Source organism: Bidens hawaiensis, unplaced genomic scaffold, assembly GCF_021521415.1.
Source record: "Bidens hawaiensis isolate Kalapana, Puna unplaced genomic scaffold, B.hawaiensis_p1.1 tig00024845_1, whole genome shotgun sequence".
Taxonomy (NCBI): Eukaryota; Viridiplantae; Streptophyta; class Magnoliopsida; order Asterales; family Asteraceae; genus Bidens; species Bidens hawaiensis.
In genome coordinates this window covers 3,751-75,839 of record NW_027493942.1, presented here as the reverse complement: position 1 = coordinate 75,839, position 72,089 = coordinate 3,751, and the positions used below count along the sequence as shown (strand labels likewise).

At 39.1% G+C, this 72,089-nt stretch overlaps 4 protein-coding genes and 2 pseudogenes across 5 annotated transcripts; 4 read left to right on the top strand and 2 right to left on the bottom strand.

The window, feature by feature from the left end:
• Positions 1–22,660: 22,660 nt before the first annotated feature.
• Positions 22,661–23,568, top strand: LOC143570191 (large ribosomal subunit protein eL38z/eL38y-like). The gene is made up of 3 exons (XM_077055909.1): positions 22,661–22,696; positions 23,257–23,440; positions 23,528–23,568. The coding sequence occupies exons 1-3, from the start codon at positions 22,694–22,696 to the stop codon at positions 23,548–23,550; spliced, it is 210 nt and encodes a 69-aa protein (XP_076912024.1). The 5' UTR covers positions 22,661–22,693; the 3' UTR covers positions 23,551–23,568.
• Positions 23,569–26,384: 2,816 nt separating this feature from the next.
• Positions 26,385–41,937, top strand: LOC143570195 (protein TIC 55, chloroplastic-like; annotated as a pseudogene). Its single transcript, XR_013141883.1, has 3 exons — positions 26,385–26,637; positions 40,607–40,709; positions 40,792–41,937. The product of XR_013141883.1 is annotated as a protein TIC 55, chloroplastic-like (transcript).
• Positions 41,938–44,058: 2,121 nt separating this feature from the next.
• LOC143570190 (uncharacterized) lies at positions 44,059–46,370 on the top strand. The gene is made up of 4 exons (XM_077055907.1): positions 44,059–44,148; positions 45,251–45,376; positions 45,835–45,874; positions 45,958–46,370. Exons 1-4 carry the CDS (start codon positions 44,062–44,064, stop codon positions 46,032–46,034), a joined length of 330 nt encoding a protein of 109 aa, XP_076912022.1. The 5' UTR covers positions 44,059–44,061; the 3' UTR covers positions 46,035–46,370.
• Positions 46,371–48,615: 2,245 nt separating this feature from the next.
• LOC143570194 (ubiquitin C-terminal hydrolase 22-like) lies at positions 48,616–51,041 on the top strand. The gene is made up of 3 exons (XM_077055911.1): positions 48,616–49,464; positions 49,879–49,997; positions 50,079–51,041. Exons 1-3 carry the CDS (start codon positions 48,650–48,652, stop codon positions 50,843–50,845), a joined length of 1,701 nt encoding a protein of 566 aa, XP_076912026.1. The 5' UTR covers positions 48,616–48,649; the 3' UTR covers positions 50,846–51,041.
• Positions 51,042–51,746: 705 nt separating this feature from the next.
• LOC143570193 (uncharacterized) lies at positions 51,747–54,006 on the bottom strand (annotated as a pseudogene).
• An 8,306-nt stretch (positions 54,007–62,312) lies between these two features.
• On the bottom strand, positions 62,313–66,274 carry LOC143570192 (putative folate-biopterin transporter 2). The gene is made up of 5 exons (XM_077055910.1): positions 65,490–66,274; positions 64,578–64,837; positions 64,394–64,489; positions 64,101–64,271; positions 62,313–63,017 (listed from the first exon to the last, which is right to left on the bottom strand). Exons 1-5 carry the CDS (start codon positions 65,899–65,901, stop codon positions 62,391–62,393), a joined length of 1,566 nt encoding a protein of 521 aa, XP_076912025.1. The 5' UTR covers positions 65,902–66,274; the 3' UTR covers positions 62,313–62,390.
• Positions 66,275–72,089: the final 5,815 nt, after the last annotated feature.

Genomic DNA, 72,089 nt, shown 5'->3' with positions numbered 1-72,089 from the left:
ACCTTTCTGAGCAGCCACTGGACCACCAAGACCAACATCTGAATCAACTGCATCAACAGATGTAATAAGTTTAAAGTAACAGCATAAGTGTTTTAAGAGCGTTTTAATTATACTAATAATTAATTTAGCCCAAATACCTTTCTGAGCAGCCACTGGACCACCAACACCAACATCTGAATCAACTGCATCGCACAGATGTAATAAGTTTAAAATAATAACATAAGTGTTTTAAGAGCGTTTTAATGATACTAATAATTAATTTAGCCCAAATACCTTTCTGAGCAGCCACTGGACCACCAACACCAACATCTGAATCTTGTGTTTTAGGGACCACATTATTAGTGAATCTGTTTTCCCATTCACAACATCTAGCAAAGATATTCTCATTTGATGGATGTCTATCCTTTCCTTGACGGACCAACTCGTTGATCTCGGAGCAAATTTTATCAAATTTCTTCAACTTGTTATCCATTGCCTTATTCCAAGACTGTAAAAAGAAAATATAGTTATTGTTAATTCAAAAACATTTTCAATTTATCCCAGCCAGTTGTAATGGAGTTAAATAATAGTCAACAAGCACGATAGGCATTTGCAAACTTAAAGGTAAATAATCGCTTACATAATCATCCAAATCTTGTTCAGCTGTTTGATCGGCATTATCTGTTTCAGATGCACTTTGACCATCTGTTTTTTAATTACATATAATGTTGTATTACATAAAATGCATGTAGAGATAAGAGATATGAGAGTTTTTTAGAAGAAAATAACAAGTTTAATACCATGTTCTTGTTTCTCCTCATCTGCAGTGTTTTCTTCAACTCCAGGCTTACCGGAAGCACTAACCGTCACTGCAGCGGTAGCAGCAGCAGCTGCAACAGCAGTCTCATCAAGTCTCTTTCCGTCAGCACTAATTGTCACAGCAGCCATATCAGCAACAGCAGCATCAGCAGTCTCATCAAGTCCCTTCCCGGCAGCACTAACGGTCACAGCAGCAGCAGCCGCATCAATCCCTTTCCCGTCAACACTAAACGTCACAGCAGCAGCAGCAGCAACCTCAGTAGCATCTTCTTCTAAGGGAGGACCATTATTCTCCAAGTATTTTTCCATCTTATTAAGAGTAGTTGTTGTTATGTAGTTGACTGCAGGCGTTGTGACGGGAGTCCCAAATGAACCATATTTTTTCTGGTATTCATGCGTGTAAAGCATCACAAGGAAGGTCATCAGACCGTTGTATTGACCGTTGATACCTCTCCATTCTTCCTTTGTCGTTTTCAAGTTTTCAATAACATAGCTGCACCAGTCCATATTTGGAATATCCGAGGTTTTATCAATTGCGGCGATGAATCGTTGATTGACTGTGTTGATTTTGTCACAAATCCTATACAGGTGTTGACCAACACAAGGAAATTAATCTTAAACAGTTCACCAACTCCTTGATCCGCGGCCAGTTTGTCTTTCACATGCTTTATACTTATTCTTGCATTTGTCGGATTTGAAAAAATCTGTAGTAGCATCTTCCCCCAATCTTGGTCTACTCTTGCCTAAAACAGGAATCTTACCCATTGGTATCCCCAACACTTCATGTACTTTTTGTGGTGTTATCTTAATAACACCGCTCCCAATGTTCAATTCATTTAAACGGTTATTATAGTTCATGAGCAACCAATATCCCAAAGTTGTTTACTTGAAGTCTTAACATTGACCCGAAACCCATTTCTTCTACACAAGTTTTTTGGGCAATGGTCATTGCCTTCACTGCATCAACAATATTAATAGGTGTACACCTATTCATCAATTTTTTTGTCTACAAATTCAACAAAAGGTTGTCCCCTCTCGGTTGGCTTCTTTTCTTTAATGGATCTCTTTTTCGGACGCTGAAAGTCCGGGCCAGAGGTGCTGTGTTCCACCTGTTTCCACTTTGACAACAACCTGTCGATTTTTGTGTCAAGATCTGAATCAGAGTCTGCTTCCACAACATGTTTTGTTTTCCCCACCGGAGCAACCTTTTTAGTCTTCCTTTTATCAGTCTTGTTTTTTTCGACAACTGAATCACATACATACAATAAAACACGGGGGTAGGGGATAACAACACGAATCACAAGGAAACAGAAAACTCTTATCAAACATCACAATGATAAATTCTCATACCAAAGCCATAATACGCTAATCATACGCATATAACATGCTTTAATATTATACATAGATTTTAAAAAACAAGGATATGTATTACAATAACAACATGCTTATCAATCGCATTAATATCTAAGATTTAAACAAATGCTTACATTTTAAGATTAAGTAAACCTAAAACGCTAAAAAAATCATAAAGTAACACCTGTTCCATCTTCATTCTGAGACCTATCGTGCTTTTGCTTCGTCCTTGGTTTCGTTCCAGAAGTAGATGAGTTAGGGTTCTTCATTTTGGTTTCGTTCCAGAATAATTAAACCACTCGAGCTTGTGCTTGTGCTTGTCCTTCACAGTAGAAACGAATCGTCGACGGTTTTTAGGAATATTGACTTACGAGGTTGAATTTTGGGAATACTTAGCGCCGTTCCAGAAGTAGATGAGTGACTTACGAGGGTAACTATTTGACCCTTTTAAAAGAAGGCGCATGCTTTTAAATTTTAATCGTACGGTTAGTATTATACAGTAGCAATATATATATATATAATATTAGTGGGTGGTGGTGGGTTCAGGTGGTCATGATGGTGGTGGACGGTGGCGGAGATACGGTGGTTCGTGGTGGCGGATGTGTTGTGGTGGGTGGTGATGGCGGATGTCGGTGGTGGTGGTGGTGGTGGGTGGGTGGTGGTGGTGGTGGGTAGTGGGTGGTGGTGGTGGATGGGTATAAATAAATGTATATATATTTATATATAATATTAGTGGGTGGTGGTGGTGTGGTGGGTGGTTGTGGTTGTGGTGGGTGGTGGTGGAGTGTGGTTAGTGGTTGGTGTTGGGGGTCGTTGTGGCGAATGTGGGCGGTGGTGTGTAGTATGATTGCGGATATGTAATACATGAGACAATGACGGTGCTATCCAGTATGATAACCATGATAATTGGCCCAATTATGACGAGACGATGCTAATATAACTACCTGGGTTGGTGGTGCTTATCATATTGATGCTGCTAACCTATATATACAGTTTGCTTACGCAAACCGATACGATGGCGACTGTAGCTCGTACGACGAGCATGACGTCTATGATGATGATCACACATATATATGATGAGGACAAATTATATGTACCTATATGACAATACGCCACACAGGCGCGCACACACACACACATATATATATGTTGATGATGATGGTGACACCGATGTTTAATGACATGTAACCCGTATGATCGACGACGACCATGATAACGTATACTATGGTCATACTGATGGTAGCATGTACGACTGATGATGTCGTTTGATGACGACAACAATTCATAAGATGGTGCCGACAGTGATCGCTAATATTGGGCGTTTTGTTTACGATAACCCATACGATGCTGACTACATCCTGTACATGGCAATCGGATGATGATGATGATGTTGATGATGATGATGGAGATGTGTGACGATGATGATGACACTGATAGCGAGATATAAGTTACCCGTATGATCAACGCCGTCTACGATAGCCTATACAATGACCACGTTGATTACCCGCACGTCTGATGATGATGCCGTTTCATGGTGATGGTGATCGATGATTATGATGATGATAACCACTATAATACATGATAACGATGATAAATTTATGATGTTGATCATCATCATAACACATATGGTGATGATAACCTAGAATATGATAATGATACAAAACTACATATGATAATGATAACACTAGAATGTTATGAGCCTCTCTATTACGAAGTGGTAAATCTTATCCAGAAAATCTTACTAACGGATAAGATAATATTTCAATAATGGATAAAATTTCAAATTTATTTAAAAAATACGATTTATTAAACGAACTCAACTTTTAACGAAATTTAATACCGGAATGTTAGTAAAAAAAACTATAAGTAAGACTATGTTTTTATACTATTTTTTTAAAAAGTTATAAAAAAAAAACCAAAATATATAAATAATTAAATGTGTAGAAATAAATAAAACCAAAATTCAAAACCCTTTTAACTTCAAAAACCTTTTAACTTCAAAACCCTAAATCGACTTCTACTTCGCTTTACTGTAATTCGTAGACATCGCTTATCCTGGTAAGAACATAAAAATGCCACGTCTCAATAATGGAGTTAAGTTCCTGGTAGATATCGACAGCGATTCCATGAGTAGGATGGTATGTTAATGTTATCTGGTTAATTTGTTTTATGAAACATTTTGCAGTTTTGCAACATATACATTCTAAGAACATTTTTTGTGTTACTTATAGCTCATTCCTAAAGATGTTCAACCAATATTTGCTGACATGAAATCGAATACCGGCTGTTGTTTGATTTATGATTAAAGTGGTAGAACGTTTTCTGTTGTTATAATTAAAGTACTTGATGACTTTTATTTTGGAACCAGTTGGACTGAATTAATCAGAGAATGTTGTATACAAGCTGGAACATATGTTGTTTTTGAGCTTAAATCAAGATCTATGTTGAATATGTTTACTTTCAAAAGAAACGTAAATGATCAATCCGGTACTATGATATGTATTCCAGTCAGAAACCGACATGTCCATTACTTGGTAAGTTTTAATTTATGTTTTTAATGATTGTTTCCAAATTCAAATGTCTTTTAATTAACATGTTTAATAGGATTTCCCTAAGTGGTATAAGATTCAAGAATTTGGTGACAATTACATGAATTCGCTTTTCGAGCTTATTGCTCCAGATAGATATATGTTTAAAGTTTCATGTCTTTGGGATGGAATGGGTTGTAGGCTAGAGGATGGATGAATTGAGGTTTTTAAACAAACCAACTTGAAAGGTGGTTCATTTGTTGTGTTTGAAATCATATCAGATAAGACATTTCATATTAATGCCTTTCATGAAGATGGCATAGAATTTATCCTTCCTGGTCTAAATCAGTTGTTTTTCAACTATCAATTAAGCAATCAAGGTAGTTCCTCCCAAAACCCAATTCATCTTGATGAGCAAGATGATGACTCTAAAATCGTCTTCCACATGAACGTCACCAAGAAATTGGTAAATTGAATTTTTAAATTTCTTTTTTATTTACAAGTATATTTGAAATTTGCTTTTCACAGCGTCTTCCGCGTCACATTGCCACCAAGATTGATGCCTATGATGAAACAAAATAAGATTGATGCTTTTCACAGTGCAGATTTGAATATGACTTCAATGAAGCTACTTTGTTAGTTTCAAAAGTTGATTAGTGATTAGGTGATGTTTGGAACATTTGGAAATATTTGGTGACGTGTTTGGTGAATTTTAGAACATTTGTGATTTGGTTGGTTATTTGTATATGTATGGTTGTATTGATACACTTTTTAGTTTATTGTGTTGAATGTTGGTTGGTTAGCTTTTAAATGCTTTAATTTTATTGTTTCTTGTATCATCTATTTTGTTATTCACTCTTATTTTGTTTCATGGAATGTATTGTAATGGTGCCTTTTGTATGAAAACTTTTAATGAATGGTAATTATGGTTAAATCTAAAAATAAAACAAAAAACACTTTGTTAAAAAACACTATTATGTTTGTAACACGCTAATATACATAATAATATATAAATATCCTAATACGGAATACACGCTTATCCAACCATCTTCTGTCAAAGTGCCAATTTTCAGCCACAGGTTCTCTGCCGTAAAAACTATGCCAATAATATATTGGTTCTTAATTAAAAGGGAGGCAAAACTCAAAAAGCTCCAAAATATTGGCTCCAAATATTCAAAAACTCCAAATTACATTTAACACTCCAAAAATCAAATTACACTCCAAATTATTAAAAATTTTCCACTCCACAAATCAGCCGACAGTGATTTATACTCCAAATTACACTCCAAATTATTAAAAAAATAATCGAAGATGAAGCTTATAGATGAAAGAATCGAAGAAGATCATGTTTTATACTCCGATGAGGAAGCCAACTACTACGACGACGCTCAATCAGACGACACTGAAGGCTACTCCAGCGAGGAAGCCAACGACGACGACGCTCAATCAGACGACACTGAAGGCTACTCCAGCGAGGAAGCCAACGACGATGATGGTCAAGCAGACGAGGTTATAGGGACGATGGTTATCGAACTCCTCAATAGTTTGGAGGCTATCGAACCCCTCAACAGTTTTGCTACTACGAAAAAACCTACAAGGGGGTTGACGAGGTTACCTAAGCTGCGTACCCCATATGCAAACTCTGGTGGTGTCAAACTGGCAGTGGAGTTTGATAATCTAGGTTGGTTCACTGGCCAAAACAGATCAAAGTTTGCAAGTTTTTTAGGGGATGTTGTAAGGGAAATAGTTGGGTTGAGACATTTAAGTTGGGGGGAGGTCACAAAGGAGCTTAGAGATAAACTGTGGGAACAAATAACGGTTATTCTTTATTTCTATTTGTGCATTTTATATTTTGAGATGTAATTTACCTTTACTGTATTATATTATGCAGAAATATTTTGAGATTGAGGCTTGTCGCAGGCCTTCTGTGATGAATCGACCCGGACACCTTCTTCGGGATTTCAGAAGAAAAATGTATGCCAAATACATTATGCCGAACATCGGTAAACCTCTGAAGCTGAAGGCGATACCCAAGGGACACAGGACGATGATCAGGCAAGAAGACTGGGATCGCTTCATTGAGTACACACAATCAGAGCAGTTTCATGTATAAATCCTCTACTCTGCAAACGTAGATTGATCGACTATATATGGTTTATGTTTTTTGTTTAAATATAATGAAATGATTATAATGTGTGGTTGAAGAAAAAATCGGCTTCATCAAAGGGAGCTCGAGCAAAGAATGTTTTTGATCATCACATGGGACGAAGGGGTTATACCTACCTTCGAGAGAAACTGGTAATCACCGTCAGCTGCTTTCTCTCTAGTTGGTTATGTGTCTAACGCATGACCGTCAGCTGCTTTCTCTTGAATATTTTACAAGGTCAAAAAGAAGGAAATTGGACCGATTGAGATCCCAGGCCGTGCATTAATGTGGATGAAAGGAAGGGAGGACAAAGATGGTGCATACAAGAATGCTGTTGTCGAAGGCGTGGCAACCAAATTAGTATGTTTTAGTATTAAACTTTTTAAATCATGTTAAAGTCAATTCATTGCCTTATATTGGTGTCAAAAAAACTTGAGTCTGTATAACTTGTCTCAACACTTTATGTGGGTACATAAGCGTGTTACAAGTGTATTATAATATTTGTTTTCTTGCAGGCTCAGCATGAGGAGCAAATCGCCTCCGGAGCCCTGGCACTTGAACCGTGCACAGATGTCGTCACCTTAGTGCTTGGCAAAGAGAAAGGTGGGTTTTTAAAAGGGATTGGGTACGGATTAACAACAAGTAAATATTGGGGTGTGAGTCGGGTAGAAGGCTCGTTTAAGCAACGGATGGCCCAACTTGAGTATGAGGCGGTGCAAAGAGATGAAGTGGTGAACAGGTTGACGACTCTACTTGAATCCACGAGTGCTATGCTAGCAAGCTGTGAGAAGGAACAGTTAGCATTTGAGGTTAGGTTCAGACATCTCGAAGGATTGTTGCCGCAAATGTCGGCAAGTCAAGTAAGTGACGTATGCTGCATATTATTAATGCATTCGACATACATAATTGGCACTGTTTTTGTCACAATTCGTAGGTAAATCTTGTTCCTAACCAGGTTGGTTCTAACCAAAGTACTAGTGTTGTGGCGCAAAATAAAATGCCAGGACCAGTAAGTATCTGACAGTTTCTTTGTTTTTTACAACTTTCCATGTGATTTTTCATTTTTCATAACCTAATAAATTGATTTGTAGGCCAGTTCTATGGGAAACATCTTAACCTCAGGTGAGGCTGTGCAACAAGAATCCGCTTCTCAGGTAACCATTTGACAGTTTGATTGATTTGTTTTAATAATTCACTTTCCATGTGAGTGTGTTGATTTTGCATAAGTTAATTGTAGCCCAAGTCTGCGGATAAAATAGTTGTCGAAACGGTACCCGCTCCCCATATCACGACATCATTACTTATTTGACAATTTCAGTACTTTTTATAATTCGTTTCCAATGTGAGTGTGCTCATTTTCTATTAACGAATTGCATGCCAAGTCTGTGGAAAAAAGTGTTGACCAAACGGTACCCGCTCCCCATATCGCAACATCAGTAAGCATTTGACAATTTCAGTACTTTTTATAATTTGTTTCCAATGTGAGTGTGCTCATTTTCTATTTACCGAATTGCAGGCAAGTCTGTGGAAAAAAGTGTTGACCAAACGGTAGTCGATCCCCATAGCGCGATATCAGTAAGTATTTGGCAGTTTCAGTTTTTATATTTTATAACCTAATAAGTCCTAACAATTCCAATTTCTGTTATATTACCAATGAAGCCTGTAGAGAACAATGTTGACCAAGCATCAACACAACTAAACCACACTCCGGATAGTAACGGCTCGAAAAAACCATCAGTAAGTATTTGGCAATTTCAGTTTTTCCTTTAATTGTTGATTGATTCATTGAATGGTTTTTAGGTAAAACGGAGAAGCCGTAAAAGAAAAGTTGATGTATCTACGGATGAAGCTTCCCCACCTGCTGAAATAAAGGTATGTACTGCGCGAAACATTCTTAATTTCCCACCAACATGGGTATGTACTTATATATTGACTTCAACTAAGCCATCTTAATTTCACATGCTGGTTTATAGGTGTATGAGTGTCGTTTGTGTGTGCATGACAAGCGTAACAAGGTGGCAATGGTAAAGTTTATTGGTCACCGGTTCCACAACAGTTGCATGGAAAAGCAATCCCGGAGGGTTGCTATAAAGTTAGTATTGATGAAGTCATAAATGAACAAGCAGTTATTCCTTGTGAGGCAGGTGAAATTGTGACTGTTGGCAACGCACGTGGTTCTTTTGTTGCTTGGCCAGAACACCTAATCTTATGTGACCAGGAGGTTTGTTCCCTTTTAACTTAACCGAACAAATATCTATGTTCTTTTTCATTTAGTTTAAAAAATGAACACTTGTGTTCGTTTATGTTCGTTTGTTTATAATCTAAACTAACGTAATTGAACAAAGATAAACGAACATAAACGAACTTCCCGCCGAAAGGTTCACGAACAGTTAAACAAACGTTCGGTATCTATGTATGCATACTATTTTGTTCTATTCAATTACAAAATACGACATTAATTATACATATTTGTTTTTCATATTCTGTTGTTCCAGCTACCACCACTCCCATCCTCAAAAGAACCAGATAAAGCTGGCAAGAAGGCAAAGGCAAAGTACACAACGATAAACTGGGTGACCAAACAGAAGACAAGGAGCAGTGCCAAGAAAACCGACGCCTTAGCTAATATATAGGTAGTCGTTATTTTTGTATTTTGTAAGATATTTTGCATATACATTTGCTTAAGTGAATATTATTGTTAATATAATTTGTTTATAATTTTGTTTTGTCATGCTAGTGCTGTTTTATATTACTGCACAAAAAATAAAAATAATTATATATTGTCTAATTACACACAATTTGGCCATATAGAACACATTAAATAGGTGTGGCCAAAAGTACTTGAAATTACAAAAATTAGAGTCTATAAATGACCATTAGCCACAACATAAACATTTTTGTGAGACGAAAAGTATGATAATAGCCACACTTTATATTACAAAAGCATTATGTGTGACAAACGGTAAAGACAATGGCCACACCACAAACAACAAAAGAGTGTTTGAGTGGCAACTTCACATTTTTAACCACATTGACAACAACCTCCAGTGTCTATATGATATTATTAGCCACACAGTACCTCACTATGTGTGACGAAAAGTTTGATAATAGCCATACTTTAAATTAGGAAAAGCATTATGTGTGACAAACGGTAAGACAATGGCCACACCACAAAAGAGTGTTTGAGTGGCAACTTCACATTTTTAGCCACTGATGTGCGTAAAGTGGTATATAAAAATTTAACAAATAATGACCAAGCACAACGAGTAATAAAAACCTAGAATACCCTAAACCAAACCACTAGCAACAGGCAAGTGAACCTATCAGGTGTAGAATAACTATGGGAAGACCGGGAATATCGAACCCTAAAGACACTAATTTAAATAACGAGACTAGTTCTAAAAGCTAATGTAAAATAATAATTAAGAAAATATATAGTTTTGGATTTTTATTTATTTTATTTTAAAAGCTAATAATTAATTATACTAAATACTAAAATAAATTAAAGTAAACCAGAAAATTAAATTACCGAATAAAAAATTTAGCAAATTCAAATATGGGAGCAAGAGTTATCTAGGCAAGGAATCCGAACTGTGACAACTCGGGCTTTTATCGGTTACGGGAAAATGCTACGGGAACCGGGAATCTAAAGGTATGAAGCTCTAGGAGACTTAATGGATCCTTAATCAATCTCAAGGTGTCGCCTAAAAAGAAATCTTAGAGATCATGTAAAAACACCGGCTTATTGGTTCACCTGTCAGTTCACCAACTATGATTAATTACCCTAAAAAATAGCTAACCCGTCAATTTCACTATCTCAATGCACCTAAGTACACGGGGTGGTTTATGAACAGTTTAAAGGACACGGGTAAACAGTGAAATTAAGACAAAAATAGGCAAACCTCATGTCAGATAATTTATCCTAAAACCCTAACAACGCAGACAAACCCGACAACTTATCACCCGTCGGATATTTAAGCTAGTAAGAATATAAACTTCTAATAATATGCCAAAAATCAGTTTCTGTGGTAAATGAGCTCAATAAACCATAAACAAGTTACCAACACACAGTAAACAACCCTAACATGCAACCTATAATCAAAAGACATTCAATAAAGTAACATGTGAAACATTCATTTAGACACAAATTAAAAATAAATACGCATGAGACACATCCAATAAATATATTCAAGACTTTTAATTAATCAAATCCCATAAACAAAACCCGCAAACGGACAAGTCCAAAGCAATCAACAAAACATCATCACAATCCTAGATAACTAAAAAGGTTTTAGCCAATAACCATATTCAAGAAGACAAAATAACTAAATTTAAAGACCAAGTTCATAATAAAAATAATAAATTAAACCAAAAGAACCGTGCTTAAATGAGTAACACTTGATTGCTCCCTTCTCTCTTTCTCTTACTTGAACAAACAATAGCCAAAATAATATTCTTATGTCTTGTTTGCTGCTACTGTTGTATCTCACGAAAAACTCTAAAAAGAAAAACTTCAAAGAGATTTCTAAAAAAAATTTATATCTGTCAAACTAATATCCCAGCATTCTTAAATTCGTGACCTACTTGCTTGTCAAGTTTTCTTCTTTTTAATGGTCCAACCCATTATTTTTTTGTTTAGTGAAAGCCCAAAAGAAACTCCACCAAATATTCTTGTTAACCGACCATGCTCCTGACTTTATGACATCTCCTAAAAATCAAAAGAAATAATTAATATAACCTTGAAATACATTCAAGAAAAGTTTATGTATTCAACAGATTTTGAAACTTCTTTCTTTCCTTATCTTATTCATATCTCGTATATGATGAGCCCCATCATATATTTATTTCTTTTGTAAAACATAACTTGAGTCAATAGCCTGATAGTAATTCATAGGACAAACTAACTAAATGATTATTTTCAAATTCAGATAATGCTTCATGTTTTTAAATAGAATATAATAATAATAATTATATTATTAAATTTAGCTTAAGAAAGAAAATGACACTAATAAAATATACTTATGTCCATGAATTCATTCGTTAGTCTTAAGCTTAGAAAAAAAACTCTATTCTAACTCGGTTCTCGAAACCTTTAAAATCCAAATATAAACCAAATAGAAATATATTCAATTAAAAACATGGCTCAAAAGTATTTAAAAGTGTAGAAATATTAATATAAAAATATATATAACTTAGACCACATCAGCCACATTGACAACAACCTTTAGTGTCTATATGATATTATTAACCACACAGTACCTCACTATGTGTGACAAAAAGTTTGACAATAGCCACACTTTAAATTAGGAAAAGCATTATGTGTGACAAACGGTAAGACAATGGCCATACCACAAACTACAAAAGAGTTTTTGACTAGCAAGTTCACATTTTTAGCCACATTTACAATAACCTCCGGAGGTTATTGACTAGCAAGTTCACATTTTTAGCCACATTTACAATAACCTCCGGAGGTTATTGTAAATGTGGCTAAAAATGTGAACTTGCTAGTCAAAAACTCTTTTGTAGTTTGTGGTATGGCCATTGTCTTACCGTTTGTCACACATAATGCTTTTCCTAATTTAAAGTGTGGCTATTGTCAAACTTTTTGTCACACATAGTGAGGTACTGTGTGGCTAATCATATATTACAGACACTGGTGGTTATTGTGAATGTGGCTAAAAATGTGAACTTGCTAGTCAAAAACTCTTTTGTAGCTTGTGGTGTGGCCATTGTCTTACCGTTTGTCACACATAATGCTTTTCGTAATTTAAAGTGTGGCTATTGTAAAACTTTTCGTCACACGTAGTGAGGTACTGTGTGGCTAATAATATCATATAGACACTGTAGGTTGTTGTCAATGTGGCTAAAAATTTGAAGTTGCCACTCAAACACTCTTTTGTAGTTTGTGGTGTGGCCATTGTCTTACCGTTTGTCACACATAATGCTTTTGTAATATAAAGTGTGGCTATTTTTATACTTTTCGTCAGACAAAAATGTTTATGTTGTGGCTAATGATCATTTATAGAATCTAATTTTTGTAATTTCAGGTGTGGGTATTGTCTTACTTTTGGCCACACCTATTTAATGTGTTCTATGTGGCCAAATTATGTGTAATTAGGCAATATATAATTATTTTTATTTTTTGTGCAGTAATATAAAACAGCTATAAGCAAGCATGACAAAACAAAATTAGAAACAAATTATATTAACAATAATATTCACTTAAGCAAATGTATATGCAAAATATCTTACAAAATACAAAAATAACGACTACCTATATACTAGCTAAGGCGTCGGTTTTCTTGGCACTACTCCTTGTCTTCTGTTTGGTCACCCGGTCTATCGTTGTGTATTTTTCCTTTGCCTTCTTGCCAGCTCTGTCTGATTCTTTTGAGGATGGTAGTGGTGGTAGCTGGAACAACAGAATATGAAAAACAAATATGTATAATTAATTTCGTATTTTGTAATTGAATAGAACAAAATAGTATGCATACATACATAGCGAACGTTCGTTTAACTATTCGTGTGACGTATTTTGTAATTGAAGTACTGTGTGGCTAATCATAACTTATAGACACCGGACCGGTTAATAACCGGTTTTTTTTTTTTTTTTTTTTTGGGTTTAGGGTTTAGGGTTTAGTTTGGAAGACCGAAGCCATTCTTTGCTTTCGTTGTTAGGGTTCTTTGCTTGGAAGATTAAAAACACATAACTTTCATTTATAGTTTTTATATTAAAAATACAAACATTAAATCGTTATCGCATATTCGTAAGTCAAAAATACAAACATTAAAGAATGCTTAGACACGATTACATGAACAACTTGCTGTTTCTTACTCATTATTTGCCTCCATGTTTGCTGTTTCTTTAACTAATTTTCTTCGCTACCCGATCCTGAGCTATTCCTTAGGTAATCGTCGTACGCGGCTTCTTCATCGGTCATTGGTTGGGTGTGTCCTTGATTGACCTCGTCTTCATACAAGCCCACCTCATACTCCATTTCCCCCTCGAGTGAGCGTTGATGTTGTGCCCTATCTAAAGAGTCCAAGTAATCCTTGTAGCAAATCGACATCTCTACAGCTGGTGGAGTGAGTCGAGTCCTCCTAATCGATATAACCCTGCCAGAAACAGAAAAAGCAGACTCCGAAGCTACCGTGGAAGCTTGGACCGTTAGTAAATCTTTGGCCATGGCGGCGAGGATCGGAAACTCATCCTCCTTACCTCTCCACCAAGCCAGCAAATCAAGACTTCTAAATTCATCCGGAGTCATGTGTTTCACAAAGTTGGTACCACCATACCTTCCAAGTTCACTGCTTGGGGTGTTTACCTTTTGACGTTTACCGGCGTCTTCCCAAATCATGTAGTACATCCCCATTTCAAGGTCGGTTTGGGATTGGGATTGGGCAACAGCTCTTAACGAGTCATGAATTTGGGAAGACGACCCGTATTTTGTAAGGTAAACATCATACATGTTTGACAAGGTGGTGTTGAAAGCATTCTTTAAAGTTTGGCTATAATATGGGTTTTGATCGTCGTTTAACTCTAGCTTATCACAAATTTTTTCTATTAAAGCTTCAACACCACCAACATTGATGCAAGGGTTTAACGCAGCAGCACATGTCAAAACAGCGGGTAGTTCTTGAAAATATTTTCTAAATTTTTCTTTCATTTTTACACCCATATCAAAATAAGGTGCACCCCTACAATGAAGTTCACTCAACTTTGTGCACATGACAGCAATTTTTGGTAAAGCAATGGGGCTTGTTGGATAGTAAACCCCGGATAAACTAGTTGTGCAAGATTTAAAAATTTGAAGGACCTCCGTAACGATCTCAATCAATAACCAGTTTCTAGGATCGTACGGTGCACATTTACCCCTACTTGACAAAATTTGATGAAATGCAATTAATGATTCTTTTTGTTGGATGGCTTTCTCAAACATATCACAAGTCGAGTTCCATCTTGTTGGACAATCCCAATTTGGCCCCAACCATTGACAATTAGCTTCTACACAAAATTTTTTGTATCTTGAAAATGTTTTATTGTTGCTGAAAACATCTCGTAACATTCTTTTAAAATTGTTTCTTTGCGTTTCGATCACGTTTAACCCATCTTGCACGGCCAAGTTGATAATATGTGCAATGCATCGGCTATGAAAAAACGCTCAATCACAAATAGGTTTATACTTTAATTTTAAATGGCCAACCGCGGCCGTATTGTTGGACGCGTTATCAAACGAAATTGAAAAGATTTTATGTTCAATCTTGTATTGTCGAATGACTTTATCCAAGAGTTTAAAAATATTTCTACCCGTGTGCGGGTAATCAAACAATTGAAACGCAACGGTTCGTTTCATCATTTGCCACGACTCGGGGTCAACCCAATGAGCCGTCACACAAATGTATGAGTCGGGCGAACCATTAGGTACCGACCACACATCCGTTGTTAAGTTTACACCAGTTTGTAAGTTTGAAAAGTATGAAATTAGTTCGGATTTAGCGTTTTTCCATGCTTTAAGACAATCTCTTCTAAGGGTAGAACGACTTACGTGTTGGTAGCGTGGTTGAACATACTTTTGCATCATCTCCGTGAATTGAGGGTTGTCGAAGTGGTTAAAAGGAAGTGTTTGTTGAATCACAAAGTTTGAAAACTTTTGACGTACCGCTTCAAGGTCGTACGTAAACACCATTCCTTGATTCGTCATCTCCGGCTGCGAACTACTTTCCGATTCGTCCTTCAAGGCCTTGCAAAAGGGCCTTTGTACATGCGCTTTTAAAGTGAAGTTTGCATCTTTGCCATAAAACTTCAAACAATGTTTGCATCGAGCTTTTTGGCTACCGTTAGACATTTCGCATAGGTCGAAATGTTGCCAAACATCTTGGTTTCGTTTCGTGGGGATGACCCGAACGACCGTTTCTCCCGTGTTCGAGGCACCCATGTTGACGGATGAAGCAGCACTTTGGGAGGCCATGATAATCGACTACGGAATAAGAGCGTATGGAGTGGTAATGTGGTATAATTGAGCGTGAGATAACAAAATAATCGCGTATGAAATAAACGTTTAGAGCGTTTGGAGTTGTATAATCGAGTGTGATCTATACGTTAAAAAACCGGTTTATTAACCGGTTCTAACCGGTTTCTAAACCGGTCCTAACCGGTTAGACCGGTTAGGGTTTTGACACACAAAAACCGGTTATTAACCGGTCCGGTTATTAACCGAACCGGTTTTTTTCCTGGCAAAAAAAAACCGGTCCGGTTAATAACCGAACCGGTTTTTTTAAAAATAACCGATTTGTGCACCTCTAACCTCCAGTGTCTATAAGTTATGATTAGCCACACAGTACTTCACTATGTGTGACGAAAAGTTTTACAATAGCCACACTTTATATTAGTAAAAACATTTTGTGTGACAAACGGTAAGACAATGGCCACACTATAATCTACAAAGGAGTTTTTGAGTGGCAAGTAAATATATTTAGCCACTTTTAATGTAATATCCAGTGTCTATATAATATAATTAGCCACACTTTTATTAAATTTAAGTGGTCATTGCTTTGCTATATCCACACGGTATAGGTCACAATGCACGCTTAACACAACCCTATTGGCCACATTATTATAAAATTCATGTGGCTGAAACATTAATTCATGTGGCTATATACGTGCAATGGTCACTCATAGTAAATACTCATGTGGCCATTTTCTACCGTTTAGCCACACTTATTGGAGAGGCTTCTCGATGGCCAGCAACTAATGCATGTACCTTTTAGCCACACTTATTACACATAAGGCCACCAAAACCTGTGTGTGGTCATATCATACCCACGGTGTCGCGACCTTTGGCCACATATGACCTGAACCAAATGTGTGTGGCTAAAGGCCTACGGCCACACTTTTTTCGTGTGGCTGAAGGTCAATATTCACGTAGTGCCATTAGTTAAGCTAAAAACTACTATGACAACGGAGGATCAAATGAATGGGTTGGAGGATAATATGAGCACCGTATGTGATCTAAACAACCGTAGAATTATAAAAGATAATATGGGTTATGTTGAATTTTTTAATACTACCAAGACATGTGAAAATAGTTTCTTAAATGAAGATTTTAAAGCGATTAGGATAGATATTTCAACAACTGAAGAGGAGGTCACAACATGGAATGTTACAAAACGTCAAGAGGTTATTAAAAGGGTGTCGCTGATTGGTTTGAATTTTTGGCATTCATGTTTAGAAATGAAAGTGAGAAGACTTGGTGGGTTAAATGGAAATGGAAAAGCAATATAATTGGTGACAACAAAAATTTTATTGTTGGACTTTCTAATGGAGTTTTATATAGCATGTTCAGAATGGGAAAGTTTTATGGATTTTTGGATAATGACTTTGATGTGTATAATATAAATGTCCATACCAAATTGTATATGGGTGTTGCTTATGGAGGAACTAGTGGGTTGATACATGCAACAACTACTTATTTGGAGTTTTTTTTTGCCCATGAGACTGATATCTGCTCCTTGCTATGATGAACAACTGGTATTTAATTTGGTACATGCAGAATTGACAATGGGAACCACTAATGTTGTTGCAGTTAGTTTTAATCTTCAGAAATTCAAGGTTGTCACAATTGACTTGTTAAATGAAGGGGATGAGAATACTAATGGTGTGTCTTTTATTGGTCTGACCATTATATCAGTTGATGCAATACCTGATCTAGTCACATGTTTAAATAAGCTGGGCATAAGTGGGACTACTTTGTCTATTTGGTTGTGTTGTATCCAGATTAATAAACCCAAACAGTTGCTTCTCATCATGATTATGAATGAAAGTTGTTTAAAAAGGGAAGTAGGGGTATACTTGTGGCATAAATGGAGATCTAAATCAGATTCCTATACAACATTTTTCCCAATCCCATCTAATGAACATGTTGTAAATAGTGCAGTGGTTGCATGTATAGTTATGCAGTTTAAGAATGCAGTGGTGGCTGGTATGGTTATGTGGTTCAATATTGCAGTGGTGGCAGATACGGTTGTACATGTTGCTACACACAGATTCCATGTACACAAGTTTGGATATCTTCCAAGATGGAAAGCATTTGATGTTGATAAAATAATATTTTTGATTATGGAGCTAAATTCCATCCGATATGTAGAAAGTAGAAACTTGGAATGGTACTTTTTAAGTGTCTTTGACAAGAAAGTTGGAAATGGATTGATAACAAAACATGCTATTCTGAGAGGTTATTGGAAGACCGATAGAAAGGACCAAGTGGTTTACCATAAGTCTCAACAGGTTGAGAGGAAGAAAATCTTGCAGACTCCAAAAAGATTATTAAAACAGACATGTCAAGTGGCCATGTTAGGCTACCAAAATTTTGATAAAAATGGTTGTCTTTGTGGTGCACAAGGGGGGTCTTGTACTATACATCTTTCATGGAAGATTTTTTCTAAGGAGTGGCATGTAGGATGGAAACTGGGATACAAACTTTTTACCAACATATTAGTATCTCATTGGAGAGGAGTAAGGAAGAAAACGTGGGACAAAAAGAACCCGGAAGAACTTATAAGCAGGTATTTAGATCAAACTGGAGTTTGCTACTGTTCTATCCAAGCTTTAGGCATGCAAAACGGTTCAAGTGAGTCACCCTTAGCTGGCATATTTTTTTTGGTTATTGATGTTGGTGGTTATGGAAAATCACTTGCTTATGGAGAAAAAGAGAAAGCAACAAGAAGAATTAGTTTTAAACTCACTGACTATCGACTACCATTATTGGGTCAGATGAGGGTTAAAGGAGCAATATATATGTTGGAGTATTTGTACAATGACATGGAAAGACATGAGGGTGGACTTAGTGCTATGAAAGTGTTTCAAGATGCAATTGAAACAGTGAAGGTCTCATTCATTGACAAATATGGGTTGCAATGGATGATAAACTACATATTGTTTTCACAATTTGGTTTTGATACTTTTGATTAGCAAATTTTTATTTTTCTTTTAATTTTTGGGGACAACAATCTTTTGAGGGGGGAGTAATGTTAGGTATCAAAATAGTAGAAGGACTAGATTGTAATAGTCGAATAGTATAGGGTGTCATTGGTTAGTTGTTAACCTAATTGTACTTAAGCATAAAGAACTTGATCTTATGGATATCGATGAATTTGAGATTATTCTTCTCCTCTTAGTTTTCTTCTTCTCTTTATCGATCTTCTGCTTGAATACCAAATTGTTTCGTAACAATGGTATCAATGTTACAAGCCAAACAGAAGAACTCAACCTAAAAGACTAGTCTGATAGGTGAGGGAACCCATTTAGCTTATAAACCCCACATCAGTTGCCCATACAACTGATGTGGGACAAGTCTCATACCTTGCAATGGTTTCAGTCCGTAACAATGCACCCCCCTTAAGAGCCAACGTCCTCGTTGGTCACGGCCACGTTGGTCACGGCCGGCTCACTCCAGGCCACCACTCCGTGGGCCACCACTTCGAGTCCTCGTTGGTCACGACCACGTTGGTCACGGCTGGCTTCCTCCAGGCCACCACTCCGAGGTTGGCTCTGATACCAATGTTACAACCAAACAGAAGAACTCAACCCAAAAGACTAGTCTGATAGGTGAGGGAACGCATTTGACTTATAAACCCCACATCAGTTGTCCATACAACTGATGTGGGACAAGTCCCATACCTTGCAATGGTTTCAGTCCGTAACATTGATTTTGTGATAATAGAAGACAATGCAACGGGTATCAACATTTTCCGTAATGAATCCTACTCATGCATGGGGATTCAAATCAAGAATAAGATCAAGATTCGAAATTTCTGATTGCATGCGGGCATTCCATGCGCAGGCAGATTAGTGGAGAGGACCATCCTACAAATAATAGTTTAGGTTTCCCGGCCATTAGTTTAGGGCAGTATTCCCAAACTAACCCAACCTGTCGGTTCTTGTATTGGTTCTCCTTTTGGAACTACCAAACTAGTTAAACAAGGCCGATTTGAAAAAAAAAAACGGTTTTAAACCTAACCGAATCATTTCTTACCACAATTAAGATAAATAAGGTTCGGTTGGGAGAAAAAACCAGTTTTGTACACCTCTACCACGATTAAGATAAATAAGGATATGGGCTGAAACTATGTAAAGTTAATTGGGCTGAATTGATATTTTAGTTCGTGAGGTAAGTTGGGCTTGGCGCTTCCGATAAAAGCAAAAGAAAAGCAAACAAACAATAACATGAATAAAAAAAATATACTTCTCTTCATGCTTTATGTAAACGAGTATGTGTGATTCGCGAATCGAGTTGGGTATCACTTGACGCCATACACGTCTCATAACCGTGAAACATTTGAAATGCACGGTCTCATACCCGAATACCCATACCATGTGAGTCATTTGACTATGATTTTGTTATTAATCTTTGTGTTAATTTAACGTTGAGTTATTCTTGCTTACCTGGCAGGGGCGTAGTCACATGTAAGTGAGGGGTGTCCCCCGTCCCCTGTGAAATTTTTTTTTGTGTGTTAATATACCGGAAAATTCCCGATCAACCCCTGTAAAATTTTGACCCCAACCCCTGTGAAATTTTGAAGCCTAACTCTCTATAATTTTAAGACGACCCCCATGATATTTTGAGACTAACCGTAATAAAAAATACAATGAAAATTTTATAAATATAATTATATAAACGTTATATAAATAATTTTTCCTATTGAACTAGACTTTAATATCAGTAAGTCCATTAGTCCAATATCCAATTCAATTTTTAAGCCCAAAACCCAACTCAAATCCAACTCAATTTTTAGTCCGACATCCGACTTGTTTTTTGAGTTGTTTGACTCCTTGTGATAATTTTCGGGCATTTTCTATTCCAAAAATATTACGATTAGTCGAGTTGTACCCATATGATTTTGATGAAAGTGATAAAAGAGGACTCCCGGTTGAACTTGCGACATAAATCAATAATTTGAAATGAGATAAACGATTTAAAAACTTGAATGCTTTAGCAAGTCTTGTTCAATTGATGGTTCAAATAAAGAAACATCATTCCTTTGCATTGGTGTATCGTTTATTAAAGTTAGCTCTCGTATTACCCGTCGCAACCGCAACCGTTGAAAGATCCTTTTCGGCGATGAAGTATGTTAAGTCCGATTTGCGTAATTGAATGAGTGATGAAAATTTAAGCGACAGTTGTATTTGTTACATTGAGAAAGACTTGCTTATCAATGCTAAAGTCGATGATGTAATGGTTAGATTTCCAAAAATGAAAACACGTAGAGAATAACTTTAATATATTGGTTATCTAATATTTCGTTTGGTAATCTTTTCTTTATATATGACCCGACCCGATTCGACCGACCCGATTCGACCCGTCAATTGTATCAGTACCGACCATAAAAATTTCCGACCCTTGTGAGAAAATTTTCTGGATCCGCCACTGTTACCCGATACGATACTGTCATTTCACCTTAGTTATTGTAATTAGAAGATGATTTGATGGTGATACCAATAGGAACCACCTGACGGTTACATTCCACCATGGTTTAATGTAGTTAGGAAATATCTCGTTAGTGTGGCCTTAGTATGATTCATTTGTTGGTTAACATCTGATTAACATAAACAATGTCTATGTAGTTTGTACAACTTTCAACATATGCGCATTGTTTATATTGAATTTAATAAATAAAAAAATCGAAATAATCGAAGTCTTCTTTAGAGGTGCACAATTCAAACACCCGGTTCTAGGTATGACTGGGTATTGGAAAATCAGGCATTAGTAATACTTGGTTCGGGTTCGGGTCCGGTATAGAGCCAGGTATTTCTAAAACCGGGTATCTGAATACCCTATTGTCGAGTATTAGAAAAACCATATTTTCAGGTTTTTTTCTGTTTATAAATTGGGTATTTTTAGGGGGTCGCACTTTTTTGGGATATTTTTGGAATACAGATCGGGCATTTGAAAAACCCGGTTCCGGGTTTGGGTATTGGAAAAACCTGGTTCCGGGTCCGGTTCCGGATACGGGTTTTGGTAGAGGTGCACAAATCGAGTTTTTCAAATACTCGGGTTCGGGTATGGAACCGGGTTCAGGTATGACCGGGTATTGGAAAATAGGGTATTGGTAATTCCCGGATAAGGTTCGGGTCCGGGTATTGTCTCTAAAAACCATACCCTATGCATCGGGTTTGGGTCGGGTATAAAACCGGGTATTTGAATACCCTATTTTCGGGTATTGAAAAAAACCATATTTTCGGGTTTTTTTGGTCTTTTTTCCGGATATTTTTCGGTATAGATTGGATTTTTTTAAAAATTGCACTTTTTAGGAGTATTTTTCGGGTATTTTTAAGGTATTTTTTGATATACATCTGGTATTTGAAATACCCGGTTTCGGGTATTGGAAAAACTCGGTTCCTGGTATGGAGCCGGTTCGGGTTTTCGGGTATAACCGGGTATAAAATAGGGTCCGGTTCGGGTTCAGGTTTTACTACCGAAATTCATACCCTATCCATACCATACGGGTAGTGTCGGGTACGGGTTCGGGTATTAAAAACCCGGGTATTAAAAAACCGGTTCCGGGTTTTTTTTTCGGGTCAAATTCCGAGTTCGGGTTTTTTTGCACCTCGAGCTTTTAATACTGAAATACATACCTTATATTTACCCTACGGGTAGGGTCGGCATTAAAAACCCGATTCCTTTTCTTTTTTCCCCACCTCTAGGCTCTCGTCTCCTGTATGAAAAGGTTGGGCCGAATAGCAAAGAAGTAGTCCAGTAAGGCCCATCTATGGACCTTATCCTCCATTAGCTTTATAATAATGCCCTTCTCGTGTACTTCTTTCAGCATTTTTAGGGTTTCCAGTTCATCCTTCCTCAGCCGTCGTCCCAAAATGGTAAGCTCTCGTGCTCTTGTTGTTGCTTTTGATGAATCGATTTCGTCTGCTTTATTTGTTGTTGCATCTTTAACTGCTGATTTATGTGTAGATAGATATTTTTGTTAGTTTTAACGATTTTTCTAAACGTGTATGTATATCAATTAATTGGTTCTGCATTAGGTTATTGTCAACGTCTTGTTAGTTTGTTACTGTTTTGCGTTGGTTCGTATTGTTTGTTAGGTTATATTTGATGTTAATTGAACATTTCATTTGCAAATTAAACCTAATTTCTAACTGACTTGATTTTATTAGCTGCTGATTACTTATTCCATTAAGATTTCTGATAGTTTTTATGATTTGTCGAATTCATTTCTCGTTAGGTTATAGTCAACGAATTGTTCTAGAATTTGAACATGTTAACTGCAATTTAAACCTAATTTCTGATAGTTTTTTTATGATTTTTTTAATCACATTTTTATTTTTATTAGTTTCTTTCTTATGAAGTTATTGTCAACGATTTGTTGTTTTTGACTGTTTTATCTGAAAATTAAACCTGATATTGATCTAAATTCGATCAGCCGAAGCAAATTCACGAGATTAAGGATTTCCTTCTGACCGCACGAAGGAAGGATGCTCGATCGGTGAAGATCAAGAGGAGCAAGGACGTTGTCAAGTTCAAGGTTCGGTGCTCCAAGTACCTCTACACTTTGTGTGTGTTTGATGCTGAGAAGGCCAACAAGTTGAAGCAATCTCTTCCACCAGGTTTGTTTGTGTTGGTTTAATTGTGTTTTGATTACACAATTGTATGTTGAGTGAGTTCTTATTGGCTGCTGATTGTTTACGATGCAGGTTTGAGCGTACAAGACCTTTGAATGTGAGCTGTTTCTTGAGTTTTGTTTGGATATTTGGTTGAAATTTTCATTTCTGGATTCTATTGTTATTTAATATTTCTCTTTTAGTTGAGAATTTGTATGAACTGGTTTAAGTTTTGGTCATGTGTCCTTTTTAAATTAGTTTGTTTGAAAATTAACCTATTAAACTTAACTATAACAGGTAATAGAGATAGTTACATATAACTATCTTTGGGATGTAAATTTAAAACCCTTGATCAGCATAGATTTTTCTCCGATTTCTTCATTCTAGGATAGCCTCACCACTGTAAAACAAGTAATTTTTAACCAACGTCGAGCTAGATCTTTTGCAGAAACCATCATTGAACATTGATTAGTATTCTCTTTTTATGTGTTTATATTGTTTGTTACAACGTTGGTAAAATCTCTCTGATGTCTGGTGGTTTTGATTATGCAGTCATTGATGCATTAAAATCTAGTTTTGAGTAATCTTTGTCATTGACACTGATAATTTTTTTTATTTTAAACGTGATATGGCAAACCAACTCGAAGTCAATACCGTTTCGTAGAGGATAACAAAGTTATTACTTGAGATCTTTACTGTGCAATGGTTTCTTTACTTGATCTTCTGCAACAAAATAAGACACGTAATTCAGTAAATAAACATCAAATACACACACGACTTTGGTCATTTCATCTATTAATTTCAATATTGTAAATTTGTTGCACACAAACAACTGATTTATGTTATTACAACATGTTTTCAAAAACCTCAATTACTAATTATCATATACCCTAGCAACCAAATCGAATAATGCTTGGTGGTGTAATTTAATTGATGCCAAAAAAACAGAGGCCTAATGCTCAAAGGAGCCAGCGAGAGTGATAAAACGCAATCACCATTGAGGTTCAAATTTAAACCCAGCGACGACACAGCCGATTTAGAATGAAGTATACACCATCGTCGTTTGGTGTCACCAAGGGTTCCGAATCGAAACTCGATAACGCGATAGCAGACGATAATTGGAACCCGGCGCCACCAACGATGAAGTAGAGAGACATAGTGTTCGCTTGACTGTTACCAAAGAAACAAAACAAATTAAGCGGCGAGGAGAGAGAGCAAGGGAACAATATATTGGAATAACATGGTGCATGCTCTTTGCGGATGATATTGTGTTAGTGGCTGAGACTAAACAAAGCTTGAACGAAAGGCTAGAGGAGTGGCGTGTAGCTTTAGAGGATAAAGGTTTAAGAATTAGTCACTCTAAGACAGAGTACCTTTGTTGTGACTTCAGTGGTGTTGGTAATAGCGAGGACACCCAGATCACCATCGAAAACCAGGTGGTTCCGCAGATAACGAAGTTTAAATATCTAGGATCGTTTGTCCAAAGCAATGGAGAGATAGACAGTAACATAACCCACCGCATACAAGCTGGATGGTGTAGGTGGAAAGCAGCCACTGGGGTTTTGTGCGACAAGCGGTTCCCATCTAAATTAAAGGGGAAATTCTATAAACTCGCAGTTAGACCTGCAATGTTGTATGGAACAGACTGTTGGGCCATCAAGAAGACACAGGAGCGCAGGATGGAGGTAGCAGAGATGAGGATGCTGAGGTGGATGTGCGGACACACTAGATTAGATACGATTAGAAATGAGGTCTTTAGGGAAAGATTAGGAATAATTAGCATATCAGAGAAAATAAAGGAAGGGAGATTGAGATGGTTTGGGCATGTGAAGAGGAGACCGACAACAGCGCCAGTTAGAGTAGTGGAAGCCTTCATTGTGGAAGGAAAGAGGAGTAGAGGCAAACCTAAATTGACTTGGGATGAGAGAATTAGACATGACTTGACATAATTGCACCTCTCTGAGGACATGGTCCAGGATAGAGATTCGTGGAGACGTAGGATTAAGGTTAGCGACTTCTAGGGGAAGGCACCTAGTTAGCTTAGCTTTCTATTTAGGGTCTAGTTGGCTAGTCTTGATCCTTGTTGTTTATGAATATTTTTTGTTTTGATGCTGTCTTTTGTTTCTTATGTCCTTTTCTTAGTAGGTTACAGATTCCTTGCTTTTTTGGTAGTTTGTTATCTATGTATTGCTAAGTGTCTTTTGCTTGTAGGATGTATGTTTACTATGATTACCTGTATGTAGCTTTATGAGCCGGGGGGTCTCTCTGGAAGCAGCCTCTCTATTCTCTCGGATAGAGGAAAGACTTGCCTACATCCCACCCTCCCCTGACCCTACCGATAGCGTGCTATGCGGTGGGATATACAGGGCTTGATTGATTGATGAGTAGTAAAATAACACGTGTATAGTGGAGAACTAACATTTTCATGAATAGTGCAAAATGTGAAAGAAGCAAATGTTAGTGTATGATATATTTTATAATTATAACTTGTAATAGGTTTTTGGAGCTCGTTTTGGGTTTGCAATACTCTAGGCTTTTAATTTGAAGTTGAAGACGGTGGCTTGCTGGAAATGTTTGAAGAGTTGGGTGTGACCTAGGATGAGCTTGCTATGGTACCTCGAAAATCTCAATCCCGAAATTCAGAAATATTTGGTACTGGTACCTAAATATTATGTTCGGTACCCATATTTCATACAAAATTAGGAAAATAAAAGTATACCACGTTACCACTCTACCCTCCCGCCATAATAAAGGTGTGGCCAAAACCAAACGTGGAGTTCCAACACAAGAAGCAAGCTAACTTTCAGTCAGTGTCTCCGGGTCATTCTAGTTTTCAATTACCACGCAAATGGCTCTCTTATTACTCCACCACCCAATTCTCTTCCACACCACTTCAATCACCCTCTTTCAGTCCCCCAAATCATCAACCCTCTTCAGCCAACCACTGAAATGGCCGCACCAGAGATATCCGGTGACAGCAGCAGCAGCAGCAAAGAAAAAGAAGATGATGCTCTTGTTGATGAGGACAGAGGGAGAGTTGACATGGTTGCTTATGACTGGACTCAGGAATGGTACCCGTTGTATTTAACCAAGGATGTACCCGACGATGCGCCTTTGGGTTTAACCGTTTTTCATAAACAAGTCGTCTTGTATCGCGATGGTAACGGTGACCTTCGATGTTACGAGGACCGCTGCCCTCACAGGTAATCTTGAAACGACTTAAAAGAAAGTTTTACTTTAATTTATTAATTAATTAGTATTTTGTATGTTAGTTATCTAGTTTAATAATAGATGGTTTAGGGATAAAAGATTATAATAAAAAGAAAATAGTCGATCTTGGTTTAGATCAAATCCTCTGTTCGTGTTACAATTCGATTATATAGACTTTGTGTTTAGGGTCGAAGTCTGCTTGTGTGATCAAATCTAGATATGCAATTAACTAGTGTTCACTTGTTGCAACATAACTGATTATTAGATGTTAAGAATTAAAGCATGCACTTATAAAAATGAGTATAACAACTTCAAGCACCGGTGAAGAAACACTAAGTGAACCCTGGACAGATTATAGATAATCTGGGGGTTAAGTAATGTTTCCCACGGATGAGATCTAGCTGAGAAGGCTGTTCTTCAGGAGACCTGCAAAACAAACACCGTAAGCTCGTCACTGAGAAGGGGGGGGGTTCCTCCTTGTGACCACCCTCCGGCGTGAGAATCAGACTAGATTGCTCTGAATATAAGTGTATATTAAGAGATTGCTAGATAACTGGATAGCAGATGATCTTACCATTCCAAGATGTTGGAGTATTTATAGCCGAAGGTAGGTTTCCTAGAAGGTACAGCCGGCTGAATAGTATTCCTGTTCTACCAACAGTGGATTATGCACAGGCCATACTGGTTGGTGGATAGGTTACGGCCAACAGTAACAAAGTCGGCTGCACTATTCCACCAACTGTAGATTATGCACGTCCCACCTACTGTGGATTATACGCAGGCCATGCTGGTTGGTGAGTAGGTTACGGCCAACAGTAACACTATTCCACCAACTGTAGGCTGCGCACGCCCCGCAGTAAGGGTTGGTGAGTAGGCAGCGGCTAATAGTGACAAAACAGTACTAGAGGGTGCTCCTCGTACTGTTGTCGGTGAGCTGTCACCCTATGATTGGCTCATGGGCTGTTCTGGTCAGATTGTCTGTCCTATCCATACCTTGGTAGGTTACAGAAGATCTTTCAGAATCATAGACTGGCTCATTTTGGCGGGATTGTTCCCGTCTTGCTCATTCCTTCATGTGACTACTGAAGTATCTATTGTCTTGTGCGTGTAGCCCTGCTGTCTGCGGGTAGCCTTCCCTGATGGTTTGTATCCGCAACTGCGGGAACAGGCGGGGTACTTCATTGGGAGGCTTTCCCTGCGTGTACAGCTTGCGTACTGCGCGTAAGGTTCTCTGAGCATGGTGGGTCCTGCGGGAGCAGATGGCCTTTGCGCAGACGTCCCTGTTCAAGGTGAGTCTTGCGGGACCAACTGGGCTCTGCTGGGACCTACCTCTTCAAGTCCCCCCAGTCCAATGTTCTTCTCATGAATGTTTAATAAGGTGAGGTGAACTTTTGGACTTTAAGCAAGGGGTTTTGAAAAGGGTTTTTAGTTTTAAGGTTCTCCGTGGGGATTCTTCCCGCGGGTTTCCTAATGTCACTTGCAAAAATTCCCGATTTTTTTGCTTGATCTTTGGGTATGATGCGGGTAGGTATGTAACCTTCTCGCAAGTCAGGAGCGTTGAGTCTCACTTGTGTGGATTCTCCTTGAGGTTTTAGTGGTTTTGAACATAGTGATCAATTATGTTTAAACCACCAATTCCATCCTGGAGCCTCAAACAATGTAGTTCTCGACGTTCCCGCTATGCGGGGATGTTATTTCCGTTTCCGCAAGCATTGCCCAGAAGATCCTTCTTGGTTTCAATTCCCTGCGGAGCGCTAGGTATGTGAAGGGTTTTGCCTTAACACTGTACCCGCGCTCGTCTTACGGTTACTTTACTTTCAAGGTATCCCTGGCGTCAATTCCCTGCGGGTGCTAGGTATGTGAAGGGTTTTGCCTTAACACTGTACCCGCACCCGTCTTATAGTTACTTTGTTGCCGGGGTATTCTTGGCTTCAATTTCCTGCGGGTGCTAGGTATGTGAAGGGTTTTGCCTTAACACTGTACCCGCATCCGTCTTATGGTTACTTGGTTGCCAAGGTAAGGGGTATTTTCCCGCTTACTTTTGAATCTTTTTGAATTTTGAATTTTGAAATTCGAAAGGTTGGTGAGGATAAGAACAGTCCAAACATCTGAAGCGTCGTGCGACGGTTTCTTCTGACTGTGTCAGGACGTGCAGGAAGTTATGGTGACGTGACAGTACATGGTCATTCCAGACGCTTTTTCAGGCGCGTGGGCGCGATTTTTCGGGCGCGTGGCCGCGAAATTTCTGGCACGCGTCCTTTTTACAGCTGTTGTTTGCTTGCTTTTTGCCACCCGTCATAGTTTCATTGCACCCTCGATTTCTCTCTCCTCCGCATTAAATTCACCGCATTAATTGCGATTAGTATATAAAGGGGGAGAGGGTCCTTTTTAATTCACACCTTCACCCTTCTCTTCTTCTTAGCGATTTCCGGCAAATACTCCCCTTTTCAGGCAAGCATTTTCCCGAAATCGCTTTCTTTCTGCAAGATGTCTTCACATGATCTCGAGTCTACCACCGATGACAGGAGTACTGCTGGTGAGTGCCAGTGTGCTCTGCCCGGCGATCAGTACCGGTATGTTGTTAGGAAGTTCATGCTCGATCCTTTCGAGCCTGAGTTTCCTGAACCCCATCAGACCGTGTACGATGCCCCCAGAGGCAAGATCGGGGTTTATGCAGCATTCTTTGTCTATGGGAATCTTAGGTTCCCATTGACAAAGTTTGTTTACCGTGTCCTTGAGAGGCACGGTGTTCATCTGACCGAGTTGCACCCCATGGCGATCGCCAAGATTCGCCATTTCGAGTGGGTGTGCCGGATTCTGGGCATTGAGCCCTATGTGGACCGCCTGATGACCTTCTATACTTGGAGGTGCATCCAGGGGTGGTACACCCTGACAACCCGGATCAAAGGTTTGAAGATTTGCGCGACCGAGCGCAGTCTCCGATCGTGGAAGCGGGAGTTCTTCTACATTTCTGCCCGCGCCATCCCCATTGCCATGAAGTTTAAAAATGGCCAAGCAATTCCGAGCCACCACGCCACCAACTACCAGGAGGCGGAATGGTTTGCAAAGATATCCCGGGTCCAATCTCCGGTTTACCGGTTTGCGGAGTCCGGGATGGTGATGCTGGGGATGAGCCGGGTATGGAAGGATGCGTCTCAGGTTCCCATCCTTCTCGAATACGGTTTGAACTCTACTCCTTATGGTATGTCTTGTCTTTCTTGCTGATATGAGTTTGTCTTCTAACTGTTTCTTTTCTTTCAGAGGGGAACAATTTGGAGTCGCTCCTGTACCCGCGGGAAGCTGACGATCCTGTGCTGGTGGGTACTCGTGCTCTTGACGAGAACGAGTTGCCCATCCTGGAGCAAACAGCGGATCGGTTTGTGGAGGTCTATCCGCTGGGCCACGAGATCCTGAGCCACCGGCGGCCAGGTAAGGCGTTATTCTCTCCTCCACCCCTCAGTGCTGTACCCGCTGCTGGAATTCCTTACATCCTGTCTTCTTCTGAGGAATCCGCAGATGGTCCTCCGTTAGTGCGGAAGAAGAGGGCTGCCGGCGGGAAAGGGAAGGAGAAGGCGGCCTCCACAGCCGATCCAGTGCTCCTATCTGACACTGAGTCAGATAGTGAAGAGGTGGCGGGGAACCCCGGTGGTGAGAAGACCACTGTTTCGGAGGCTACGACTGTTACCTCCGGAGAACCAATGACGACGACGGTGACCGGCATCAAGAGACCGGCTCCATCGGGTTCGTCCCCGCCCGTCCGTACGTTCAAGCTCAAGAAAACCCGTAAGTACAACTCTCTTAGCTTTTATCTTCGTAGTTTAATCTTCAAGTCTTTTTAACACTTTTCTTCTTTACGCAGGTGTGGATGTTGGCGCATTCCAGGGTGAGGGGCCGAGTACTACCTCTCCGCCAATGACGGTAGGCTTGGTCAGCCTACCTGAGGCGTCGACCCAGGCGCCTGCGCCTGCTTCCGCTGGTTCAGTTGCTCATTCTGAGCCGACTGTTCCAGCCGAGATGACGTCACCGCCGGCTGTGAGTGCGATTTTTACAGCATCCTTCACAGAGCCGGCGGTTACTTTTGCCGCGGATTCTGCGGCAGCGACCGCGGCGGCGACCACGGCGGCTGCTACCATGCCCCCGGCAACGACGGCCGGTCCCTCAGGTACGCGTGGGGCTTCTCGCATCTTTCCGCCACCTTCCCATCCGCCTGACCTCTTAGATGGATTTCCATTGGGTTCAGGTGATGGGTTCGGCGGCTATCGGCCTGTAATTGACCCTACAGGTGCGTAGGGTTCCTTTGGCCCTTTTTCACTTATATATTTTATCATCTTTTCCTAACTGCTTTTTGTTTTCTGCAGTTTCGGATTCCAATGAAGTGTATGTTCCGCAATGGAACATACGCCGAGGAACAACCCTTCGTACCCCTGTGGAGTGCGTGGAATGGGCTCGCCACGCTGCTCCCCATGGTGCGTTGGGGGAAGCCATGGCTAGCTACCAGGAGGGTAGGCTAACCAACGAGCTTCGAGTTCTCCAAGCCCGGATGCAGCCGCGCGTCGAGCTGCTTTGTCGTGAAAACGACAAGTTGAAAGCAGCTCGCGCCAAGGAAGTATCCCAAGCGCGGGCTCTTCGGGAGGAGAACCAAAAGCTGTCCGCAGCTGCAGCGGAGAAGGAGAAGGCCTTCAAGGCCCTCGAGGTTGAGGTTCAAGCGCGACTCGAGGCCCGCTCCAAGGCTGCCCAAGCTGTTAACGAACAGCTTCGGCTGGCTAAGGAGACTGCGAGGAACGCAACCGAGAGGGCCACCAAGGCTGAAGGCGTTGCTGAGCCTTTGCGTGTGGAGAATGAGGAGCTCAAGGCCAAATTAGAGGCTCTCCAACGTGCTCATGATGCCTTGGCGATGGAAGATGCCAAGAAGCTCCAGGAGATCTTGGACCAGAGGGGCGTGCTTGACCATACCGAGCGGAAGCTTAAGGGCGTCGAAGAGGCTGCCGCAAAGGAAGTTCTACTTGCCAATCTTAACAAAAGCGAAGCCGAACGCGCCTGCACCCAAGCTCAAGCCGCCCTTAAAGAAGCTCTGGTTGCCAAGGAATGGCTTCTTCGAGAAGCGTTGTCTCAGGTATGTCTATCTTCATGTCTTCACGCGCTTTTCTTTGTAGATAGGGTGCTGACACTTGTATATTTTCTTATGTAGGTTGTGCATCGGGTCTTCTCAGAGACATCCTACGACGATGCAATGAGCGCAGCCCTCAACGCTTCTCACGAGGATGGGGAACGGGTCGGCTTCCTGCTTGGTCTAGGGTTTGTTGAGAAAGGCGTCCCTCCATCCAACTTCCCTTTGTACAATGTAGATACCGAAGCCATATATGACCAAGCAGTAAATCAATACACCGCCTTCCCGCATCCGGTGGTGGAGAAGGTGAATGAAATTGCTGCTGCTGATGACGGGCTACCTATCCTTAAGGCTTACCTTGAACAGCCACGCTCTACTGACGGCGCTGGTCCAAGTGGAAGTGGCCCTGAAGCCTGATCCTGAAGATCCTTTCCCGCTACTAGGATAGATTTAGTTTGTATAGATTTACTTTCTTGTAGGCGGGTAGTTACCCGGCCATTCTTGTAACGAATATTTATGAAATGTAAATCTTTGCGCGGCTAAGACCGCTTGATTCATTGGATTCCTTGCTTTATAAACGTTATGACTTACATACTTAAGTTTAAATTAGCAATTTTCCAAGTGTTTAGAATAAGTTAACCTTTGAACGTGGTAGATAGGTGTGAAGTTTTGCTTCCTCTTCCGTGATTGTGCGGGTAGGACCGTCACTTGCACGTAGTAGGATGGCTAAACTTTACCATCTGACCTGCGTGTAGGTTTACCTTATTTGAGGATAAGTTAACCTTTGAACGTGGTAGATAATAGGTGTGAAGTTTTGCTTCCTCTTTCGTGATTGTGCGTGTATGACCGTCACTTGCACTTAGTAGGATGGCTAAATTTTACCCATATCTGACCTGCGTGTAGGTTTTCCTCACCTTTTTTTTTTTTTTTTTTTTTTTAGGATAACCTTTGAACGTTGTAGATGATAGGTTGAAGTTTTGCTTCCTTGTTCGTGATTGTGCGGGTAAGACCGTCACTTGCACTTACAAAGATGGCTTAACTTTACTTACATCATACCTGCGTGTAGGTTTCCCTTATTTTTAACGTTGTGTTTATGCGGGTTTTGCCGCCTTCCACACGTAACGACTTACTTCTCCCCGTTTATGCGGTAAATACCGGCACCAATGGGAAGTTCATAAGTATAAAGGTAAACACATTATGAAAGGAGAATCATTTCCATTAGAAGTGGCTCTAGGCCTTTTCTTTACAAGTTTTGGAATTGATCTACATATAACATTTGCGTAATTGAGCTCCATTCCATGTTCTTGGGATGGGAGTGCCATCGAGCCTTTCGAGCCGGTATGCGCCCTTTCCCAGGACTTCTTTGATAATGTATGGCCCTTCCCAGACCGGGGCCAGCTTTCCCGGGCGCTCTTGGTTTGAAGCCTCGTTGTTACGCAGTATGTAGTCTCCTATCTTGAAGTTGCAGAATTTTACCCGCGTGTTGTAGTACTTTTGCATTTGTCGTTTGTAGTTCTCTTCACGCACTGCGGCTAAGTCTCTGCGTTCCTCGGTTAGCATAAGATCCAACCGTCTTTCCGCATCATTGTCTTCTGGCTGAATCAAGACCCTTGGCGAGGGTAGACCAATTTCGACCGGGACCATGGCTTCAGTGCCATAAGTGAGGCTGAACGGGGTTTCTCCCGTACTGGCCTTCTTCAGCGTTCTGTTTGCCCAAAGGACGTGCGGAAGCTCGTCCACCCAGCCGGATCTGTGTTCCGATAGCCTCTTCTTGATGCCTTCGACGATGCTCTTATTTGCTCTTTCCACCTCACCATTACCTTGCGGGTGTGCCACTGAGGTAAAGGTGTGGGTGATTTGAAGTTCTTTTAGCCACTGTTGTAGCTTCTTGTCGGCAAAGTTGGTGCCGTTATCGCTCACCAAATTCTGTGGAAGTCCAAAACGACAAATAATAAATTCCCAAATAAATTTTTTGATATGTTTCGCAGTTGTTTGGGCTAAAGGTTTTGCTTCTATCCACTTGGTGAAGTAGTCGATGGCTACCACTAGGAACTGAACATTTCCTGCTGCTGTAGGAAATGGGCCTGTCACATCGATGGCCCACTTCTGAAATGGCCATGAAGAAGTGACTGGAACAAGTTCATTCCTCGGGCGGTGCGTGTTGGGTGCGTAAAGCTAGCAAGACCTGCATTTTCTGATGTATGCCAGTGCATCCGTATGCATCCCCGGCCAAAAGTATCCCGCGTTGTTTAGCTTGGCTACAACAGCGCGAGGACCTGCGTGTACTCCACAGATGCCTTCGTGTACTTCCCTTAGGAGGTAGTCAGCATCTTGGTTGTCCACGCATCTCAAGAGTGGGCCAAGAAAGTTACGTCTGTAAAGGATGTCGTTGACGAGCTGATAATTCAGTGCTTTACAGCGTAGTTTTCTTGCCTGTGTTTTTGACTCTGGTAGTGTTCCTGCTGCAAGGTAATTTATTATTGGTGTCATCCACGTTTCTGTACCGGTTTGGATGACACAAATTTCCTTGTGCGGGACTGATGGTGCTTCGAGGAGTTCAATGCGGATGTCCTTTCCCAAGTGGGTGAAGGCTAGTGATGCAAGCTTGCTTAACGCATCCGCAGATTTGTTTTCGCTGCGCTTGACGTGTATGACTTTACAATCACTAAAATCACGCATAAGGGTTTTTGCCTGGGCGAGGTACAGGGCCATTGTGTCGTTCACAGTCGTGTACGTCCCATTTATTTGGTTGGCCACCAGCATGGAATCCACGTGGGCTTCCAAGTTTTTCACTCCCATCTTACGCGCAATTCTCAAACCGGCCAAGAATGCTTCATATTCGGCTTCGTTATTCGTACTTGGAAAATCCAACCGAATAGCGTAAGTATATTCTTGGCCTGCTGGGTTGGTTAATTTTAACCCTGCGCCTGAACCCTCGTTACTGGCTGCTCCATCAGTGTAGAGTCGCCAGACATCATTGATGTCCTGTGCTGGGGAGGGTTGAGCCTCCTCCTGGCACTCTTTCTCCCGCGAAGCGGGGACTTCTGCAAAAAAATCGGCCAGGACCTGGCCCTTTATGGCTGGTCTTGGCTTGTACTTAATTGCATATTCTCCCAATTCAATTGCCCATTTGGCTAGACGTCCCGATAATTCGGGTTTGCCTAGAACGTTTGAGAGTTTGAAGTTGGTGAGAATGGTGATTGGGTGTCCCTGGAAATATCGTCTTAACCTGCGTGAAGCGTGTATGAGTGCTAAGACCAATTTTTCGAGGGTACAGTACCGGGTTTCTACGTCTGTTAGTACACGGCTAACATAATAGATTGGCATCTGGATGCCTTTTCGTTCTATTAGCAGGACTGCCCCGGTTGCTCTATCTGTTGCGGAAAGGTATAGGATTAACTCTTCTCCCGCTTGTGGTGCTGTAAGTGTTGGGAGTTCGATCAGGCGTGACCGAATCTCCTGAAAAGCTGCTTCCGCTTCTGGTGTCCAGCGGAAGTGCGTTTTCTTTAAGCAGTTTCTCAATGTTGACACGAAAGGAAACGACTTATCCGCATGGTTTGCCAAAAAGCGATTAAGTGCGACTAGTCGTCCATTCAGTGTCTGAGCCTGTTTGATGGTGGTAGGTGATTCCATTTTCATAATGGCTTCGACCTTTTCAGGGTTCGCTCTGAAGCCATCTTTAGTAACAATGACTCCCAAGAACTTCCCTTCTTCCATACCAAATGAACACTTGCTCGGGTTGAGCTTCATGTTTATCTTTCTGAGCGTGTTGAAAGTTTCTTCAATGTCTTTTAACATCGCTTCTGGCTCGGGGCTTTTGATGACCAAATCATCCATATAGACTTCCAAGTTTCTCCCGATTTGGGCATGAAACTCTTTGTCCATCAGTCGTTGGTACGTGGACCCTGCATTCTTAAGTCCGAATGGCATCATTTTATAACAAAATGTACCATCGGGCGTCCGAAATGCGGTTTTGTCCTGATCATCTACGGCCATGTGGATTTGATGGTACCCCTTATACGCATCCAAGAAGCATTTAAGGCGAAATGGTACCAACGAATCAACCTTAAGATCAATTTCTGGTAACGGATAACAATCTTTGGGGCATGCTTTGTTCAAATCTTTGAAATCTATGCACATGCGCCATTGTTTGTCATTCTTCGGTACCATTACGGGATTTGCAACCCATGTTTGATATCTGCTAACGCGTACGATGCCTGCGTCAAGGAATTCCTTGACTTGGGTTCTACACGCGTTAGTTTGTTCAGGCCCCATTACTCTGCGCTTTTGTACGACTGGCGTAACAGCCGGATCGCACTTGAGCTTATGCTCCGCCTTACTTCGGGGTACACCAGTCATGTCAGCTGGTGCCCACGCAAAGATGTCAGCGTTTTTCTGCAGTAAGCGTTTGAGTAGGGTGCGGGTGGGATCAACGATTGTTGGTCCAATGGTAACGGCCTGGTCGGGGTATTTGCCATTGAAGGCCCATTTTTCCGGTTCGGTGATGGTTGGTTTAGCCTTTTTCGGTTTGGGTTTAGATGAGACAGATGCGATGCATACCTGGGGAATGCCAGTGATCATCGCTACACCCTCAGCTGTTGGCCATCCCATCATGCCGTGGACTGAAGATACCACGGCGTTGAATCTTGCCATCCCGTCTCTTCCGAATAGGATGTCGTACGTGTGGTGTGGCTTTTTCATCACGACAAAATCCACGTCTTCTGTGCGTGAATGATTCCCATCAGTAAGAGTAACGGGGAAAGATAGGATACCCAGGGGGGTTTCTGTACTGCCGTCAAACCCTTCCATTGAAGCGTAGACCGTTTCCAAGCGTTCTTTGTCTTCATCATCCAGCTTATCAAAGAACTGCCTGTACATCACTGTCGACGAAGCGCCGTTGTCAGCAAGAGTGCGGGAAGTGATGTAATGCCCCAGCTGGCTTCTGATGACGATGGGGCCTTCTTTGCTGGGGCCTCCTGGCACTCGCGGGAAGCGCACCTCAGCTTCCTTCCACGCGCATGGTTCTGTCACTCGTCTTTTTCTTCCTCTGACCTTGCCATGAACCATGTTGATGCTGATGTCGACGGGCTTTCGTCCGTTACCTCTGTACCGGTTGTCATTCCTTCCTCCCTTCCTGATTGATGCCACGAGATGTGCAAGTCTTCCATCCTTGACAAATGTCTCAATAATATCCTTCAAGGATGTGCACTCTTCAGTACCATGACCCTTTGTCCCGTGGAAATCACAGGATTTGCTTTGATCCGCATTAGGTTTCTGCCGGATCAATGGGGCTTTTGGCCATGGCAATTTTTCCGTGGCAAATATCTCTGTGACGCTCTTCGTGAGTGGCGTCCACCGGTGTTTTCGGTTTGAAGGGTGTGTGTTGTCCCTTCCGCCAACAAGAGGGCGAGAGCTGGATGAGGTGTCAAAGTTTACCCTTGACTGCCAAATACCTAGTCTCCTCTTTTTGTTCTGCCGGGCGATCCGGACATTGTTTTCTCTTGTCCTCTGCGTGTAGAGGTGTGTACTCTGGGGAAGATCCCTTCCCAGTTGCTTTTCCGTCTCGGCAAAGCGCTTTGCCGCCGTCATGATGGCATCCCATGTTGATGGCATGCCATCCTTACCCGTCAATGTGCGGATAAGTTCTGGGTATTCGGCGCCTTGGATGAAGGCGGCGCGAACCAGATCCTCACTTATGTTGCCGAGACTTAGCTTTTTGGAGTTGAAGCGAGTGATGAAGTCTAGTAAAGATTCATCCTCCTCTCTCACGCAGTTGAGGATCGTCCACTGCTCTTCAGTGTACTTCCTCTGTTGGCTGAAGTGCTGGCTGAAATTGTTCTGAAAGTCCGCCCAGTCATATATGTGGTGGATCGGTAAACGATCGAACCATGCCCTGGCCGCTCCGACCAGAGTCATCTGGAACATGTAGCACCACGTGGGTTCCGTCCAGTTGCTGACGGTAGCCCCCGCAATGAACCTGTTCAAATGGTCGTCTGGGTCGGATAGACCATCATAAGTGCCAATGTTGGACATTTGTTTGGCACTTCTCGGGGCGATTGCTTCCGCAATGTCCCTTGCGAATTTTGACTTTCCTGCATTTGTAGCAGTTGGTCTAAAGGTTTTGGAGAAGTCACGCGGGTTTCTCTCCGCGATTGGTTTAAAAGCTTCCCCAAAATTCCTTTTTGGTTGGACATCCGTTTCCTTACGCTTCCCTTTCGCCTTATGGCGAGGGTTTGCGTCGGTATCGGACTCCAACTCGTCGTCTGAGTACTCGCAGTCACTGCTCATATTGAGGTGTTGGCGAGTACTGGCGAATTCGTCAGCCTGTTGAACTGAACGCAAGCGTTCATCCAATTCGGCTTGGAATTCTCTTTGCCGTGCTTCGGCCCACGCCTTCACTTGATCTAGTGTTTGGCGAGGGACCTTCGTTCGTTTTTCCAGCTGGGTATCGGTGAACCCCAGTGGAATATTTACTGCACTTGCCCCGGCTTGGGTAGTCGGGGTAGTGTTCGTAAGGATTGTATAACCGCCGGTGTTCCCCCCAGTTGCTGGGGTTGTTACCGGGGTTTCTTGGTCGGTTACTGGCCTTTGGACCGGAGTAACGTTAACCATTTCTTCAGAAATTGTGAAAAAACTAAAATAGTTCTAGCTTTTATGCACGGATGGCGCCAATGAAGAAACACTAAGTGAACCCTGGACAGATTATAGATAATCTGGGGGTTAAGTAATGTTTCCCACTGATGAGATCTAGCTGAGAAGGCTGTTCTTCAGGAGACCTGCAAAACAAACACCGTAAGCTCGTCACTGAGAAGGGGGGGTTCCTCCTTGTGACCACCCTCCGGCGTGAGAATCAGACTAGATTGCTCTGAATATAAGTGTATATTAAGAGATTGCTAGATAACTGGATAGCAGATGATCTTACCATTCCAAGATGTTGGAGTATTTATAGCCGAAGGTAGGTTTCCTAGAAGGTACAGCCGGCTGAATAGTATTCCTGTTCTACCAACAGTGGATTATGCACAGGCCATACTGGTTGGTGGATAGGTTACGGCCAACAGTAACAAAGTCGGCTGCACTATTCCACCAACTGTAGATTATGCACGTCCCACCTACTGTGGATTATACGCAAGCCATGCTGGTTGGTGAGTAGGTTACGGCCAACAGTAACACTATTCCACCAACTGTAGGCTGCGCACGCCCCGCAGTAAGGGTTGGTGAGTAGGCAGCGGCTAATAGTGACAAAACAGTACTAGAGGGTGCTCCTCGTACTGTTGTCGGTGAGCTGTCACCCTATGATTGGCTCATGGGCTGTTCTGGTCAGATTGTCTGTCCTATCCATACCTTGGTAGGTTACAGAAGATCTTTCAGAATCATAGACTGGCTCATTTTGGCGGGATTGTTCCCGTCTTGCTCATTCCTTCATGTGACTACTGAAGTATCTATTGTCTTGTGCGTGTAGCAATGCTGTCTGCGGGTAGCCTTCCCTGATGGTTTGTATCCGCAACTGCGGGAACAGGCGGGGTACTTCATTGGGAGGCTTTCCCTGCGTGTACAGCTTGCGTACTGCGCTTAAGGTTCTCTGAGCATGGTGGGTCCTGCGGGAGCAGATGGCCTTTGCGCAGACGTCCCTGTTCAAGGTGAGTCTTGCGGGACCAACTGGGCTCTGCTGGGACCTACCTCTTCAACCGGATTGGTTTCTATTATTATAATGACGTGCCCAAACACCACAGAGTATCTGCAAGAACGTAGTACGACGTGTCAAATGTTAGATGATCATCTTCGCATGTTTTGTGCTTGAATGCTTGAGTTTACTGGCTAGTATGGACCATATGATGACACTAGGGTCGTGTTTAGATTGACATGTAACCCGTTTAATTAAACAAGTCAACCTGTTTAGTGTAAAAAGTTTATAAGGCTAACCCACTAACCTGTTTAACTTATTAGATATATAAAAGGGTTGCACCTATTCCGATTTGTGAGTTACATGATTTTAAGTGGCCGAGTTAGGATGATATTTTTAACACGGAAAGTTGTATGGGTCATGTTCAAGTTCATTAATTCAACCCAAACTTGTCAACGCACCAACCCGATTAACACATTTGTTACAAGTTGGTTAAAACTCATTTACATCTGTTTGACTCGTTTAGATAAATGAGTTATAATAGTCTCTAAATTTCGAGCTCGGCTCATCATTGGTTTATGAAGATCGAGATCGATATGTGAAGCTTAAACGAGCCAAGCTCTAGTAGGTTGAACGAGTTTGAACTCGGCTCATTTAGCTTACGAGAGATTGAGCTCGGCTTATTCCGGGCTCTGTTATTAAAGCTCGTGCTCGTTTATTTAACAAGCTTATCCTTAGGTTCGGGCTCAGTCTCGTTTAAGCTCGATTCGAGCTTTTAGCAAGCCGATCTCGAGTAGCTAATGAGCAGCTTGGCACGTTTACACACTTGGTTACATGATTTTAGGTGTCCTAGTCAAGGACTCACGGATGATATCTTTAACACGAATAAATATACTATATACGGGTCGTTTTCAGATTTATTAATTTGACCCCCAAACCCAACATGGTCTTACCTAGAGAAAAAAGGCAGACCATATTAGTCTCTTGAAAATGATATTCTGTTGGCACTTGCTAGCAATACATGTCTAAATACATAACAAAGTTACAAAACATGTAATTTACAGACACAGAAATCGTCTGTGTCATCTTGCAATCATCAGTTTGCTTTTAATTTTTTTGTTACAATATCTGTCGTCGTTTATTAAAAACTGATATGATATCTGCCAGTAAGTCCGAAATGCATCAAACAAAAACCAAAATCATCATATAATGTTTTTGCATAAATTGTAATCAGGTTAGCAAAGCTTTCTGAGGGCCAGATTGTTGATGGAAGATTGGAATGTTTGTATCATGGCTGGCAGTTTGAAGGTGAGGGCAAATGTGTCAAGATTCCTCAGGTTGGTTTTCTAATACATATAATCTGTTATGGCATTTTCATGTGTCCCTAATTTACCATTACGTGATGATACACGCATACAGCTTCCTGCAGATGCAAAGATACCTCGATCTGCATGCACCAAAACATATGAAATCAAAGACTCGCAAGGCGTTATTTGGATATGGATGTCACATGAAATCCCACCAAACCCAAACAAAATCCCATGGTTTGAAAACTTTGACCGGCCCGGTTTTAAGGATATTTCAACCATTCACGAGCTTCGTATGACCACTCAATTCTTCTTGAAAACCTAATGGACCCTGCTCACGTCCCGATTTCACACGATAAAACCGACTGGAGTGCCAAACGGGAAGACGCGCGACCGCTAGTTTTCGAAGTCACAGAACGAACTGCTCGTGGTTTTGCGGGCTGGTGGGGCCGGGAATCCGATAAAACCACACTAAACTTTTTAAGATTTGAGGCTCCGTGCAACCTACAAAATAACCGTGAGATCGTGGACAAAGACGGCGTGACAAATTACTTTTCCGGCCTCTTTTTATGCCGACCGACTGGTCAAGGAAAGTCAATGCTGATAGTCCGATTCGGGAACACGAAAAGCTCCTCACCGTTAATAAAGTTACTCCCAAAATGGTACTTCCATCAAAACGCGGGGAAAGTATTCGAACATGATATGGGGTTTTTATCGTCTCAAAACGAGATTTTAATGAAAGAAAAGGTGCCCACAAAAGGACTTTATATAAACTTAAAATCATCCGACACGTGGGTCGCAGAATACCGAAAATGGATGGATAAAGTCGGGCACGGGATGCCTTACCATTTCGGGCACTCGACCATTTCATTGCCAGACGAGCCTGCGGTGGTCGAGCATGCACCTGCGGGTTTGGTTGCGAGTATTGCGGCTTCTTCACCCACAAAGGGCGGAATTGGAATAAAATATGCACCGAATCTTGCTAACAGGTATTTTAGGCATGTGGTTCATTGTAAATATTGCAGGAATGTTGTGAAAACTTTTGAGACATGGAAGAAGAGGTTGTCTGTGGTGGCGGCTTTGTCGTTGGCTTTTGCGATTTTGGTCAATGCGAGGCAGTGGAAGGCGGTGTTGTTGTTTTTGGCGGCTGTGGGTGGTGGAGGAGCTTATGTGTGCTCGACGGTTGTGGATATGAACACGACCAATTTTATAAGGACTCATAGGAGATTGTAGAAAGAGGGGAGTACTGTTTATAAATTTTGTTTATGGGTTTGTTGTATACATTGATCCTGTTGTGTTTGTAATGTATAGTACAGACTACAGACTTGATTTGTTGAGATAGATTTATGAAAGAATTATAGTTGAAGTGTTTGTTGGTTGGTCAATGAGGTTGAATCCATCTGTAACTAACATAACTGTTTCATTTTAAAAACTATAAATAAGTAAATGCTAAATATATTGAAAAAGCTATGCTATTATAGATTATCTTTTTTGGTTACATTTAAAAGTTATAAATGCTATATATGTTGCAATTAGCATATGTTCACCTGGAGTAAATGAGTGTTCTAAGTTATTAATCTTTTTTGGGTGCATTTAAATTTGTTAATCCTTTTTGTAAACACATAAAGTTTGTTGAGTATTAACTAAAAAGTAGTGTATAAATCTTCATTAAGGAGCAAATTAAAAAAAACAATGCATACATATCTTTGGTGGGATTGTAACATGGTTAAGGTGTTAAATAGAAGGTCAAGTTCAAGACTCTCTATAATACAACATTTAGTCGTTTAAAAAAATTAGCATACATAACATATCTTATGTAACTTTCTACCAAATCACCATCTTCATACATTCATTCGACTTTTATTTGAGCATGTTTTATTGAGTAGTTCCCCTCTCATTCACAACTATTGCACTCAAATGATGATGGCGATATGTCAGTTATGATTTTATACTATAAACCCATTATTTCTATTGTCCACAACTGATGTGGATACGCTATGATGTTACAACATGTGTTTATCGTACGACAGTTAATCATGATTTTCATCCCTTTAATATTGTAAATATATCGCTATAGTTCCTAGACTTGTTTTTGTTTATTACCTTAAGTGGTTTTCATTTCTTGTCATTTATGTCATGAGACTAACGCAGTTGCATTTTGCTGCTAACAAAATTAAGTTCAATATTTTAACATTATTATGTTGCTAACAAAATTAAGCTTAATATTTTATCTTCATGTGGGTGCTCTAACTATATATATAGATTTAAAAGTGGTGGGTTGGTGTCGCAAGTAGCCTATTGGTCCACTTGGTGACACATCTAGTCCACCCTTTTTTCTTTTCTTTTCTTTTTGAATCTCCAACAAATCGTGAACCGTAAAAGCGTTATAGGGGGATATCGTAGTTTTTCCTAAACTTCCAAACTTAGTTAGTGATTCGACAATAGATGAGCAAATGATTTGTAGTTTCCTGAACTTCACCACAAAATTCACAATCACCCGAATCAGTTTGAATGTTCCGGTGACGTAAACTGACCCAAATCGATATCATGCCTTTCTCCACTTTCCACACGAACACATTAACTTTCTTTAGGACCCTAGTATTTCAATTCATAACAAACATGGCTTTCGGACCGCTAAACTCAACACCCTTTTCATTGATGCAACAATGAATATACCTGAGTCCTCCTTGATCCATATCTATTCATCCTCTTTAGCCACCAACGTCACTGTTTGAAGCATATTACCCAAATTCCCTACAACAAAGCAACCATACCTGGTAAAATCTCACTCCTCAGCAAAGTTATTTGTAAGTTATGAAAGAGTAATATGTAGGCAAAACATTCTCTTATCCCAAGAAGATTGAGATGTTACTCTTGTAAGACCCTCGGCTCTAAATACCACCAACATGCTAAGCATAATGGTTTTATAGTGCTAGTGTTTGGTTTCCAAATTGTCGAAAAACGAAAGAAAGCTACCACTAACACACATACAACAACATATACCAACACATAGACCCGACGGTAGGCAACAATGCCGAAAGTCACCCACAAAACCCGGTCGGGTTTATAGAAACAGCCCAAACACCCTCCCCGGCCTGGTATAGACATGGGGTCTCTGTCGGATGACACTGCTTGTTTGAAAGCCCTCAAAAGATCACAACCTCCCGCTCCCTTTCTGTAGCACACACACAGTGACGGAAATGAGTCACCACGGCAACGGCGACCATCACCACCACCATGCCGTTGATGGTTTGGTAAACCTGTTGACCAAGGCCAACAACGATCTAACCGTTGTCCACAACCGCTTAGACAAGGAGTTTCGCCAAGTCTATATTATTATTATTATTCAGTAACTTTTTTCTTTTATTAACAGGCAAATCCGATGAAGCTTGTGGCTCGAATCAAGAAGATTCAAGACGAATTACCCTCTCTTAAAGACCAATGCCGTGAATTACTCTCCGCCAAGCAGGTTAAATTAATACATATAAACCCTAATTTTATTCTATTCGATTCATATATTGAATACTTGTTTTCACTTACTAGAGCTTGAGCTAGCCTCGTGAGTTGTTATTTCTAGCTCAACCTTGTCTCGTTTATTATTTATTAATTAAATCATATATATATAGGGTTGGTATCATCTAAGAACTCTAAAAAAGTTAAGAACTATTAGGAACTCTAAACAACCAAACCCTTTTTAAAATTTTTTATATACTAACATTATTTAAGAGTAGTTTTATCATATTTTATATAAAAAATTTTGATTACATATATAAATAACAAGTTTACATATGTGTAAAATTTATGTACTAACAAATTTACATAGGTGTAAAACAAAACATAGATATGTATAAAAACAAATTTTCAAAAGTGTAATCGTAAATATAGATATAAAAAAATGATAAAGCTACACTCAACTAACATTAACCTACAAAATTTTTTATAAAAAACGTTAGTTTTCAAAAGTTCTTTCAAGTTCTTAAATAATTTAAGGGTTCTGTAATGATACTCATCCTATATATATATATATATATGATTATTTTATATGCTGAGAAAAAAAACCCTTAAACGGGCTTAAGCTTGGCTTGAGCTCGTATGCAGTGCCTTAAACGAGCCAAGCTCGGATGTGCAGTGTGAAATTAATACATAGAAGCCCAAAATAGTTGAAACTTCATAATACACAAGGCTCGTGAAGGCTTGAGCTTGGGATGGATAACTAAACGGGCTTTACTTGAGGCTAGGCTCCGCTCGTTTCAAGCTTTTTATCGATCCGATCTTGAGCGGTTCGGTTTGTTTGCACCTCTTTATTAGTACATTGTTGGTTATATTAGGGTTTAATATTAATAGAAATTAGATATTTGAGATCTAGCCCTTTTTGTATTATTCATGGTGAACTTGAAATGTCGTGTTATCCAGTAACTGTCTTTTAAAGTGTAAACTGTAAAGGATATGCTGTGTGTATGAATGTATGATATATATTTGATTGAACTTTTTTTTTAAAATGTGTATAATGGATTAGTCACTTATCTCATACAATTGAAAATAGAGTATTTGTTTTGTTAATTGTGATGTAGGATTTGATTGATAAAGCAAGGACAACTATAGTTGGAAACCGAGCATCATTGCAAAGGTTGCAAGCTTCCATGGGGATCCCTGTCACTAATGATTCGGATGATCCTGCTTATACAAACTTTAACGAGGTGAAGTTTAGTTTTCTTTATTTAAAGGCATAGATTTACATTTTGAAGTTTGTTCAAGTGTTTCATCGGTTGTGTTTTCCAAGTGGTGCGTATAGATTTTGCACTATTTGCCAGTAAACAACCTAAATTAATAACGGCAAGATATCCCATGACTGCCTGCAATACAGTGATGGCAGGTTTTTAGGTAGATTTATTTTTAAAACTTGCTAATAAAAACATAAGATTTTAACCAAAATGTGTAAATTAAACCTGGAAAAAAGATTTTTCTTTTATATATTTATGGATGGAGTCTACTTAAAATCTTCCCCAACCGTTATGCTTATGTGTGGTTGGTATTTTGGGAGTTATTAGTTATATTCTTGCTACATTTATTCTTTCTTCAGTGTTTCATGTTTGGGAAATTATTTTAAACAAAAAGGATTTTGATTGACGGTGTCATATTCGAATGTTATAAACAGGTCATCGATGAATGGGCCCAACAGGTCAGATCTAAAACAGGTAATGCGTCGTTATTGGTTAATTCTTTCATCACAAATAATGAAACGTTTTGTAATACCAAGATGAATATATATATACTGCAGGAAATGAGGGTCATGAAGATTCAGATTCAGAGGATATTAACAAGATGCTGTTCTCAGCAATTGTTCAAAGTACTTAATGACACAACCTGAAATCGCATCATAAGTTTATCTCAAATATATGATGTTGCAAGTCACTAGGTTCGTTTTCGTTTTGTTTAAATGTCTCAACGATGACTATGCTTGGTTCTTTTAATTATGGTTTTACATGGTTTGATTGCAACTGGTAAAATACAGTCAAACCAGAGCAATTTGAATGGTTTGACCAGGCTAACCATCCGTGTCAGTTTGAATGATTTTCAAAACATTGTATATGGTTTTTAGTGTGCAGTTTTAACGTCTGAACTGGCCGTTTAGGTTGAATCAAACTGTGTGTTTCTATTTTGTTTTACAAATATATATTAACGTTTATGCGATGTCGGATTGCTTGAAAGACACACCTGTAGACGCAACTTATTAACTTATTAAAAGGTGAGCGAATGATTGGTGTCATGTTGTAATTGCGTACGCTCATGACACCAGGCAAGGGTGAATGCACGACCAATTGAATAGGGTTAGAATAAAGATCTGCGTACATAGAGCTGAGATGATGGTGATTGATTGTCAAATGTTGTCCTCAGATCGTCTTATATTAACATCTTGATAGGACCCAATCAAACTATCATAGATTTAGGACAGTTATTACCTTTCTAACAATACTTTGAATATCTTGTCCGTGTTCATATGTTTCCGTCTTTTGGTAAGTTATAGAATGTTTGGGAGCTGTTCTCACTTTAGCGAGATTTAACTAGACATTGTAGTCTCCAGTTGTTTGCAGTTTTCGGATAGAGAGAGACATCATGAGTTTATATGCCATCAAAATAAACTGATATAAACACTCATGCTTGTTTTAGGTCTTCTCCGCACATTTTATTTGTAAAACATGCAATATATTCAAGCACTAATATGCTCCCAATGTTATATACTTATATTATTGAGTTAAAACTAGTCGTTAAATCAACCTATGAACATTTTTAACTTAACAAAACGCGATGATGTTTAACTATTAATAATGCGATTAACGTAAATTGTTGTTTTGAACATGGAGGTGTAATTATAACAAAATTAGTTTTATGTATGTTTCTTGGGTAGCAAGGATATAATCTTTTGTAAACAAATGGTAGTGTTTTGTTGGTGTAATCCATTGCTTGATAGCCTTTATGTTTATCTTGTGTTGTTTCAACAAATTAAGTTGCAGAAATTAAAATTTGTGATGTTAGAAGCCTTTGTGTTGCTTTTATACTACTTTGTTCTCTTTTATAAATTAACAAGCCTGTTACTTTTTTTTTTCTCTAAACTTGATTGAATTTATTAATTAAAATAAACATTAAATTAGCAAACTAAACCACTTTTTTGTAATACATAATTCTATCCTACAAATCATTTCATCTATCGCTCTTTGTGGATCAACATGATAACCAATGTGGGACCATAGTCATACTTAAATCATAATCAACATTATTAAAATAGGCTCTAGAATCTCTAGAGACCTTTTGTGAAGGCCCCTTAATTATTCAACCATTATCTCGTAAGCATGAACCACCAAACTAAACGCTTTTCATATAAACATGCGATTAAACATAAATACATAAACTTTAAACCATGTGTCACATGATAATTGTATCATGTTACAATGTTTAACAACCATTTCATAACTACAATCCTTGATGTTGCCATGAGACTCATAACCATAATCATGTGGCACTTTGTTTTATATTTTTTGAACAACATTTGAAACTATCTTAAATACCTGAGCGAGTGAAATCGTCCATACTGATTTTGACGACTTAAGTCTGACTCATCCAGGAATATTATCAAGGAAGGATCCCACCATTATGAGCAAATCCCACTGAGTCAGGTTTCAAATCTTAGAGGCTTAGACCATAAGATCCGAAACCTTAACCAAATGCTTTGTTTTATATCCTTATGGGTTGTTTGACAATCTTGTGTTGAACCATTAAGAGATCTGACTGATTGATTAATATGTAGTATCTAATTCATTCAACATGTTTATGAACTTACTCATTAAGAGGCTCTATGAACCATTAAGAGATGTCTTTTAAGTGAACTAAACATACTCTATCTTTGACCGATTCAAATATAGCTTAACTTACTAAGAGGCTCCATAATCCACTAAAAAAACGTTTTTATTGTAAACTAAACACGCTCTACCTCTTGACCGATTCATATACAGCCTCCTAACGGAATCACTAAGATGCAATTTTACATTTTTCTTTCTCTTAATTAACGAAAGATTAAGAATGAGTGGGATGACCACCAATGCAAAACACCCACGCAACTTGTAGATGAGGTCCACATAGACCATAGCACAATAATTTCCCATCAACGGCCAGGATCAAATCCTGAGTCGCATGATCAAAATCCAACGGCCCATCTTAATGCGCGTAATTAACGAGAAGAAGAAGAAGAAGAAAGTAGAACATAACAATAACAATAACAATAACATTCAGTCGGTCTTCTTCCCCACTCTCACTTTCTATTATTCATTCTATCTTTGATTCATTCAATTCAAATCAAATCCCGAATTTACCCCTGAATTCAATCTCATTTACGTTTCTTGATTCTTGAACCCTAATACCAATCAATCAAGTTTGGATTTTTATTATTATTCATTATTATTTTCCTATTAATAATAATGTCTGGGCTTAATCCCTGCAACCATCTTTCTGATTACAAGATCAGGTACGGATCAAACGGGTTCAATTCGATCCAAAAATGGGTCAAATCAAGCCCGTACGGAAAAACCCTAAAATCTGAGATACCCAGATGCAGTTTGTGTTGTGGGTATGAGGGGAGATTATATATATGTCTGATCTGTTCATCAATGGCTTGTTGTGTGTCGTCTGAATCAAATCATGCGCTTTTGCATACACAGTCTCATATGGGTCATGAGATTGCTGTGGATGTTCAAAGATCTGAGCTTTATTGCTTTGGGTGTGATGATCAGGTCTATGATCCTGATTTTGATAGAGCTGTCATGGCTGAACAACATGTTTTAGGTTTAGGGATTCGGAATAATAATAATAATAATAATAATAATAATAATAATAATAATAAGAATAATCTTGAAGGGGTTGTTATTAGATCTAATAATAATAAGAGGAAAAGGTTGAATTTTGAGATGGGATTGAGTTCTGATTTCAAGAATCTGAAACGGGTCGGTGGCGGTGGGGATTGGGATCATGGGAGGAGGATGTCGAAATCTTGTTTCCCGGCCGGGTTGAGGGGTTTGAACAATTTGGGGAATACTTGTTTTATGAACTCTGTGTTGCAGGCATTGCTTCATGCTCCTCCTATTAGGAATTATTTTCTTAGTGGTAGGCATGATCGAGATTCGTGCCGCAAAACCTCGTCCGATCGGTTCTGTTTGTCGTGTGACATTGATGTGATCTTTTCTGCCGTGTTTTCGGGTGATCGGGTGCCGTACAGTCCGGCTCAGTTTCTATACAGGTATTTACCATTTTGTTGAAAATTGGTGTTTAATTGTTGCTCTTGATTACATTTTAATACTTGCATGATGTCATAATATTAATAGTAATGTCTGCAAGTGATAGATCTGATTAATGTAATTCTTGCATGATGTATATCAGTTTTGAAAAGTCAACAAGATGTGATTTGACTTTTGAGATCTAACAGATTAGATTCATATCATTATATTATTTTGATTTAACTATTTTGTTGATTAAAGTTACATATTAAAGTTTTATCTGATATTTGATTTGCATAATACTTCTGAATCTGTAAATTTTTCTTGTTTGACCAAAAGTCAATTTTTTTTTGGAGTACATGTTTGGATCATTGTTTTATACTCTGATTATATCTGTTTATATATTAAAGAGTTGGTTTTTTTGTTTATTCTTGCAGTTGGTGGAAGCTTTCAGAGAATCTTGCGTGTTATGAACAACAAGATGCTCATGAATTCTTTATGTCGGTTCTTGATCGGATCCATGAAAAAGAAGGGAAAACAAAAAACACAAATAAAGGTATTTTTAATGCAGTTATTGAACACAAATAAGAAAAATGAAAATTTGTTCGGGTTTTTAGAGCATTTTGTTCTTAAACAGATAATGGAGACTGCCATTGTGTAGTCCATAGAGCGTTTTCTGGCTTATTAAGATCAGACGTTACTTGCACAACATGCGGTTTCACATCCACTACTTACGATCCGTGTGTCGATATCTCTCTCGATTTCAACACAAACTTTGACCATAAACCACAAAAGTCAACCGAGCCCCCTATATCCACTCTCACTAGCTGCTTAGACCTATTCACAAGACCCGAAAAACTAGGGTCCGACCAGAAGTTATACTGCCAAAACTGTAAAGAACGGCAAGAATCCGTGAAACAAATGTCAATTAAACGACTCCCATTGGTGTTATGTTTACATGTGAAGCGATTCGAACACTCGCTAGTGCGAAAAGCGTCACGAAAAATCGACCGGCATTTGCAGTTCCCGTTTAATTTGGACATGACACCTTACGTTTCGTCATCGATTGTTAGAAAAAGATTCGGGAACCGAATCTTTGCGTTTGAAGGTGATGAATCCGAGTTTTCAACAAATTTTGAGGTTTTTGCGGTGATTACTCATTCAGGGATGCTTGAGTCGGGGCATTATATGACTTATTTGAGGTTGAATGAGCAATGGTACAAGTGTGATGATGCATGGATCACTGAGGTTGATGATGAAGTGGTGAGAGCATCACAGATTTATTTGGTGTTTTATGTTCAGAAGGTGAGTTCAGGACATAAATCGGGTGAGGATGGTGGCGGTTGTCATCTGCGGTCGTCTGCCTCCGGTGACTCTTTCGTGACGGTTGCTGGTTGCTGTTGAAACTGTGGGATGTTGGTTTTTGTTTGAATGAATGAATAAGGTGGTCCATGTGAATGAAAGAGGTGGTTTATTGTTGGGTTTTGGATGTTGACTCTTCTGATGTATGTACAGTGAAATTCTTTTATTCGGAAACTGAGGACTTGCTGGTTTTTTTGCAGTTCTTCTAAATTGATGATTTATTAAATTTTTATCAGATTATTATTATTATTATTATATTTGTTTGGGTTTTTTTTTATTTACAATATTTGATCAAGTTTTTGCACTTTTATCAAAAGATTTAAGTAAGATCCTTTGGTTTAGAAGAAATAAATTAATACCATTTAATCAAAAACCATGCTTTACTAAAAAGTAAAAACCAGCTGTTATGTGAGTTGTTTTTGAATTTAAAATGCTAACATACAAACCAGCCAACCATCAAAAACCATGCTTTACTGAAAAGTAGAAGCCAATTGTTGTTTTTTATTCAATATATACCATTTAAAATGCAAACACACAAACCAGTCAACCAGGCTTGTAGCCCAATGCTATAATGGTATGAAGGTGGTTCATGGCATAGTGAATGTTGATTATCAAAATCCTTGATTATTAAAATCCAACTTAGCTTTTAGAAAAATACAAGCTTTGTTTATTAATCATTTTGTTTTTGAAAATATGCAGTTATGCATATGTAATTTGTGAACTATTTTTATCATTTAAAAAAGTTCAATACAAAAAACCAAACCGTCAAAAAAAATCTCAACTGGCAGAACTTCATGCAATTAATACCTGATAAAATGCAGTTAAATAATTCTCTATTTTTAATTCATAAATCATAACCAAACTACCATGATCTGTGTAAGAAAAATGTTTATTTTGCATCTGCAAACATCTTAGCAATGACGAAACGAAGATAAAATATATATGAAACGACAATGTGCTCTTTTAATCAACCAACCAACAAAAGTAAATCCAAACTTCAACTAATGCATACAACATTAGCAACAAAAAACATTGTCACATACGTTAAATAACAGTCTGAATTCCCAATCATATATCATAATATAGCCTACTTGTGAGCCTCACAACTTCAAAAATACTCATTTGCATCTTAAATCTTAAAAAAAAATAATAATATTGAAAATGAATAGATGTCTCTAGTTGATAATTGATACCTCATCTGCATTGTAATAGTAATAAATATATTTCCCTTCAACAAGTCAAAATTGTATAGCCTGAAAATCCAAAGATTTACTTTTTCTTGTTTTTGAATTTGTCCTTGAGCAAAGTAAACTGCTTTTTGCACTGGTTGACCGTTTTCCCAGGAACCGCAGCCGCCACCCCGCTCCCACCTCTGATTAGCTTCCTTCGGGAACGTTTTCAAAGCTTGGATCAATGCAGTCACTTGACCAACAGACCACTCATCTTCATCCAACTTCACACCATTTTCCACAACTTCATCTGAATTTTGAACTTTGACCGCCTTAGTTTGACCTTCTTCGGTCTGACTTTCTTGCTGAGTTGGAGGAGATGAAATCGGCTGGCTGGGTTTCTTTTTTTCAAGAAAAGTATCAAACGCTTTTGTGGAGTCGGGTTTTTGAAGAAGAACGGTTTTCGTTGCTTTCAGAATCTCGTCCACCTGGCGGTTGGTTCCGATGTACTCTGATATCACTTCCCACCTTCTAGAAGTTCCTTTAGGGTACTTCAAAATACCTTTTCTTAAAAGCTCAATCTCTTCTTTCCCCCAAGGTTTCTCCTTTTTCGGTTTTGGAACATTCCCGTTGACTTTCACAGACCCGTTTTGTTGACTTGTGTTTAAAACAGTATCTTTTACAGAAGGGTCCAAGTTATTAACCGCCTTTTTCAGAAGCTCAGCTTGCACACATTCATCTTGTGTTTCCATGTCATCACATAAGCTTTTCAACTTCAACATGTCGAGTGACATGCAAAGATTTTCCACGTCATCAAGGCTTAGATTAAGCAGACGCTGAGTCACCACGTTTGTTGATACGGTACGAAGACGGGTTCGTTCTTTACGTAACAATTTCTTTTCTTTTTCTTTTATTTTCTTCTGTTGTGCAGCGGTTTCTGCGGCTTGTTTTTCAGCTTCTTCTTTCTTAACTCTCTCTTCTTCTGCAACTCTAGCAGCCTCTTGTTCTTGAAGCTTTTTAGCCATGAACTTGGCTTCTTTTTTCTTCTGTTTTTCAGCTTTTAACAAATCTTTTCTTTTTGCAACTCTCGGGTCTCTTTTATAAGCATTGTCAACAAGAGATCTTATTCTTGCAGATTCTTCTTTTCTAGCTTTTTCAGAAAGCTTTGCGTTTTGTCTTTCCATCCATCTTCTCTCTTCACGTGACTCAGCATCTTCAAGATCAAACTCATCTTCATGTGGAAACTCCCTCCAACTTTTAAAACCATACCAAAAGTCATAAAACGAGTCAACATCATCAAGTGGTGTGTTTTCATCTCCTAACATAGGTGCCGGTTGAGCAACCGACCACCGTCCGTTTCTCAAAAACGCAGGCCCAAACACCTTGAAGAAATCTTGTGGGCCACAATCAGTTGGAATCTCATCATCAAACTCGTCTGTAGAGTCAAAAACCCGTCTTTTCACAGGATCAATCAGAATCTCATACGCTTCTTGAATCGCCTTAAAATGGTTCTCGATCTCGTCTTTTTTCGACTGTTTAGCAGCTTCGGTTTGTTCCAACAGAAGCAAAGCAGCCTGCTTGTCGGGATGGTGTTTTAAGGCGGTTTCACGGTAACTTTTTCTAATCTGATCTTCAGTTGCCAGATACCTTAAATTACCCAAACCCAACAACGCATAATGATCTTGTTGGTCGGCTCCATCACCAGACTTCTTTTTACGTTTGCCACTGCTGCTATACGAATCATTCGACTGCATAAACTCATGCTCTTTACTTTTGGGAGAGCTTTCACTACCGTCTTCCACCTCTTTGTTTTCATCCTTAAAACAGCCAGAGAGTTTAAGCGCCACCTCATGAAATGAATGACCGGCGGGTTCAAAGCGTGAAGCTTTTACAGGAAGACAGTTTGAAGAAAACTGGATCTCTTCTCCATTCAAAAGCTCGGTCGAGTAAGTGATACAAAGAATGCTTGTTTTGGCTGTCATTGTTACAGCAAATCAAGCATCCACCGCTGCAAACGACACTGAATTATGACAAAAAAAATATCTATATAAGAATCTTAAGATAAAGTACATATGTTTTACAAAAAAAAAACATAGCATATTCCATAAGTTAAAGATTTATCAATTAACAATGACTATCTAAACAAGCATCCACAGCTTCAAACAACACTGAATTATGACAAAAAAAAAAAAAACTAAATAAAAATCCACACATAAAAGCTATACACATGTTTACAAATAACATAACACATTCCATAATTTAAAATTTTATCAACTAACACTTAAGTGAAAAAAATATAAGAATCCAAACATAAAACTTATACGTGTTTACAAAAAAAAAACATATACCAAAAAACTTCATCAAATAATAGTCAGAATTTGAAATCTGGATAGTGGCAAATCTGTGTAAATTAAAAGCAAAACTTGGCAGATTGATTGATTAAAGTAGTATAAAAGTGAATGTAAATTAAAAACAGATGATGCAATAATGTTATATCTAGGTGTCAACGAGTATGAAGAAACAGCAGGTATAAGATTGATTGAAACAATTAGATACATAACGAGGAGCATTGTGTGAGTGTTGATTGATTACCTGACGGATGATGATGAAGATGGAAGTGTGGAATTAGGGTTTGAAGTAAAAGACGGCTAAAGTTGTGAATTTGGGAGGGAGAGGCGGAAGGAGATGAATTGGGGTTTTAGTTTTTTTAGGGTTGTTATTGTTATGTTACTTTTGGCCCCAAACCCTTAGACTTATATAAACCAAAGAGTTTAGCTTTTTTCAGACTATTAACGGCTCCTGCTTTCTTTGGGTTATTATTTGTGGAAGTAAATCGCTTATACCATATTTATATAAATTAATAAATAAATAAAATTTTGTGGTTTTATTTTTATTTTTTGAACAAATCAATGAATAAAACATGACTACGCATGGTAATCCGGTGGTAAAAGATTCGTATCGATTGTCAATAGTGTTGGGAAATCTAAGCCCATTGTATTTTGTTTTGAGGAATACTCATTGCCCGATGATTGGGAAAATTCGGTTAAGATCGGATTCAAACTTAAGTGATAGAAGATATGGTAGAATTGGTTGCCTCCTTTCATTCATTCTTTTCCTATTAATAGGAGATACAACCCCTTTAATGTGGGAAGTTTGTTACAAAATATAAATACAAAATATACACCTAAAATACATTCCATTATACCCCTGCAGTCGAAGCTAGAGGAGACCGTAAGTTGAGACTGGAACGAAAGTCCTCGAAGAGTTGTCGCGGAAGGCCTTTAGTAAAGATGTCGGCCACCTGAAAACGAGACGATACATGTAGCACACGAACTAGACCACGCTGAACCTGTTCACGGACAAAATGGATGTCTAGCTCGATGTGTTTGGTGCGCTGGTGCTGAACGGGATTCCCTGGTAAATAGACCGCGCTTACATTATCACAGTAAACCAAGGTGGCTTTCGATAGGGGATGATGTAGTTCCAACAGAAGGTTACGAAGCCAACAAATTTCAGCAACTACGTTGGCCACACCACGATATTCAGCTTCGGCACTTGAGCGGGAGACTGTCGACTGACGTTTAGAGGATCATGCCAGAAGATTATTACCGAGATACACACAATAACCAGAGGTTGACCGGTGAGTGTCCGGACAACCTGCCCAATCGGCATCAGTAAAGGCGGTTAAGGAAGGAGATACCGCCGGTCCAAGGGTGAGTCCCAAATTAGTCATACCTTTTAAATATCGAATAATCTGCTTAAGGACGTTCCAGTGATCTGTCAAGGGTGCATGCATGTGCATGCAGACTTGCTGAACGGCGTAGCTGATGTCAGGGCGAGTGAAAGTGATGTACTGGAGTGCCCCGACAAGACTACGAAACAGTGTCGGATCTTTAAACGGGGTCCCGGATGTGGCACTAAGCTTTGGTTGGGTGTCAACCGGGGTATCAACTGGTTTGCAAGATTGCATACCAGCTCGATGAATAATGTCGTGAGCATACACTTTCTGTGATAGAAACATTGTGTTATTAGTGCGGGTGACCGAAATGCCTAGAAAGTAGCTGAGAGGGCCAAGATCCTTCATAGCAAATTCACTTGCTAAACTTGCCATGAGATGTTGACGAAGCTTGTCAGAAGATGAGACAAGGAGAATAGGCGTTTATGCCATTCCGGCGAGGACAAGGCGTGGACGGGGTTCTTCGGAACGGGAAAAATTGGTGTGGGAGAGGTAGTGTGTAGGTTAAATAGGCGTTTCGGCTTGGTTATCCCGTCCATGGCACGAGTCCGCATAGTGCGAGTGTGCGTTGGTGGAGATGGGACGGTCAATGGTGGAGTGGTGGGCGGTGTATTTGAGATGTTGGGATGTTGAGTCGAAAATGGTGTGTTTTGAAGTAGGGTTTGGGCCGTAGTAGTGGGGTTGTGTGGGTTTGAGTTTTGGGTCGTGATAGGTGGGGTAGGGTGAGATTGGGTAGTGGGAGTGGAGGATATATTATCTAGAGGGGTTGAGATTTGTGGTTGTGTGGGTTTAGATACAGTGGGATTGGTGGATAATTGTGACCAAATATGTGGGTGGGAGTTTGTGTCTAGGAAGGAGTAAGATGGGGATGGTCCGGGTTGGTGTTTGAAGGGAAATATAGTCTCGTCAAATATAACGGGGCGAGAAATTATTATTTGGTTTGTGGTAAGGTTAAGGCACTTATACCCTCGGTGTTGTGAAGGGTAACCCAAGAAGGCGCAAGGGTGTGACCGTGGTTCAAGTTTATGGATGGTTGTGGAGGGTATTAGAGGGTAACATAATGACCCGAACACGCGAAGGTGTTCATAGGAAGGGATGCGGTGGTATAGGATTTCGGTTGGGGTGTGGTTTTGGATGGTCTTGGAGGGTAGGATATTATGTAACTAGGTGGTGGTTTGGAGAGCATGGTGCCAAAGGGTGGGTGGGAGGTTGGAATGGACGAGAAGGGTGCGAATGGTATTATTAATCGACCGGATTTGACATTCGGCTTTGCCATTTTGAGGTGAGGTGTAAGGGCAAGAAAGACGAAGCATCATGCCATTTTGAGCGCAGAATTGTTTAAAATTGTGATTAACATATTCCGTGCCGTTATCGCATTGAAAAGTTTTGATTGGTCGATTAAATTGTGTTTTGAGTTGGGTGACAAATGTATTGAATATTGTATAGACCTGAGATTTATTTGCTAACGGAAAAGTCCATAGAAAATTAGTGTAATCATCCAAAAAAAGCAAATAGTATCGGTGACCCTCGTTGGTTAGGACAGGGGATGTCCATAGGTCACTGTGAATGATATCAAATGGTGCAACAGTAACATTCTTAGAATCCTGAAATGGTAAACGAATGCTTTTGCCAAAAACACAAGGTTCACAAATATTTTTATTAGTTTTGCCATAAACAATAGAACTAGAGTTCTTAAGGGAAGATAATAAAGTAGAGCCGGGATGGCCAAGGCGTTGATGCCAAAGTTGCTGTGACAAAGCAGCAAAAACAGTAGGTGATGTTGGTTGAGATGCTGGAGGTGGGAGAAGCGGATAAAGGTCACCGCTGCTGTTGCACCGCAGGATAGGGATTCGGGTCTTGAGGTCCTTCACAAGAAAACCAAAAGGATCAAATTCAGTGGATAAGTTATTGTCGGTTGTGAGCCGACGCACCGATATAAGGTTTTTAATAAGGTTAGGCAAGTAGAGGACATTGTTTAGTTTAAATGATGGATAGGTTGGTGGTAGGTGGAGATTGCCTTGTCCAGTAACCGGGATGGTTTTACCATCACCAACTATAATATATTTGGAAATGCTTTTATTAAAAGTAGACGGGGAAGTGTTACCTGACGGTTGAAGCATATGTCCCGAAGCCCCGATATCCATTATGGTGCCCTAGTCCGGAGGGTTCAAGCTCATGGTGTACATCGCCTGCTCAATGTTTGTTGGAGCGTAGGCGGTGTGGGCTGAGTTCGGGCGCGGTCCAAGCACACCATTTCCTGAATTGTTGTTACCGGGTTGACCCGGATGGCCGATGGTCGGGTACGGGCATGGTGGAGTGTTCCAAGGACCCCACGAGTTCTGTTGAGATTGATTTCCATTCCATGCTTGGGTATTATTCCACTGTGGAACCCCCCATGAAGGATTACGATTCCAAGGATTATGGAAAGTATTTCCATTATATGTACCACGTCCCCAATGTGAAGGATTATTTCCACGCCCATACTGTGAGAAATTGTTTCCTCGGCCACGGTTTCTTCCTCCTCCGCGGCCACGGTCACGACCCCGACCGCGGTCTGACCGGTACTCGGTTGTAACAGGGTGAGTTGGCGGAGACGGGGAGTGGGAGTTAGGGCGGGAGCTGGTGGTGTGAAGGGCCGTCCCCGCGACAGAGGCGGCATGAGTAGCCCGGTGTGCCCGTCTTCGTTCGTGCATACAAAGCTGTGAGCGCACGTCGAAGAAGGAAGGGAGGGGTTTTGTGTTGTTGAGTACGGTGGCTATGCCCTCGTATGCGTCGGTTAAACCGGTAAAAGCTTGTAGGACGAGGGATTGGTCATCGACTAGGGCTTCGACATTGGCAAGTTGGTCGGCTAACATCTTAAGTTCTTGAAGGTAATCTGCCATGTTTTGAAAATTCTCAAGATGAGTGGAGTTAAACTTTTGTTTGAGAAATAGTGCACGAGTGGCTTTGTTGTCTTGAAAAAGGGATTCAAGGGCAGACCAAGCATCATAGGCTGTGGTGTTAGTCTTGAGGATGGTATTCAAGAGATTTTGGGAGATAGTACCATATATCCATTGGAGGACAATGGCGTCTAATCTCTCCCAAGATTCCAGTGGAGCAGGAGGAACGGGAGGGTCAGCGGGTTGTTTGTCTTGGTCGGCAGCAGGAGGAGGGGTGATGGTGGATGAAGAAGCGGTGTTTCGAGCTTGGAGGTGGTCGTAAACGAGGAACGCACGACAATGGATCCGAAACAGTTACGACCATGTATTGTATTGAGTCGATTCGGATTCGAGAGTGACTGGTATGAAGGCTTTGATGTTGGTTACGGTAACCGCGGGATGGAGTTTGTGTTCCATGATTGTGAAGAGAGGTGAAAGGAGACGGAAAAAAAAAGTTGAGAGAAAGGGAGGGATCGACTAGGTTAGGCTCTGTACCATGATAGAAGATATGGTAGAATTGGTTGCCTCCTTTCATTCATTCTTTTCCTATTAATAGGAGATACAATCCTTTTAATGTGGGAAGTTTGTTACAAAATATAAATACAAAATATACACCTAAAATACATTCCATTATTAAGACCTTGTGGTCTCAAACCCAATCTTTAAGCCAAGTTATTAAGCCTTTCTCAAATGTTATGATATTAATTTTTAAAAGATATCATGTATATAATCATAATTGTATTTGGTCTTGGGGGGGGGGGTGTTTGGGTGATTTTTTAAAAACTGTTTATTTAATTTTTAAAAAGGAAAAACTGTTTTAGAAAACTTCAGTTTAAAGCTTGAAAAGCTTCAAATTGAAGCTTTTCAGAATTGTTATTGTTTTTAAAAAAACAAATATACAAATAAGTAGTTTTGATAAGCTTAGTCAAACACCCCGTATTAAGTTACCGTGAAATTATGTATTTATTTTAGTTATACAAAATATGAAATCCTAAACTAGCCTTCATATTCTTTTCGGTTGTCCTCACCTTTGCTCATTTACTTTTTTATTTTCTTATCTTTCTTTTTAGGTGCTGTTTGTTTTATAAAAGGTAAAATGTCTACAGTCTGCGGACCATATCTACATACATCTGAAGAATAAGAGATGGACCAAATCTCTTCAGTCTACAAAAAAAATACTGTTTTTCAATGTTTGTAGATTGCTAAAGTAAACTGGTGGTGTACGAACTGTGGTAGTGGGTGGTGGTGGTGTTGGATAGTGATAGTGGTAGTGGTGGTAGAAGAAAGTGGTGGTAGACGATGGGCGGTGGAGGACGGTGGTGGTGGATGGTGGACGATGGTGGTGACAGACGGTGGGAGGGTGGTGGTGGATGGTGGACGATGGTGGTGACGGACGGTGGGAGGGTGGTGGAGGTGGACGATGGTGGTGGCGGACAGTGGGTGGTGGTGGTGGCGAACGGTAGTGGTGGGTGGCGGGTGGTGGGGGTGGCGAGCAGTGGGTGGTGGCGAACGGTGGGTGGTGGCGAACGGTGGGTGGGTGGTGAACGGTGGTGGCGGGTGGTAGCGAATGGTGGGTAGTGGTGGTGGTGGACATTGTGTGTTGGTAGGGTGTAGTGTTTTAACTCTCTGCAGACATTAAAAGATCTAAGAAATGTATGGGCCAAGTCTGCACGAAGAAGAGCTTGCACAGACATTTTTTAATGAAACGTCTTCAAGAAAACAAACAGTTTGCAGATGACAATGTCTACGCGGCGCAGACAAAAGAGGTTGCGAAGACCTTTTTTCAAAAAAACAAACAACACATTAGTTAATGGTAGATTTAAGAATCTTGTTCAATGATGTTTCAATATCTATCAGTTTGATTACATGTTGTTCAACTCAGACTAGGTTTAACTATTTAGTGAAGCTAGGTTTAACTATTTAGTGATAACTATGATAGAGCACATATGATATACGGGTGGTTAAAAAATTACAACGAAAAAGTTAAATTAAATAATATTGATAATTAAATACCTTATGAATTAATAATATACAAATAATGATACAATTCATAAATCTAAAAAAACTTCTTTAAATACAACATTGGATAGTGGGGTAAAATTAAAATACAAAGAATTACAAAAATAAAAAGTGTGAAAAAAATTTGTAAGCAAAAAAAAAATCTCTCAACAAAAAATTTAAAAAATAATAATAAAAAAGTCATAACTCAAAATATAAATAAAAAACAAAAAAATTTAAAATACCAAAATGGTTCCCCCATCATTCTAGTTCCAAAAAAGAAAGACGAAAAGACATAATGTCTAGAAAAAAGACACAATGCCGAAAATGAACAAACAACACAATGATAAATAAAAAAAAGACACAATATGTCACAAAATTTAATACAATGCCGAAAAAATATAACACAATATTGAGTAATATAACACAATATCAAGAAAAAAAGACACAATGTCAAGAAAAAAAGACACAATCGATGACGGAAATAAACACAAAACACAATGATAAATAAAAATGTCACAATGATGCTTTTTCCTCAACATTATGTCTTTTTCGAGTTTTTTTAGAACAAGGAAGACGGTGGAAATATTTTTGCGTTTTTATATTTTTCATTTTTATTAAATTTTGAGTTATGATTTTTTTATTAATTTTTCATTACTTTTTTTATGGCTAGAAATTATTCCCCCCTTTTGTAGAATAACTTGACCCTGGATAGTGACCCGTGTGATTAGGAGAAATATTAAGATCATTATATTTAAACAAATTCAAAGTTTAACTTATAATATACTAATAGGATATTCAAGAAATTGTATATATATTCATCATCTAAAATATATTTACCACATACTTATTGGGATTTCCAAATATAACATAATTGATTGACTTGATAAAATAGAAAACTGCTCACATGAAATCTACGTGATATACTATGTGGAAGCCCTAGAATAATGTCGTAGAATAATATCGTGTGGAAAAATCATCTTGCTTTAACACTATAGTTAGATTAGATTTGGCATAGGGCTTTAAGAGAGTAATAATTATATTGGTATTTTGATTTAAGTTTTTATTTAAAGAAATACATATTTTTTAAATACTGTAATAATTTGAACCAAACTGTAAATATTTTAAAAGGTAAGAAATACAATTTTTGTTGAGAAAACTACAATAACACATGTAGCCTTTCCCAATTTCAAGTAGATGTGTTGAATAATTTGTTTTTGTATCAAAACATGCATATTTTATAAGCATTAAAAGCCCCAACATATACATAAAAAGCCAAAAGCATACATCTGGCTTTTATGCAAGGAATCCTACACAAAGATACTTAAAGAGAAGCAAGATTTCAGGTTTAAACACCTATAATCTATAAAGTGAATACATATCAAATTTGGTTTCATCATCTACTAGTTATTTTATGTGCATCATTATCAAAAGATCCAAGACATCACTCGTATTTCATTATATAAAAATCGGTTTATCCCTTTCAGACATTGTCGGTTCGCCTTATGTCTAATTCCAACACGTTAAAAAAATCTACTAAAAATGTTGTGAGGCAACTCAACATGATACATCATATTTTAACTCGCACTTAAAGTGACCGATTTTGCCTCATTACTCGAGTCATTTTCACAAAAAAACAAAATATGTAAAGAATATTTTACGTATAAACTAACAAATGTATTGTCACTTACACTTGAATAACGTATACCAGAAACAGAAACAAATGCAGTTTCTTTTAACTCATAAATAGTGTTGCCTCAATTCTTCTAACTACTAACAAGTGGTGTAAGTTCCACCTCATGTTTTAACAATTCACTATCTTCAGACACACTCAACACCTCTATATCATCATCACCATCTTCCACAACTTTCAACACTTCCAAACGAGAAAAACCCGACGAATCCGAACCCCCTTTAGGCACCAAAAACAGGAAACAAAGAGGAACGATTCTCAACACGTTGCGTATCAAAACCACTAGCCACAAGTTGTCAAATTGTGTCCTAGTGACACTTAGGACATGAAGAAGCAACCCGCCTAACCATGTAGATGACATAAGGCCAAAATTGTCAATTGACATAAGCAAAGCGAAAAATGTGCCTTCGATGCCAGGTGGACAAAGCTGTGAAGATAAGACGAGAAGCGGCATCCATTTCAAACGTCCCACCATTTGTAGCACGCTTTCGTCAATAACCGCAAAGACATAATCGGGTATTCCTAGTTTAAGGTTGAGTCTTAGGATGAAGACAAGATCCAACATTCCTGATAGGCCGAATAATAGTTGTCCCCAAAATAGTAGAGTTCGAAAAGGGTAAGTTTTTAAATTATATTGATATAGTATTGCGCCTAAAAGAGATCCAACCGAGCCAATTGATAATATAAAACCAATAGTCTCCTGCATAAATGACATGGGCATTAGATACCAAAGTGTATTTATAATAGAGAAAACCACAGTTTTCGTTCTTTAGATATATAGAAAAAATTTGAAAATTGTCCTTAAACTAAGAAAATTACAGAAATCACCCTTTATGTTTATATGTTGCAACAGTTTACGTACTTTCCTTTGTCGGGCGTTAATTTTGTCTGTTAAATCCAGTCATGTGCCTTGCACATGAGGGATGACGAGACTTGACAGACAAAACCAATGTTCGTTAGAGGAAAGGACATACATTGCTAATATTATGAACATAAAGAATGATTTTTGTAATTTCCTTATTTTAAGAACGATTCTTGAAAACCCCATCCAGGTGACGGATATTTTCGTCATTTCATAATTCTTTTAAACCCCTTTCCGTTTCAATTTGATAAAAACTATAGAAATTGTTATATGTTAATTAAAATTATAATGTTATATATTACGTTAACAAATAGTAAACGAATAATAACACTTGTTATATATTATGTTAATCTTATAATAACTGTTAGCAAATAGTAAACGAACCTAGCCCAAGTCAAGCTCGAGCTTGAAAAACTACTCACAAGCCGAGCTCGAGCTTTAGAAATAGAGATCGAAACGAGCTGAGCTCGAGCTCAAACCCTGCATAAGTTAAACGAGCCGAGCCCGAGACTATTTGTTAACAATTATTATAATATTAACATAATATATAACAATATTATTCGTTTAATATTAATGCTAACATAATATGTAATATTATAATATTAATTAACAATTATTAAGTTTTTATCAAATTGAAAGGGAAAGGGGATAAAAAAAGGAGATTAAAAAGAATTATGAATTGACAAAAATACCCCTTCACCTTGATGGGGTTTAACGGAGAAGTATGACTCCGTTAATCAATTGGACTGAAACAATTACAATATGAAACTTTAATGCCACAAATTGTTAAAAGGTTTATCAACAAACCACGGGGGCCAAAACAGGAGTTCTAATTTGACCCATTACTCAACCTGTTCGACCCGCCCATTTTGTCACATCTATCCATGTGTGATGGTTGAACTGAAGAAGAAGGAAAGCTACCTGGGAGAAAGACGGGCCCGCTTTAGAATCAGTTTCCCAATAGAACAACCCGTCATATATATTCAAGCTTAACGCGAATGATAGATACATATACAAACAGGGTCTCCAAACGTCTTCAGATTTCAAAGTAGTCCACATAGCGCTAGCAGCATCAACAAATTTCTGACTTACCTTATATCAAACAAATATTTTTCCATAAATGTTACACACAAATGATAAAAGCTTTCCAAATATTACATTATTACAAACAAATTGCAGAAATAATAACTCATTAAAAGACTCGCCATATGTACCTGTCCATAAGCAAAGCTCGGTGTGTACGGTTCCTTAAGCACAATGCCAATTAGTAACACAAGCGCATATGGTATACTTAGCAAGCCATAAACTCCCTTATACACAAAAAAATAACTATAATGATTATGGGAACGTAGGTAATTTAAACACCAATAAAAAATCAATAATAATAATAATAAGCACCTTGGGGCCGATTAAGTGTACAAAAACACCACTTAAAGAGAATCCAATGAGGGCTCCAATTGAAGAACTGAGGGAACATAAGCTTTGCATATCTGGAGCAAGTGAAGGATGAACACCACTGTGTTGTGCTACGCACGCATCAACCGTCACATCTGCTATTGCAACACCAGCACTCCCGGAAGTTAAAGACAAAACTGCTAACGCAATATGCAGTTTTTCGTGGAATGACAAGAAAAACATTGATACAATTCCTATGATACCTGACAAAAATTGCAAACATTTTACATGAGTACTTATGCGACTCATATATCAAAACAATATAGCTAAAGGTAACCGCTATAGATTACTATTATAGTAGTTATAACTACCTTTCCTGCCAAAAGGAAAAGGGGGCCGTATGTTTGGTTAAAAGATTTCATATTGGTTTGAAGCATTTTAAACATTTCTTGGTCATTGAAACATTATATAAAAGATTTCATTTTTCGTCTTTGAAACAATATATAAAAGATTTCTAATACGATCTCCATACACGATATAGGAAATATATCTATAAGCCATGAGGCAATATTACTCATAAATCAATTCCACCTAAATCCCCTTCTCATTCATTCCTCCTACTTACGAAAATTTTACTGTCAAAATGCCCAAAACACCCTTCACGAAAACCGTAGAAGCTTATCTAGTCAAACAAAATTAGTAATTTCTAGTTGGAAGAGAACAATAAGCAAGTAGTACTTGAGTCTAACCTGAATATTCACCAAATAATAACGCTAATGCAGCATTCATATCAAGAAATGAGAAACATTAATAAATCACATTTGACTTCTAGCTTTACATGTAGGATTAAAAATGAGGCCTTTATTCATCTTTATACTGCAAAAGCAATCAAAGATCAAATTTTTATAAAATTACCGGCAAGAACGAAGTAAGGCCGTCTTCGATATCCCAAAATGGGAACAACATCTGTAAGCAGACCCCAAAGAGGTTTAATAATCCATGGAATGTTAGTGATTCCAGAATAAGCCTGTGCTTCAGAAGGTTGTACTTTCTGCACATCTTTCATATAATACTCTGTGCCCACTCTACCAAGAGCTCCACCAAACCCTTGATTTATACCATAAATCACTACAACTCCCATCACAAAACTCCAATGTGTTTCTCTTGATAACTTACTGAACCAATCAATTGGAGCCATAATATTAACATACCCCACAAACCCACCTCTGTTTGAGCCTCTACTTTCATCTTCTTCTTCTTCTAGTTCTTGTTCTTCAACAAGCTCTACCTTGTTGCAGGTTTCATGGTCTGTACCTTCTTCCACCATGAATATTAAGATTTAGAAAGCTTAAAAGGTGTTTTTGCCAAATGGGTGTTTCAAGATTTATTGGGTAGGTGTTAACATCTTAAAAAGCTTTCAGATTTGAGGGCTTTTCAAGAAACAATAAAAGTCAAAGTCAACGGTTGCTAAAAATTGGATCTTGGGATCTGATGGAGGTGTGTTCTAGTTTTTTTTAATAAATCTTGAAATGGGTTTTGAGTATTTGATTAAAGATTGCAGTGTATCATCATGAGCTCATCTTACAGGTGAAAAGATAATGTTTTTTTTCTTGAAAATGTTTGCTCAGTAATTGAAGGTGAAGCTTGTGAGAGATGATGGAATCACAATGTGAGAATCTTTTACTGTTTGAGCTCTTAAGGGATGAAATATTGAAAGGTCCGAGAAATAATAGTGTGGCAAAATGTGATGTTTTGGAAGGTAGGTGGAAGAATTGTTGACTTGAATCCTGGTTTATTTGAATTGAACACGGGTTAGCTTATTGCTTAGACATGATAGGTTGAAGGGGGTGGGGTGGGGTGGGGTGGGGTGGGGTGTCAATTAAAACAGATTGGTAAGTTTTGGCCGACATCAGGAACCTAACGAAACGGCATGCAAGGAGTCACACCATGCCAGGTGTTGTTTGTTTATTCGGTTATAAAATGTTCGGACCATATCTGCAAACATACGTAGAATAAGAGATAGACTAACCCTTCGTTGTCGGCATGAAGAGGACTTTATTTTTTTAACGTCTATAGACTTCTAAAATAAACTGGTGGCGATGTACGAATTATGGTAGTGGGTGGTGGTGACTAGGGGTGTTAATCGGGTCAACCCGATCGGGTTTCGGGTTAATCGGGTCGGGTTAGTCGGGTTTTCTTTAAAATATCTAACCCGCAACCCGACCCTATTAAGGTTCGGGTTAGTCGGGTTTCGGGTTTGTCGGGTCAGGTTAGTCGGGTTAACCATGTTACTTTATAATTTTAGGTTGTTTTATGTGTTTGTAACTTGTAGGTTGCAAAATTTCTCATTCCACTTAATTTTCAATTTCTTTTACAAGTAATTATCTTATAATTTTACATATAAACATGTAAATGAACCGAACGAACATGAACAAAGGTGTCCGTATTCTTTCATTTAACTTTTAACGAACACGAACACTTACTCGAACAAATATTTGTGTTCATGATCATTCATTTAAAATCTAAACGAAGAATTCACGAACATAAATGAACATAATTAAACTATAATAAACGAACATGAAGGAACATATATGTACATACATTGACGAACACAAACATACGTTAACAAACATAAATGAACGCATTTAAATAAACACAAACAAAAATATATAAAACATACTAGGGTGATATACTTACTAAATGCAAATAATATTTAATAATTTTCTATTAATATGTAAACGAACATGAACGAACGTAAACAAACTTAAAATGAGCGATCATAAACAAACATTCACAAACATAGATGATCCAGTGAAATATGTGTTCATGCTCGTTCGTTTATTTAAATTAACAAAACATAAATGAAACATTATTGTCTTTATAGTGCTTATTTCACATTTTAATCATTGTATATAAAGTTAAGTATCGCCACTGATCGGGTTATTCGGGTTAACCCGAAACCCGACTTTTTCCCAAAAATGAACCCGAAACCCGACCCTATTAACAATTCGGGTTGACCCGAATAACCCGATTAATACTTTTTGACCCGATTTAACCCGACCCGAATTTGCTTATTCGGGTTCGGGTCGGGTCGGGTCGGGTTAATCGGGTTCGGGTATTTTGGACACCCCTAGTGGTGACGGACGGTAAGTGGTGGTGGACAGTGGGTGTTGGTAGGTGGTGATGTTTAGCCATTTCCAGGCCTTAGAGGATCTTAAAAGTGGATGAGTCAAGTATGCACCAAGAAGATTCCACATGAACATTTTTTAATGAAACGTATTCAAAAAAACAAATAATCTGCAGATAACAATGTCTGTGGGTTAGCACGGCGCAGACAAAAGAGCCTGCGCAAACCTGTTTTAGATAAACAAATAGCACCTTAGTGTGTTTGTGTCACACCCCAACCTAAGGCAGAAATGTCAGGACGCGAACCGTTGTATCACAGCTCACAATGCACTAACATAACTATATTAGTGACAATATCTAATTTTTTTATTAAGTTCAAATCAAGTACACATCGTATCAAACAAATACAATTTAATCCAAAACAAATAATCAAAAAAATCTAAACAAATTGTCTTTTAATATAGTAACCAAAAGACAAACTAAATTCTTCATATCTTCACTTCAATTATGTATATTGTCACATCCCGATTTAAGGCCTAGGCATGTGATCAATAGTTAGTACACGTTTTGTAAATATATATCATAGTTGTGGTTATTTAGCGGAAGTCTTTTAAAAGTATTAATATATTTTGAAATATTAACTTATGTGTAAACCTTTATTTATAATAAAATATTAATTTATTTGAAAGGCTTCTCAGATAATAAATATCCGAGTATTTGATTTATGAATCTTGTTTGATTTTACACATCACGTTTAAACATTGTTTATAATATTTTAATGATTTAAAACTGAGCCATCTCTACCTTGCGAGTGCCTATTTTCTTGAATGACTCTAATTCCTTGCTACCTATACTAATATGTTTCCCTGAAATATGGGGGAAAAATACGTCAGCGATATGCTGGTGAATCGTTGACTCTAAAAACATTTATTAAATATTTCTTTGACCAGCAAGATAGTTTTCTTGAACAATCTCAGCAGAATCGTCTCTTTATTTCTGGGATTTGTGCCACTGCCATATACACACAATTACGGTTCTCCGAAAACTGATGCCCATTGAAGAACTTTTATTATGATCTCTAGTCTGTGGCCACGCTGTCACACCCCCATCTTAGGCCTAGGAGTGCGACCAATAGTTGGTACCACATCTACAATAAATCAGAGTAGCAGGTTATTAGCGGAAGTCTTTATAAAACATGTGGATTAAAGTTGTAATATTACAAAAGACGGGATTATAAAAGATTCCCGTTTTAAGTTTAAAAGATTACTTGTTTTATCATTACAAAACCACCATTTATATATTCAAGTTTATACAAAACAAATCCGAGCCATCAGATATATAAGTAGCACTTCGACACTCCAAGCGCTAATCTTGTTCACCTGCAAAATGTAAATAAAATACGTCAGCAACGAATGCTGGTGAACACACTGACGCTAAAATATTTTCTTTTACTTTATTACCCCTCGAGACTACGCCTGCCTCGGCCCATCGTGGCTTAGGAATAACAAAGTTCAAACAACACATTTATAAACTCGAGTCTCTACTCTAGGTCACCTCAGCAAACACCGCAGCGTTCGACTTAGTTAAGTACCTGTACGTATACACAATGGTCGTGCTTCCCGCGGGAAAGCGTCATACGACCAAGCGTGGTGCGGTGTGCCCACCGCGTACTACCACATATGTAAGGATCAGACAAACGTATACTACAGCCTGAGGGCTAGGCTTATACTCTTATTTATAACGGTTTTAGGAACACGTAGTTCCTTGTAAACAATTTTCATATAACATGTTTGACTCGTTTGAAAACAAGTTTATAAAAGTTTGGGGGCGTATTCACCTTATCGCTTTGGGATCGGCTTCAACACCGTCCGAGGGTCTTTCCCTTGCTATCTCGCACCTATAGTACGAGTATAACCATTTGTTAGTCGGATATACAATCCGGTTTAAGACCTTTAGTCTTATTTTATAACTCTACCTCGATGAACCTTTAGTTCATAGATCTCTTTTACTTGAAAACCTTTAGTTTAAATGTAATTATAAACCATTAGTTTATAGAAACCCAGCGTTTCTTTTTCTCTAAGAAACTTATTCTTTTTCTTTTATTATTTAAGAATACTCATTATTACTTAAATAATATTTTCATAACAAAGAATATATATACTTGCACACATATATATATTTATCTATCACAAACATATCTTTTATTCTTTCTTTGTTATGTTTTCTTTTCTTTTATCAAGGTATCGAGTATAACCTTGACTTAAGGTTTAAGCCTTTAATATAATATTTTATTATATTCATTTGTCGTTACGCCTTACCTTGTTGGCGTTTTAGAAACCCTAAGAACTCGAGCAGCAATTCAACGCCGCTTGGTTTCTTTTGCCTTCTCGATCAATACTTCTTTTCTCGTTGCCAAACGTTAATACCAATCTTCAACACTCGTTGGCACGCTTTTCGAGACTTATCGCCATCTTATAACCAACGCCTTCTTGGTATGTGGGTGGAGGGTGGCACGAACTTCGAGGAAACAAACATGCAAACAAAGAATCGGGGCACGCTTATCGAGGAATCGGAACACGGTTTTCGAGGTGGGTCGAGTATGTGATTATGGTATTGCAGAGAGATGTTAGAGAGAGAGAGAGAGAGATCAGCTGAATTGGTGTGTCAAATGGAGATCCCGGACTTGCTATTTATAGGAAAAATCTGGGATCCCATCGCGGTACGCGACGGCCTCCTGGGCACCCGTCGCATACCGCGACGTAGTCCTGGCGAGTCACAACGTAGGTCTGCCACGTGTCGCACGTGGTAGACGGTGTGCCACATGTTGACACGTGGCGAACGACGTGCCACGTGTGGCCACGTCTCGCTGTCAGACACCCCATCGCGATACGCGATGGGTCTTTTTTCTGATCCATCACGTAGCGCGATAGGTCAGGAAAACAGAATATTTAATTTTTAACCCTCAGGTTTGGAATTTGGCAAAATTGATCCCTAGACTTTGGAAAGTTGACATTTTGAACTCGAAATTTTCATAATGTTACATCATCCCCACGTTGAAACAAATCTCGTCCTCGAGATTGCTTTACAAGAACAAGTGGGGGTATTTCTTTCTCATTTCCGATTCGAGTTCCCATGTATATTCGGGCCTTCTTTGCGAGTCCCATTTAACTTTCACAATTTTTAATGTTCTTCTTTTTAATTTCTTTGTTTTCGAATCTTCTATTTGAAATGAACGTTCAACGAATTTTAAGTTTTCATTTATTTCAACGTCTTTTAAAGGCATAGCTAAAGATTCATCAGTTAGACATTTACACAGATTCGAAACATGGAATACATCATGTATCCCTTGCATTTCCTCGGGCAGTCGCAAACGATATGCAACAGTGCCGATTCGTTCAAGTACCTCAAAGGGTCCAAGGAATCGAGGACTTAACTTTCCTTTCTTACCGAAGCGAACAACGCCTTTCCAAGGCGAGACTTTCAAAAGAACTTTGTCACTAACTTTGAATTCCAACGGCTTACGACGGACATCGGCGTAACTCTTTTGGCGATCACGTGCCGTCTTAAGTCGTTCTCGGATTTGAAGAATCTTGTCGGTGGTTTCTTGGACTATCTCCGGTCCAAACAATTGATTCTCTCCAGTTTCAGACCAACACACGGACGTTCTACATTTACGACCATATAACGCCTCGAATGGAGCGGCTTGAATACTTGTGTGATAACTATTATTATACGAGAATTCCATTAGGGGTAAGTGGTCGTCCCAACTTCCACCTAAGTCAATCACACAAGCCCGAAGCATGTCTTTCAATGTTTGAATTATCCTTTCTCTTTGCCCATCAGTTTGCGGATGATAGGCAGTGCTAAGGTTAAGCTTTGTGCCTAACGCTTCTTGGAAGCTTTTCCAAAAATGAGACGTAAAACGACTGTCTCGATCAGAGATTATAGACAGCGGTATTCCATGCAAAGCAACGATGTTGTTCACATAAATACGCTCTAGTCTATCCATAGAGTATGACTCATTGATGGGTATGAAATGTGCGGATTTTGTTAAGCGATCCACAATAACCCAAATAACATTATGTTGTCGAGTCGTCTTTGGGAGTTTAGTGATGAAATCCATGGTAATTAATTCCCACTTCCATACGGGAAGTTCGGGTTGCTGGAGAAATCCCGAAGGCTTTTGGTGTTCAGCCTTGACTTTCAAACATGTTAAACATTTCGCAACATGCGAAGCGACATCCCTTTTCATTCCATTCCACCAATAGTTTGCTTTGAGATTATGGTACATTTTGTCGCTCCCAGGATGCATCATATACTTGGATTTGTGAGCCTCATTCAAAATTTTCTCACGCAAGTCCCTAACGATTGGTACCCAAATTCTATTGC

Excerpts from the sequence above, each read along its gene's own strand:
- LOC143570191 (XM_077055909.1), top strand. Across the intron at positions 23,441-23,527 it reads GAAGCAATCTCTTCCACCAG|GTTTGAGCGTACAAGACCTT; the intron begins GTTTGTTTGTGT and ends TTTACGATGCAG.
- LOC143570194 (XM_077055911.1), top strand. The coding sequence starts at position 48,650 with ATGTCTGGGCTTAATCCCTGCAACCATCTTTCTGATTACAAGATCAGG. Across the intron at positions 49,465-49,878 it reads CCGGCTCAGTTTCTATACAG|TTGGTGGAAGCTTTCAGAGA; the intron begins GTATTTACCATT and ends TTATTCTTGCAG. Across the intron at positions 49,998-50,078 it reads AACAAAAAACACAAATAAAG|ATAATGGAGACTGCCATTGT; the intron begins GTATTTTTAATG and ends GTTCTTAAACAG.
- LOC143570192 (XM_077055910.1), bottom strand. The coding sequence starts at position 65,901 with ATGGTGGAAGAAGGTACAGACCATGAAACCTGCAACAAGGTAGAGCTT. Across the intron at positions 64,838-65,489 it reads GCCTTACTTCGTTCTTGCCG|GTATCATAGGAATTGTATCA; the intron begins GTAATTTTATAA and ends AATTTTTGTCAG. Across the intron at positions 63,018-64,100 it reads CGGGCCCGTCTTTCTCCCAG|GAGACTATTGGTTTTATATT; the intron begins GTAGCTTTCCTT and ends TCATTTATGCAG.
- LOC143570190 (XM_077055907.1), top strand. The coding sequence starts at position 44,062 with ATGAAGCTTGTGGCTCGAATCAAGAAGATTCAAGACGAATTACCCTCT. Across the intron at positions 44,149-45,250 it reads AATTACTCTCCGCCAAGCAG|GATTTGATTGATAAAGCAAG; the intron begins GTTAAATTAATA and ends ATTGTGATGTAG. Across the intron at positions 45,377-45,834 it reads CTTATACAAACTTTAACGAG|GTCATCGATGAATGGGCCCA; the intron begins GTGAAGTTTAGT and ends TGTTATAAACAG.